Genomic DNA, 70,446 nt, shown 5'->3' on the forward strand with positions numbered 1-70,446 from the left:
TTCCTCATGCTCCTATCAACCTGCTTCTTCATTGATTTTTCCTTAGGCATATGTCTCTCTGCTGTGATCCAAAATATCATGCTGAGTTCTCTTTATAGTGATCTGAAAGACAAAATGTCCTTCAAATCCCCTAAATCTAAGATTCATGTCCCCTTCTGTATCTCTTTAATGAGTCAAGGAGCCCCTCCACTTCCCTGTGCAAGCCCTAGAAAAGACAAATTCGGTCAACAGTAAATCTAGGTTATGAACAATGCATTTCTAATCTCACTGGTCATTAGAACTGGATTTCAGCAATCTCTATTACAAATTCAGATGAAAAAGCAAGCACAAACCACAGCATTTTGGTGTAATAAAATTTTATTTTGATAATCGCTACAGTGATATAAAATGCAGATGTCATACCCTTTGCAGAAAAGATAAAAATTAAATACAGAAATGTAAATAAAAATGTTACTACAGTTGAACATCATCTGGTTGAAGTGCACCCCTTCGGATCCAATGCAGCTCTTCTCATCTATACTAGAAAATTATGGTTATTAAAGATATCTTAAAATATATATATATATAAATGACATCCACTGTGCCTCTCAGAAGTAAAATATCAGTTCTACAGAATAATGCAACATTGCTGTAAAAAGGTATTTTTAAAAGTTCATATATCGATAGTGAGGTTTCAATTTTTTTTTTCAGAACTATCAAAGTATGTTGGATGCTTCCATGCAAAGGATAGAAAAGTGGAAGGATCAATTTCTACTTAGCTGACAGATGAGGAAAAATACTTTCCTCTGCTCACAGAAAACAAGAAATAGCAAAAGCAATTACAACTCTAAAAATTACATAAACTATCCAGGCAGGAGTCCACACTCTGAAATGTCTTAAGGAGATGGTGCTGTGCTGTGTTCTAGATGGTTGTTGTCAACAGATTTAACATCATCTCTTCAAATTGTACTGCTGGTAGCTGCTCTCTCCTGCTGTTTCTCAGCTTTCTTCTGCCTTGATACCTCTTTGCCTGACAAAGAAGAGTATGTTTTAAATTATTTTTAATGCATATAGGTGCCATTATATTTAATGAAATGTGCCGTTGTGTGATTACTGTTAGATCAAGATAGGTAGATTTACAAAGCTTAATCTGGATAGTCTTTTGTGAGACTTTTGGTTATATTAATTTAAAAATTCTCCCTCCTCCTCTTTCCTGCTACCTCTTCACATGACTGTGTTTTGGAAGCCTGGCTTTTGATTCCTTATTCATCTTGATTTTTCTCTAGCCCTCATGTTCTGCCAGATGAAACAGTCATTAAGATATTTCTTAAGCATTTCTGATAAAACCTGAGATGTTCTGTCAAAGCAAGCTTGCTGCAAAGTAAATCTGGGGACCAGCAACCTAGAACTGAGCTATGGATTCATGAAAAGGCTGTGTTTTTTTGGTTGGTTGGTTTTGTTGTTGTTGTTTGCTTGTTTGTTTGTTGTTTGCTTGTTTCCATAAACCTACAGCATTTATTAATGGAAACAGGAGTAGATGAACAGATGTCACTCCTTGTGGGGTTTGAGAAGTACACAAAGACAAGTAGTCATTACTGGCACGTACTTCCAATTTTTCTGCAGATGAAACAATGTATTTCCTTACCTCAGAAAAGAAACAACTTGATGCTCATGAGTGTATTGAAGGCAATACTTTTTGCCAGCAGGACTCTTAAACCCAACACAGCCATGGACAGCATGTTTGTTTTCTCTGTTTTGATATCTCCTTAGTGAGAGAGAAAAGATAGGAGAGATCATGATCTAGAGTGGGATGTCATGACATTGGTGGAAAGTGAAAAAAAAAACACAGACAATAGTGTCAAGGAGAGAAATGGCTGTAAAAGAAAAGATGACAGAGAAACATGGCAACAACAAAGGCGGAGAGTATCTGTCAATATTGGATTTTCATAGAATCATAGAATGGTTTGTATTGGAAGGGACCTTAAAGATCATAAAACCCCAACCCACGTGCTAGATCAGGTTGGCCAAGGCCACATCCAGCCTGGTCTTGAACACCTACAGGGATGGGGCATCCACAACTTCTCTTGGCAACTTTTTCCAGTGCCTCACTACTCTTACAGTGAAGAACTTCCACCTAATGTCTAAAACTAAGAGGATAGATTTAGATGAGACCATTCCCCCCTGTCCTATCATTATCTATATAATAAAGACCCCTTTAAATACTGAAAGGTCACAATAAGGTCACCCCAGAGCCTTCTCTTCTGCAGACTAAACATCCTCATCTCTCTTAGCCTTTCTTCGTAGGAGAGGTGCTCCAGCCCTCTGATCATATTTGTGGCCCTCCTCTGGACTTGCTCTACAAGTCTACATCTTCCTTAACGCTGGGGGCCCCAGAACTGGATACGTACTCCAGGTACTCATGAGGGCAAAGTAGAGGGTGGCAATCACCTCCCTCGACCTGCTGGCCACTCCTCTTTTGATACAGCCCAGGATGCAGTTAGCCTTCTGGGCTGCAAGTGCGCACTGCTGGCTCATGTTGAACCTTTCATCCACCAGAACCCTTAAGTCTCTCTCCTCAGGGCTGCTCTCGATGACTTCTTCTCCCAGTCTGTACTCCTGTCTGGGATTGCACTGGCCCAGGTGCAGCACCTTGCACTGGGACTTGTTAAACCTCATTAGGTTATCATGGGCCCACTTCTCAAGCTTGTCCAAGTCCCTTTGGATGGAATCTCTTCCTTCTGTTGTATGAACCATTCCAGAAAGCTTGGTGTCATCTGCAAACTTGCTGAGGATGCACTCAATACTATCATCTATGTCATTGATGAAGATGTTAAATAGCACCAGTCCCAAGACACACTTGTGAGGGACACCGCTCATCACCGGCCTCCACCTGGACATAGAGCCATTGACCACTGTTTTTTTCCCTCCTGATACTTTGTAACTATAACAAAAATTGTCTTTTACTAAAATAGTTACCCAGAAAAAGCAGGTTATGTTTAATGAATACAATGAATACATGGTATTCTGATTTCTCTGTCCCTGAGAAAATACATTTCCATGCTTTTATCCCCAACATAGTAACATAACTTTATAATCCCTTTAGTTAACTAACCTTTTGAAGAGATGTCTGTGGTGTTGCAAACATTTGCTGTTATTGGTTCTTCCACCACCTTTTCTATAGCATGATAAAGAAAAGACAGCATAAACAAAATCTGACTTGTAAGGAGGATTAAAGACAGTGTTCATATTACTTTTCCCACAGAATCAGGTGAGTGATACAGTCTGAGGCTAAGCAGGCAGGTCACTAATATTAATTTGAGGAAAACAAATCTCAGTACAGTTGGACGAAATAAATTTTTGACTTGCTTTGTTTTTACTTTTTTTGAATGAGCTGCATAATGGGAAAAGCAATGCAAAAATGTAAAAAGTTGTTTAAGAAAAAAATATATTTTTTTTACTTTTTGTTGGTTTTAGAAAAGCTATTCTAAACTGTGTTCTAGAAAGTTTCTGCTATATGTTGAAGTATTTAATCATAAGTTAATATAAATTTAAAAATTAAAAAAAAAAAGTGTCTTTATTTTTTTTTTCAAAAAAAAAAAAAAAAAAAAAAGAAATAGCAAGTCTTGGAAGACACTGCCTCCAGAAATAAGTTGCAGTTTTACCACAAATTTGTACCTGATGACGTTGCATTGGCTGGAAAATTTTTGTTCTTGAACTTGGCCGTGCAGGATACCTCTGATTTTTTTGCCACATTCACCACTTTAATAGTATTGTATGTCCCCTCTGATGTCATAACGGGTGGAGACTGTTCATATATGACTTCAGCTGTTAACATGTCCAAACTGATATTTTTTGGATAGAAGTTCCTTGCCAAACAAGCTGCTTTCCCAGTACTGCCACCTTCTTCAAGTGCCTTGGATTTTATCAGAACAACTTCTGGGTCAGATTCTTTCTGATTGCCTGTTTAAAAAAAAAAAAAAAAAAAAAAAAAAAAAAAAAGTATTGTTTGGGCATGATTTGATTTTATTGAAATCTTGCCTGAGAGCTAAGCTATCTGCAATTCATGTGCACTCCTCCATTGACTAATTCCTGGAATTGACAATGACTGACTAATTGTCTTTTTTGTCTTTCTGCTTATTCCAAAAGAACAGATAAAATACAGAAAGAATATATACGGGTAGGTTTTCCATAGAAGCTTTAATTCCGTGGGATCCTAAGCTTCCTTTTGCTAGAACTCATGTCTGCATGTGAATTCTTCAGTTTGTAAGGCACCAGAAAATGAGAAGAGAACTTTGAAGGATGCAGGTCCAATAGACAAATTATTCTGCTTAATCGACAAATTAGTTACTAAAAATAACACATCTATCAAGGACAGTCTTGTATACCCCTGAAACATAAGGGAATAACTCTTTTTCCTTTACTCACTCTCACCTCCCCAAAGTCTTCTGATGTGTCTAAAAGGTCTAACCATAGCAAGAGTGGTAAGGCAAAGAGAGAAGTCAGTTTGTTACGTCACCATCGTGCAAGGTTACTCCAATGAGGGGCATTACTTGCAGAAATGAAGTGCTGTTGCTGGACTGGAGAACAAGATTGATCTTTTCATTAACAAATGCTCAGATACAGGAAGGTTATGTGTCTCTAAGGTGGCAAATTAGGAGACAAGTAATCAGAAGTCTCTGAATTTCCAAGAATTTGTGATAAGGTCAAGCAATTTAAATTGTGAGAGAGATTTTCCCCACTAGACATTGTACAGGTGTAAATCATTCCAATCCAGTCTAGAGACACTGGAAAGATACTATGACTGGTACTTGGTTCAAGAAAACCTTCTGTACATGTTTCAAAAAGTGTGACCTTTCTCATCTGTGCACTGTGCTATATTGTTAGTCCCACAGCTTCAGGAACAGTTAGAAGTATAATGCAAAATTAGCATAATAAAATGGTTTGAGCAGAACATCTTGATGCCTATAAACTTGATGCCTATGGACAAATCTTCTTAAAATCTTACTTACAATAGTGTACTAACCTTCAGTGGTAGCTCTTTAGGATTAAGATATTAGCAAACATCAAGATACAAAATACATGTATATGCCCTAGAAGTGGAGTTTTGAAAGAACCTAAAAGGTGCTGACAAATGTTCACAGGATTTGACATCCTAGCCCTCTCCTGTACCTTTCAGAATTGCTCTGAAACTTTCAAAAGCTTTTTTTTTTTTTTTTTTTCTTTTTAGCTTTGAAATATTTTAGTAGCTAAATTCTTAATTCTGAGCAACAAAGAATGAAAGCCAAAGACTTAACAACTGCAAAAACCTGATTTTCAATGACACAGCAGCAGCCTTCTCTCGGAATTTCTTATAAGACATAAAAGTAAGGAAGTTAGATTGCTTGAACTTGAAGTGGAAGTTTTTTTCAGGAAAGAGATTGTCTCTCAAAATTATTTGGTGCCAATTATCATAATGATTTTTAAACTATATTTGCCTTCGGGTTATACACAGAGCAACTAGGGTTACTCCACAAACTAATGTCAGGACAAGATTGGCAATATGGACTTGGCTTGGCAGTGCTAGGTTAAAGGTTAGACTATATGATCTTAAGATATCTTTTCCAGATGAAATCACAGAATCACAGAATGGTTGAAAGGGACCTCCAGAGATCATCTGGTTCAACCCCCTGCCAAGCAGGGTCAACTAGGGCACGTTGCACAGGGTTGCATCCAAGCAGGTTTTGAATATCTCCAAGGAAGGAGGCTCCACAACCTCTCTGGGCAACCTGTTCCAGCGCTCTGTCACCCTTACAGTAATGTTCCCTCATATTCATCTAGAACTTCATGTGTTTCAGTTTGTGCCCATTGCCTCTTGTCTTGTGACTGGGCACCACTGAAAAGAGTCTGACCCCATCCTCTAGGTACCCTCCTTTCAGATATTTGTATACATTGATCAGCCCCCTCCCAGTCTTCTCTTCTCCATGATTCTATGATTTTATGATTCTAACATGAATTATAATAAAAACATGAAACTGAAGGGATTCATCTACTATGTCTCCTTGAAAAAAAAGAGCTCAGCTTATCCAAGGCTATCAGGCATTAATATATATATACATATTTAGAATAGAGTAAGTCCAATTTGACAAGTGCATCCTGATGGCTGTCTTTGCTAAAGAGAGGTCTATTAGGCTTTGTATTTTGCATGGCAACTGTGTTGTATTCTGCTTTCCTCAAGTCTAACATTTTTGCTCTTCACATTTTGTTCTTCACAAGGTATCTTTGCAAGTTCTTGAGCAGGTACTCTGATTTTACTGTCTTTCTCTACTATTCATGTCCCAGTACTGAAGAACTGAGGTGCAAGCCAAGCATTATTCTACCTTAACTTCATGAGTTGGTTCTACCAATGAAAATAGGCATAACTCCATCCTTGTCAACATCTAGAGCAAACAGATTCCAAAGAGGACTGAAATCTTCATTTAATTCCTTTTACCTATTCAGTTTAACACAAGCTCTGAACCATTTAGGAAGATCAAATTAGTACAGAAACATTGCCTAAGACTCCTTTTAATGTTTTTGCATAACATTATCCTTTTGCCCCTAGTTCGGCCTTTCTAACTCTGACAGAATAGAAATTCTTAGGAACTTAAACAACAACCTCCACAGGAGTTTTAGTTCCCTTCAAACTGTCCAAGCATGGCTGTAAAACCTAATAATGACTATGCAAAGCTTATTGAAGTGCATAAGTGAGTAGATACTAGGTCCCAAACAAATTCAGCATGGAATTGCTCTTGTGGAGTTAAAATTCTTTAGGAACTTCTATGAATAAGGATGTTTTTACACTTAAACTGTCTAATTGCATATCAAAGGAGCATGTAAAGAATACTAACACATGGGATAAATTCTGCTTTAATTTTAGGAGGAAGAGGAAGAGTAACAATGTTAAAATCCAAACAAGAACAACTCAGAAAAGGCTCAAGAGTAAAGAATACCTACTTGGTTCCACGGTCAGTTGAGTCCCCTTCCCGAAGATAAGAGGAGCAGTAACACACAATTACAATGGGTAAATCAAAAAAGGCTCCTTTTGTTATTCATCCCACATGCATTTCCCTTCCAGGTGTTGTGAAATGTTTTTGCCAGCTACTGTTAGCTCTATGCTTCCCCCTCATACCTTCGCTCCCTTAGAGATCTTTAAAGGCTTTTCATGCTTTCTGATCTCCAATATTTCTAAACAACCACCAGTATGCCAGGAAACTGTTCCTCTGGCATAACTGACTGGGTCAGATCCTCAGCAAGAACAGATGTTCACTGTGCAATGGTCATTAATAAGGAAGAATTATTTTAATATCAAACTCCAGCAGTCTCAACTGAGTCCCATTATTTTGCTTTAGCTGAAAATACATCCATGAATTCCTACTTTACTTGGTCTGAGGAGAGATTTTTATATTACAGTCTGGAAGAGCCTTTTTATTAGTACAAAAAGTCATAGTTCTTTTTTTTTCTCTTTAACCTTACAATGTTAAGATAATGTTAGAGGCCTTAGTTTTCTTAGTTAAAATTTTATCTAGAATAAACAAAACCAAAACCAAAACCCTTATCTGACCTTAAATGAATGCTCAAGAGAGCAATTTTTGTCCTTTTTTCTAGAAAACAAGGGCAATTACACAGCACTTGCTGATAATGGGAGGTCACAGGAATTTGGCTAAACTTTTTTAAAAAGACACATATATAACCTTTACATCAGAGACAAGATTGTCATATTAGCATTTCTGTGTATGTCTGAAAAAAGATTATCATTGTTCAGACTTCTACCTGCCAGTCTGTGCTTTGCTGGTTGTTTTTTTTTTTTCCTGCCAAATACTCTGTGGAATGTTTTACCTCTTTTGTTGACAAATGCAAAGTTAAATACATGTAGGCTGATGATAGAATAATGAAATCTGGAAGTGTCTTCTGGTTCTACATTTACAGCTGAGGATTTTTTGTTTGGAAAGAACAGACCTTTCTTCAGAGTAATACATTTGCATGGCATTATTCCTTTGCAATTGAGGTGGGATCTAATTGTTCCTAAACAGGCATTTATTCCATAGCAAGATATCCTCCTGACCTGGATAGATATTAGACAGCACCTAAGAGAGCCTCATGACCTCCTTCGAGAAAGAGAGCTAGACTCTTTAGGGATACAAAATGACACAGGACATTTTTGCAGAATTTTAAAGCCACGCCGACCTCTGAAACCATCGTAACAAGTTTTAAGGTATGCACCTGGATGTTTAGGATAACAGAGATCAAATTCCCCTGGTGCCCTAGCATTCACATTGCCGCAGAGAAGCCTGGGGTGACATCTATCTTTATTGTACATGATAAAACTCCAAATAAAGTTAAAGTCAGGAAGAACTATGGCTTGTTATGATCCCTATTTTCCTCCCTCCGCCCCCCTACATGCATTTGCAAAGCCTGAATAGCCAAATCTTATTCATTCCATGTGGTCTTGGATGTGAGGCAGCTCTGAAAATTTACCCAAGGTTATTTAACCTCCTTTCTTCTCTGTTAATGGAATTACTTACCTGGTAGCACTGTGAATGTGGTGACTATGGGGAAAAAAAAAAAAAAAAAAAAAAAAAACTTTTCATACTAGAGAGCTAGGGACTTTTCTCGAACTCTTGTCTCCACTGTCAGTTATTTACTGTTATGCATACCTGCTCAAAATGAAGCAGTGAAAATCCACTGAAGCACTAATGAGGATAAGATACTTATCCTCAGAATGCAATCCAGACTGGGAATTATGACATGTTAAACTTAAGTAATTAATGCACACCAGGTGTTTGGGAATCATGGATTGATGGTGATATACGGAGGTAACCTAGTTGTTCCTGTGAAGCCTTCCTAAGCAGATACAAGATGAGAACTCAGTTTGAAAGCCTGGCAAGAGAGACTATACTCCAGGATTATTACAGCAGAAAATTCTTACAGTGAACGCAAACCACTGGATCCCTTTAACACAATTTTTAGATTTAAAATAATGGTACTTACTTGGTTCGACTGTGAGAGTGGTTCCACTTCCAAAGACAAGCTTATCTGTTATCACACTGTTAATACTTAGTCCAATAAATAACTCTTTCCTTGCTGTATCTATAAGTTGGTTTAAAAAAGGAGAATAAAAGCCATATACTTATCCTAATGATCCATGTATAAAATTCCATGAGGGTGTTTTAATCAATGCTTTCTTCTGAACCTGGAAGGGAGCAAACAATAATTGAGTAGTTCAATGACTTCAAATAGCTTGATCAAGTACAGAAATCCCAAGTTCTCCTTTTCTTCCATGTTTTGGCAACTCTGTGAGATTTATTTTTCCAGGATAAATGAAAATATGAAAAGAACATTGGATTTGTCTCCTGACATATTTCAGGCATTTATGTAATTTTCTTTCAAAAACACATAGCCATTTTTCCATCTTTCAGTTTTTGTACAGGGCCCTATATTGTTTATATCATTGTGGTACTCCAACCCCAAAACACTGTGATATATTTCATTACAAAAACTGCCTCTTTTGTCTACGCAGAATTTTGGATTATACTGGCAGTCACATGACTTCTTGAGTGGTTTCTGTACTAACATACCACATGAAGAAATATGGTATGGCTTTCAAGAAAGAGTCTAGAATAAGATAAAGAAGGTAAAATTTAAAGTGGCAACTTTGGGATTACATAACTCTTCTGAAAAGTCTCGTGGAGTTAAGCTTGTGAGAAAGCAGGGGAAAAAGATAAACACGGTATCTTTAGTACTATTTCAAAGCATTTTGGAAAATTCTTCTAGGTTGCAGAAAGGTGTCTACTTTTACATCTTGAATTTGATTTCATTGCTCAGCAGGGTGACAAATGTGCTTGATATTGTCACTTAGAGGTGGTGTCTGGGGGTCATTTGGTGCCTTAGGAAGTCTTAATCCTTTTTTTTAGGTAAGATGAGAAAGTAGAGAAAATTATTGTTCTTTGTTAGGTAGAGATACTGTACCCATAGAAGTGGCTGTCAAAGAGTAAGTTGTTTATAGCAGCTTGATCAAAGTCTTCAGGAGGATCAAGCCATGCACCATTAGCACTATCTAGACCTAGAAAATTGTACAGAGTATAAGCAGAGGAACATACACTATGTGTGAATGTACCTGTCTGTTCTGGGCTGATTTAAAATCATGTGGCTCTTTGGCTCATTTAAGAATCAGAGGTGTGGTGATTAAATGCCTTTTCACTATTGTCCAAGATGTTACAGTAAAAAAAAAAAAAAAAAAAAGTCCCTTCTACAGCCGTCTTGTAATGCAAAAATACAAATTTAATAAACATGAGATAACAGACAAAGTAATACTTAACCAACGTAGTAACCCCTTGGTACACACAAAGATCTGTGTGCATGTTCTTTCATCACAGAAAAAGATATAAGAGCAGTGTTTGAAATACAAAGCTTTCTTACTGTGAGGTAAACTGAGGATTTAACAACATGTAATGATGGAGACTGCAACTCACCATCTTCCATGATGCTTCCAAGGGCTTAAAGAAATGCAACTTATTTATATTTCCTCTGACAGAAATGGAGGTGGCATCTTACATACGGGAAGCTTGTAGAATGATCCTTGAAACACCCTCCATTGTGGAAAGATGCTGACATTGCAGCTGTTAAGACCAAAGAAAGATGCCGTGATCTTCTAACCTGTAGAATATGTGTTGTTGATGAAGATCTGTGTCACCAAAAGAGGAGTTTTGTGAGGAGGCCAAATGAGATGAAAACAGGAACCCTGTAGTTTGAAGAGCCCAACTCCCAGTTTCTAACAGAGGAGAAGCAGGTTGTCTGTGTCCATCATTTTGGGAAAAGGAGACTCCTGTGATGATGAAGGCTGGGAATTGTGATTTCTGTCACTAGGAGGAATGCTCTTGCTCCACCTGAAGATTTGCAACTACAGAATAGATTGAGTACTCTCACAGTAAACAAGAAGGTAGAACTCTGTGAAATGAGGTGTATGTGCTCATAGGCCATGGATCACACAGGAGCAGCAGAAAAAGTGGTGAGTGTTAGTAGTGGGAGGCTCCCCGCTCCAGAGGATGTAAGCCCCCATCTGACAAACTGACCTGTCATCTAGCGAGGTTTACTACTTTTAAGGCCTCAAATCTGGGACACTGTCAAAACTTATAAGACATATAGACTATTAACCCCTGCTGATCTTTCATGTGAGTACTAATGAAACTGCCAGGAGTCCTGGAAAGTAGCCAGCATGACTACATGGCTTGAAAGGTGATGGTCAAGGACACAGGGGTTTCTATTTCATCCTATTGGTGAGGAGGAAGGAAGTGAGAAGGAGGAATGGGTGGATCCTGCTGGCTGAGAGTTGGTGGCAGCAGGGACTTTGTTTCTATGACCATCAGACCCATTGGACTGAGGACTATGTGAAAGAGATGGGATCCACCTGACTAAATGGGCCAAAAGTTTCTTTGCCAATAAGCTGAGTAAAAGCTGTACAATAGCTGGCTTCTTTGCCAATAAGCTGGTGCAAAATAAAGTCTTCATGTGTGACTGAGTTCCCCTCTGAAGTGCCTGGGCAATAATAAATGAAAACCCAGGAAAAGAAAAACAAGATAAATTTAATCCCAGCTTGTAGTTGCAGGGCTATGATCTCACTGAGATCATGGAGACATGGTAGGATACTTCATATGACTCAAGAATTGAAATGCGTCTGAATGTTACCTGAAATGCATAGTTCTGCTTTGGGACACCCAGTGAGAGAGCTGATAGCATATGGGTCAGGATTAGAGAGCAGATCAGCATGATGGGTGGCTATGACAGTTCATCTGATCTGGAAGAAGTAGATGAAGACTTCTGCAGACAACTGGAAGAAGCTTCACGTTCACATGGTCCTCATGGGGGACTTGAATCATACCAAATATCAGCTGGAAGGAAAGCACAGCAGGACACAAACATTGCAACACTTTTCTAGAGCTTACTGTTGAAAATATTACGTCACAGGTGATAGAGCTGGACCTCATCCTTGCAAACAAGGAAGAATTGGTGGTAGATGTGAAGGTCAGTGGTAGGCTTGGCTGCAGTGATCATGCAGAGTTTGAGCTCAGAGAGAAGGGAGAAATGCAAAAAGCAGAATCACAGTCCTAGACTTCAGAAGAGCAGAATTTGCCACCCTTGGGGATCTGCTTAGAAGAATCCCATGGGTTATGGTCCTGGACAGAGGAGGGGTCCAGGAAAGTTGCTTGATTTTCAGAGATCACCCACTTCAGGTTCAAGAATGGTTCATGCAAGCAGGAAATCAAGCAAAGGTAGCAGGAGGCCAAAATGTTGAACAAGGAACTCCTGAACAAACTCAGAAATAGAAAGGAAATCTGCAAGAGATAGAAGCAGATGCAAGTGATCTACAAAGGATAGAAGACACCCTGCCTGATCATGCAGGATTAGGGTTGGGAAAACCAAAGCCCATCTGGAGCTGATTCTGGTAAGCCGCATGGAGAGTAACAAAAATGTTTCTATAGGTACATCATCAACCAAAGAAGGACTAGAGAAAACGTGGACACACTGCTGATTGGAGCACGGGAAATGGAGACAAAAGCAAGTGAAAAGGTTGAAGCATTCTGAGGCACTTGGTGCCTTCTATGTCTGTCTTTACAGGTGAATCCAATCTTCAGGATTTCCAAGTAAATATATTGGAGACGTATGTGTTTCAAAGTCCTTGTTCTGATGTCTGGTAGCTGGAAGATTGCTAGTGGGAAGTATCCTTTGTAGTCTCCTGCTTTTGTACTATTCTTCATGCCTCTGCGTCTGTATGTTTTTGGATACAGAGCTAAAAAGATCCCTATTTTCACTAAAAAAAGAGTCAACAAATCTTACTTTCTATGTGATCTAAGAAAAAGAAGAGAACACAATGCTGAGATTAAATAGAAACACCTAAAATACAGTAGTTCTATACCTACCTGATCACCTTGAGCTGACAGGCAGATGTCCAAAATCACATCATATGCAAGATGTAAGATCTGATGTGAATGTCAGGGTTTTCTATAGAAACTAGGCTTGTATAAGAATGTCTCCCCACTCTTTGAATCATGCTGGGAATCAAATTTGTGTTTGTGAATACAGTTGTCTGAAGAAAAAGAGACTATGCAGGGCACCATGTTTCTGCATTTGAGAGAAGTCAGTGAATAAGCCAGTTTGTGTGCAGCAGTTCAGTCTGTTTCAGTCACTGTGGTACGTAGTCAACACAGTGGTAGACGGTTCTACAAAAACATCTGTTGTTTTGTTGTTGGATTTTTTTTTTTTTTTAGAGTCAGGTGTTCTCCTTTTTCGTGTCCTTTGAATAGATAGATTTTATTTTCCTCTTTCTCTCTACCATTAGACTTTTGAATAATCTAAAACTGTTGCAGAGAGATTGTTATATTCTAAAAGCAATGATGTAAGCATTTTTTTTTTGGCAGAATAATATTAATCTCTGATTATAATATTGCCCGTACTTCTCATAAATGATGTCATTCCTTTTGAGTTGTTAGAGCTTGACAGACCTTATTTCTGGTTCATCTTTTAACAAATATAATGAGCTTTGGGGTAAAACATTTTAAAGAATATCTGGGGACCTGTTGCACCAGTCCTACTAATCATAGAATCATGGAATCATTAAGGTTGGAAAAGACCTTCAGGATCACCTGGTCCAACCATCACCCTACTACCAATGTCACCACTGAACTATGTCCCTAAGCACCATGTCCAACACTTCCTTGAACACCCCCAGGGACGCCGATGCCACCACTTCCCTGGGCAAGCCATTCCAATGCCTGACTGCTCTTTTCAATTTAGTTTCATTCTACATTTCCCAAGTCTTATTTGGCCTTAAAGCATTTATGTTTCTAAAGCCTATTGTCATGTCAAATAAAAAATAAGTCCATATTTACATTTTTTTCAAAAGTTAGTTTGTTTTCACCGATTTTTTTTAATGGATTCTGTTTTCCTGGATATGCTAAAGTTGTTTGTTTACTGAAGTATTTGATTCATAATATTTCTTGTTTGAGTGCCATTTATGTAAATGTTTCTGGAGGTGTTTTTTTTTGTTTTTTGTTTGTTTGTTTGTTTGTTGTTTTTTTTTTCATGATTATATGCATCGTTTTTTCTCACTTTCTCTGATATGGTGAAATAGATTTCTTGGCTACTGAACTGTCTATACTTTGGACATTTTAACTACTTTTATGTGACTTTAGCTGAGTTTGAGAGTCTGTAATATCTAGTCATGGATGATTAAAGTTGTCTTTAAAAATTAAAATTAAAATAAAAAAAATAAAATAAAATAAAATAAAATAAAATAAAATAAAATAAAATAAAATAAAATAAAATAAAATAAAATAAAATAAAATAAAATAAAATATCTGATTTTGATTATTTGGCTTAATGGCTATCTGCAACTGTGAAGCAGTTTCTGAATCAATTCCATTTCTAAGACACAAAAGGAAATAGCAGTATTTCAACCTGTTCAAAAATCTGCCTGGTTCCATGCTGTATTACTCAATTTGTTTATTAGCATTATTGTTATTACTAAACACAAAAGTGTATTTCTCATTTTTAATTACTATTTTTAATACCAGTGCTGCTATGTTTTCTGTTGTCAAGATGTGTATGTTCATTGACACTTTCCTTTACTGTGCCAAATTGGTTTCTCCTTCTTGCCTCACCCTTCCCCAGGAAATGACTGAGTTGACAGATGTGATACTTTCAGTCTCTTGAACTGTTTGCGGGACAAAGAGAAATTCTAAAGATCTCCAGTGACAGGCCTGGTTAGCTACAGGTGCCCATCCCACCCCTGTCACTTGCTGCCAAATCATATCAGGGAAGCATTCTTGCCACTGAAATCTGAGACATAGTACAACAGCCCTTTCCCATGCCAGGCCTTTGTGTAGCCACAGAAACACACCTGTCTTTTACAGCCTCCTGCAAGCCACGCACTTGGGTTTGTTTGGTTTAAAAGCTGAGTTGTGCCTTTGTTTTTTCTTTCTTCGTCCTGGTGCATGCCCTCCAAAAAGTTGCAGGAGGCATTCCAATACTGATAGTGAGGTGCTAGAGAGAATGTTTAGACCATTTGTCTTCTACAAAGTGATACTGAAGACCTCTCCTTCAGTTCTGTGTCAGAAGAAGTAAGAAAGGGAGTGCCTCTTCCTCCAGAAGAGTGTCCTAAGCAGATGAAGATATATTTTGTACAGGGAATAGTTGAGTTCTTTAAGCTCTTGCCAAAAGGTCTAACAAGCATTTTTAGAGAAAAAAAACAATCCTGGCCCTTTCAGCACAATAATTCTTAGCCACTAAACATTTGTATTTTAACCCAATTTCCCTTTTTGGGGAACAGCTTACTCTGAGATTAGCTCCCAGAACATCTACTTGATCTCATCACACATATATAAAAGTCTGTGTCCATGGCTGTCATTGGAAGGAGAGGTGATTCTGGGGTGTAGCTGTCAAGAAGTTGACTTCTTTCTTAAAGGATACATTAGACATTATGTTCTTATATGGACATAATCATTCCATATATTCAAACCATCTTCCAAGGCAGAAATTCTACTGGTTATTTGTTTCCTGAGTGTAGGTGATCTTACGAAAATTGTTATTTAAAAAGATCAAACAGTAAGTCACAACTTTCATTTGGGAATGGACAGACAAAATCAGTGATTTAAAGTTGGATCTTTAATACTTGCTTGGGAAAGTCTGTATGCTGCAGACAGCTACAAGAAAGGAAGGTGGTAACAGAAGAAATAAAAAAGCATCTTCTCTGTATTTATCAGTTCTAGAGAGACAATTGATACTGGCCTGACAGGAACTCTACTGTGTTAAATAACTCTTAGGTTAATCCATGACAATGATTCTTCCACAGAGCCAAATGTGGTAACCAGAGTAGAGACTGGGGATAAATGACCCCATATGCCTCACCACAATCAGCTCCTGATAGGCTTTGGCTTTCCCAACCCTAATCCTGAATGATCATACAGGGTGTCTAAATGCCTCCCAGATCACCTGCCTCTGCTTCGACCTCTTGCACATTTTCTTTCAGTTTCTGAGTTTGTTTAGGAGCTCCTTCCTCATGATTTTAACCTCCTTTTCTTGACTTCCTGTTTTGTCATGATGAAGTAGGAGGTCCAGCTCCTCTATCATTCTGTCACGATATTTTCATCAGTAAGCTCTAGAAAAGTGCTTGGATGGCTTTTGCCCTCCTGTGCGTTCCTTCCAGCAGATATTTCACACGGTTCAAGTCCCCTATCAAGACCAGGGCCAGTGAACATGAGGCTTCTTCCAGTTGTCTGCAGAAAGCTTCATCTACCTCTTCTGGATCAGATGATCTGTCATAGCCACCCATCATATCAGTCATGCTGATCTGCTCTCTAAGCCTGACCCATATGCTATCAGCTCTCTCATTGCGTGTCCCAAAGCAGAATTCCATGCATTTCACATAGTCTGTCATGGAAAGAGCAATTGCCTTTCCTCACCTTCCCAGTCTCTCTTTCCTAATGAGGAGTCATAGAATAGTTTGGATTGGAAGGGACCTTACAGATCACCTACTGCCAACCTCCCTGCCATGGGCAGACACCTTCCACTACATCAGGTTGTCCAAAATCCCATCCAACCTGGTCTTGAACAATTCCAGAGAGTGGGCATCCACAACTTCTCTGGGCAACCTGTTCTAGTGCTTTATCATCTCATAGTAAAAAATTTCGTCCTAAAGATTAATCTAAATCTACTCACTTTTAGAGTAAAGCTATTCCCCCTTGTCCTATCATTGCACTTCCTGATAAAGAGTCCTTCTCCATCTTTCCCATAGGCCCCCTGTAAGTACCGGAAGACCACTAAAAGGTCTCCCCAGAGCCTTCTCTTCTCCAGGCTGAACAACCCCAATTCTCTGTCTTTATTCATATGAGAGGTGCTTCAACCATCTCATCATCTTCATGGCTCTCCTCTGTAACAGGTCTATGTCTTTCTTATGCTGGGGGTCCTAGAGCTGAACACTGTACTCCAGGCAGGGTCTCACAACAGCAGAAGGGAAAAAATACCTCCCTTGACCTGCTAGCTGCACTTCTTTTGATGCATCCCCTTCTTTTGATCCATCCCCTACAGTATTTCTGCAAGCTGTCCCACCAAATCTCCATGATCCAGTATCTTTGCAGCTAGGCTGTGGAGGAAAAACTGGGCCATGATAAATAGGAGGCCCAGGCAAAGTGTGTTAACCTGCAGTACACCATACAGCCTCTGAACTTCCCAGTATATATTGGATCATAACTTGTCATAAATTGGATCATAAATTTGTTCCACTCTGATGCAGTTCTGCTCCAGTATGAGTCTTGCACCACAGTAATATGCTGCCTCATCCCTTTGTTTTGCTCTCTGAATCTGTGGTGTAAATCTGTTCCAGGATTCCACTGCTCCCTTAAAGTGACTGGAAACCTTCTCCAGACTCCTCCTTGTAAATCTAGTCCAGAGAACATTGCCTTAACAACACGACTCCAGCTTAGCAGGAGCCCAGAACTCCCCTTAGGACCTTTTCAGCTACAGTACAGGACACCTAAGTGGACCAAACCCTGGCACAGTGTCATGGTTTTGACAGGTACCACCTTTAGGGGAACACTGCCAACTCCACAGAGTGTCTGAATCTATCCCCCTGCAACCCCATCTTTTCCCAGGTACTACAGCCTGGCTCCCTGGGGAAGGCTAGGACAGGGCTGGAAAAGGGAGTTGCATAGGTCAGAGGAGCCCGTTGGAGACTTGAGGGTGGGCATTGAAGCAGTAGGATGCAGGATTAGGGTGGTGTAGGGTGCCCTGAGCAGCTCAGGACTGTCCCCGCATGGCAGGACATGCCAGGTCCTCTATAGCCCCTTAAACCTATGGATTACGGGATTGTTGTTCTGGTCCAGGGCACCCTCCATACCCTCTTTGCTGGGGTCCCCAGCAAAAATTCCTGCTAGCCTCAGTGTGCACATGTGAACAGGTATGTACCTGGAGCCACAACTAAAAACAAAGGGAAGAGACTACTCAGGTCCAAGGGAAAATAACCTCTTCAGCTCAGCTCCTGGTGCTGCACCACTCTGGGACTCCCCAAACAACATGAGTTTTCAAGAACCAATTCAGATCTGGTTTTCCAGCAGGTCTCACCTCCTGGAGCACTTCCAGGGAAAGGTCATTCCTGGAGGAGCCTGCAGACCTGGTGACTCCAGTCTGGAAGGATGAAGCAAAGTGTTGGAGTCCTACAAAAAATATTGCAGCACTATATGCTGCAGGTCTCTGTCAGGAATCTGCCAGATCCAGCTCCAAGTGTAGTTATGGGAACACCAGAGATGGGACAGCTAAGTGTGAGAGACTCTGTGACCTTCCCTACTATGGGCCCAAAGGCCTCTGCACCTGGAAAAGGGCAACCACAGCCCCAGATGAGAAGGATGAACAAGCAGTGAGAGCTCAAGCAATTGCTTCGTCCACTCTCTCATTTTCTCAGGCTTCTACTTGTGATCTGTGGAATCCAGGGGCTGTAAAGACATATTCTCAGTAGCTCTTGCTCCCATTATATTCTCAGATCTGTGAGAGAAGCCCATGAAAAACAACAACCAACCCAGAATGTGGCCATAAGATGAAGCACTCAGACGTGTGCACAGACTTTCATGTTATCAGGGAAAGAACCAATTGGAAATAATGTAAATAATGTAAATTTACTTTTATTGCAATACTGCTTTGTTAAGCCTACAAGACACTGATGTGAAAACTGTCTCATTTTGGATGAAAGGCAAATTTTGTCTTTCCTGAACTGTCTTCCACGAGAAACTACAGACATCTCCTTTCTTATGGTGAGCTCCCAAAGGACCCTTTGTACTCTCCCCTTTTCCCCTGTTCAACCCTCAGAGAGAAGGGGAAACCCTCAGAGAAAAGGGGAGAGTACAAAGCCTGTAGGCTGGACTGAAGCAAACCAAGCCATACCTAAAACCAGACCAGGGTTTATCTGTAGGACAACTACATGACACCCATCCTATCAGGAAACAATGGAAACAGGGAAACTTGTTTCCAAAGGTGATGTTTCAGGAACGTGAGGAAGAGACACAGGAAGACAGCAATCAGAAGTGTTTGAGCTCCTCTGGGGACAGAAACAAGTAGAACATGTCTCTCTAAGTCAAATAATTAAAAACTGTATGTTGTAAAAAAAAAATGGCTCTCTAGGAGCTGCCCCAAACACCTGTGCAACTCGATTAAGCTCCAGTGCCAAGGGCCAGAGCCCTGCAAGCAGGATTCAGTTAAAGCTCAGCTAGATTTCCTGTCCCTGTGTGAACAGCACAGAAATAGCGGGCTGAGTCCTGGAGGTGCAGGTTATTCAGGGTCAGAGCTGTCTTGGACTTGGAATTATCTCGAGAGGCTGTGGCTCGGCCTTTCACTGCTGAGCCATATCTAATATATGAGGAATCTGGGTTAATATAGGACAGCCACTGAAGACTCCCACCAAGTGCCTGACGGTACCACAGAACACTGTAAATTGCAAAGTTGAAGTCAGATCCCCAGCAGGAGAGGTGCACGGATTCCCCTGGCACTCGAAGACGTCCACCAGACTCCACCAGCATCAATTCAGCACACACACCTGCAGGAGAGCACAAGGAGTGAGGCAGTGCGTACCGACGGAGGAAGCATGTTCTCCAGAAGCCCCGGCAACCCCATCACATCACAGCCTGAGCCGCCAACCCCCTTTTCCCCACAAAGCCCCTGGTGAGGCCCGCAGTCCCGACTGCGCTCCACGGGGCTCAGATGGGGCTGCTCCCAATGCAACCCCACCCCGGCCTGCATCCCTCTCCCGCACACACCGGACCCTCCACAACGACGACGGAGAGCGCCGGACCCCAGTGCGCCTGGTGGGGCGGCACCAGGAGACGCTCCACATCGGTCACAGCAACCCGCTGGCCTAGCCCCGACACGTTTCAGTCCCAGCCCCAACCCCGCCCAGGGCCCGCTGCCCTCGCCTCCCACCGAATCGTTACTGCTACAAAAGACCTGTAAGATCATCAAGTCCAACCATCGAGCTCACCAACCAAATCCTGATACGGATAGAATAAAAAGAACATGCACTTAGTGTCCATCCTGCTTCCCACTGCCCTGCAGACTCCTTGGTGGATGAGGAGGTGAGCATAGGGCAGAGAGCGGGGTGGGAAGGAGTCAGAGGCTCCTCCAGCACCTACAGCAGCCAGAGGCTGCAATATATGTAGCCTCTGTGGCAGTAATATATGTAGGAAAGGTGAGGGGCCCTGGCAGCAGGTTTGTGTTAAAGCTCAGCTGGATTTCCTGTCCCTGTGCCAACTGCACAAAAGTACTGGGCTGAGTCCTGGGGTACCAGGGAGCTCAGGGACAGAGAAGACTTGGACTGGGAATTGTCCCGGGAGACACTGGCTCGGCCCTTCACTGCTTTGCCATATTCTACAGTGCTACCACCAGAGCTAATGGCGGACAGCCACTCGAGACTTCCACCGCGTGCCTGACGGTACCACCAGACAGGATAACTTCCAAAGGTGAATCCGGATCCCTGGCAGGAGAGATGCACGGAGTCTCCAGGTGCTCGCAGACCTCCACCAGACTCCACCACACTCAACTGAGTCCAAACGCCTGCAGAAGGAGAGCACAGGGAGTGGGGCAGTGTGTGCCCATGGACAGGAAGGATGCTTTCTAGAAGCTCCTGCGACTACAGCACAGCACAGCCTGAGTGACCAAACCCGTTGCTCCCTAGAAAGCCCGTGTCCAGGGGCACTGCCCCGACTGCCCTCCTCGGGACTCAGACGGGGCTGCTCCCAAAGCCTCCCCGACCCCGACAGCCTCCCTCTCCCGCACACACCGGACACGGCCTCTGCCCCGGCCCCGCTGCCCTCCCCGCCCGCCGCTCACCTGCCGGCCCCAAGGCCAAGGCCAAGGCCAGCAGCCGCGGCCCCAGCCCGCCCGCCATCGGGCCCTGCCGCGCCCGGCGGGAGGCGGACAGCAGCAGAGCGGGGCCAAGCTCGGGCCGCTCCTGCCCGCACCACAAGTCGGGCCCTCGCCGGGGCAGCGCCCACCGCTCCGCCCGCCCACGCCCGGCCCACACCGCCCCCCGCGGGGCCGCGGCCCCTTCGGCGGACGAGGAGGCGGCCGCGGGGCGGGGCGCGGGGCAGCTCGGCGGGCAGCGGAGGAGCGCGGCGCCCCGGCAGCCGGACGCAGGGAGGGAGCCTCCTGGCCCTGCCCTTGACTTGAACAAAACTGACTCCACAATCAGTAAGATTGTAACGTAGGTATGTTTAGTCAGCGCTGGGCAGCACGGGGAGTAGTCCCGTCAGAAACGTGCTCACCTGACACCGCAACTTGCCTTGCTTATATGTAGTAGTTACCTATGCATGAAGTTTCACAATACGCCCTTATGTATTCATAACCTGTCCCTGCTTCGTATTAAAATTAGTTCAAAGGAGTCATTTCCATAAACTCCTCCCATCTGAGCTTGTGTAGTGTAATCTGGTGGTGGTCGACGGGGGTCGTGGCAATGAAGACTGATGACTCTTCCTCCTCACCGCTAGTTGACCTCTTGTCTTTGCACAGACTCAGTTGCTCCTTGGCTCTTGTCCATCCGCAGCACCAGTTTCTACCAGTTTCCTAAAATAGGCTCACACTCTTATTAAGAGACTGACCTTGGTAAGGGGCACAAGGCTTCTTGCTTTAGTTAATTTGCACAATGCACCATAGGTAGCAAAGACACTAGGCAGCATCCTAGTTTAATGCCGTTAGCGCTTTAACGTTACTTGATAAGATTCTCCTAACTCCATCTCTCAGCCTCACCGTCAGCTGGCCGGTAGACCAACAACCAACACATCAGAAAGGATGTCCCTGAGGCTAACTAGAAGAAAAGTCACAATTCAACCTGGTGTGTCTCCAACATTTTGAGCACATTCCGGGAGAAATTGATATTGGAGGGTTGACTCATGCATATGTATGCTCTATTTGGATTAAGGCCTTAACAAAACAATAAATTGAAAATATCTCTCTGGAAGCTGAATCAAACTAAAAAGGAAAAACACAACAACACAACAACTACAAAATAAACAAAGAAAAAATCCTTTCTTTCTTTATTTCTTTCTTGTAAGGACTGCTCTGCAACAATTACAACATCAGTGTGATATCAACATTATTTTCACCCTAAGTACAGAACACAGCACCCTACCAGACACCTGGAGGAAAATTAACTCTATCCTAGACAAAACCAGCATTCTGGCTCACTTGTAATGAGGGATTTATTGAGTAGTCCCACTACCTGAAAGAATCCCTGGACACCCCTCTACTGGTGCATCATGTTCTGGCAGCACAGGCCAAAGCTGCAATCTGTCCTAGCCCACATCCTGGCTGGCCCCTTTGCTGGGACATGTGAGTGAACATGGAGAGGGTAAGAAGCCCCAGTAGGAGGTTCATGTAAGGGAACACTTCAGCTTTCTATCCCCACAGAGGCAGCACAAAAGCAGCAAGTGCAGTCCCGGGCATGCAGGGCATGCAGGACAATACATTTCAACACCTCGAAACTGTCCCAGGAGGTGGTGGGCTGCACACCCACACATGGCAGCCTTCCATAAGGTGTAGGAAAAGGGATTTTTGCTCTAGACAGAGACCAAGAGGAATGTGGATCTGTGTGCCTGCTGGTATCATGAGATGCTGTAGTCATTCACAATCAGCCTGCATCCCCAGCTGGTGACATGCACGGAAATCACAGAACCATAGAATCATTAAGGCTGTAAGATCATCAAGTCCAACCATCGAGCTCACCTACCAAATCCTGATACGGATAGAATAAAAATAACATGCACTTAGTGTCCATCCTGCTTCCCACTGCCCTGCAGACTCCTTGGTGGATGAGGAGGTGAGCATAGGGCAGAAAGCGGGGTGGGAAGGAGTGGATCCTCCAGCAGCAAGAGGCTGCAATATATGTAGCCTCTGTGGCAGCAATATATGTAGGAGAAGTGAGGAGCCCTGTCACTAGGTTTGTGTTAAAGCTCAGCTGGATTTCCTGTCCCTGTGCGAACTGCACAGAAGTAGTGGGCTGAGTCCTGGGGTACCAGGGAGCTCAGGGACAGAGAAGACTTGGACTGGGAATTGTCCCGGGAGACACTGGCTCGGCCCTCCACTGCTTTGCCATATTCTGCATCATAGTAAATGAAGGACACCCACTCGAGACTTCCACCGGGTGCCTGACGGTACCACAAGATAGCATAATCTTGAAAGCTGAATCCGGATCCCTGGCAGGAGAGCTGCACGGAGTCTCCAGGTGCTCGCAGACCTCCACCAGACTCCACCAGCTTTAATTCAGAACAAACGCCTGAAGAAGGAGAGCACAGTGAGCAGGGATGCATGTGCCCACGGATGGAAGATCCTCTCCAGAACCTACAGCAAGTCCAGCCCAGCACAGACAGAAACGCCAACCCGCTTGATCCACACAAAGCCCCTGGCCAGGGGCACTGCCCCGACTGCCCTCCTCGGGGCTCTGAAGGGGCGGCTCCCAAAGCCTCCCCGACCCCGACAGCCTCCCTCTCCCGCACACACCGGACACGGCCCCGCTGCCCTCCCCGCCCGCCGCTCACCTGCCGGCCCCAAGGCCAAGGCCAAGGCCAGCAGCCGCGGCCCCAGCCCGCCCGCCATCGGGCCCTGCCGCGCCCGGCGGGAGGCGGACAGCAGCAGAGCGGGGCCAAGCTCGGGCCGCTCCTGCCCGCACCACAAGTCGGGCCCTCGCCGGGGCAGCGCCCACCGCTCCGCCCGCCCACGCCCGGCCCACACCGCCCCCCGCGGGGCCGCGGCCCCTCTTGTCCTATCGCTCGTTATCAGCGAGAACAGGCCGGCCCACAGCTCCCCACAACTTCCTTTGAGGGAGCGGGAGAGAGGCCTCCACTAAGCAGACCGAGCCTCATCTTCTCCGGACTGAAAGGAGAAGCCTTCTCCACTCCACATAGGCATGTCCGCTGGTACGTCTTTCATAGCAGTATCTCCCCAGGCACTGCATCGTGGGGTATCTGTGGCCTGATGGATCCTGTACTTTTGGTCTAACTCCAGCACAACCGATTGATCCTCAGGGGTGACCTGCTTCTGCATCACCTCTGTGCTGGCAGCTCAGTCACATCACAGTATTGAAGACAGCTAAACGTTGTTCTTCGATTTTAGAACCACTGTGGGCTTGGGACTCTTTGTAATGTCAGTCCACTTTACAGGTTCTTTCACAAAGCAGAAGGCATTGATATTTTTTAAAATAAGGTCAGCACTTCACCTCCTATTACCCTTGCTTTCCAGTGACCCATGACTCAGACTTCATATGGAACAATTTTCCGAGGTTTTAGGGAATTCCACAATGTATTCTCTAACCTTTTTATACATAGCCCTCCTCCCACACAGAAGATGAGCACCACCCCTCCTCACACACACACACAGTCACACAGACGTGAAAAGCATTGCTGCTTTAAACTGGCAGATCATGTACTATGAGAAAAAAAAATGTTGTACTCATTTTGTTTATTGCCTTTTCAAATTCTGGTTCTTCAAAGGTTTACCTGTAAGACAGGACCTAACAACAACTTAGCACAATGCTTCAGTTTGCAGGCTTTTCATACTCGGTTATACACTAATTTAATAGTCATAGAACAGCTTGGGATGGAAGGGACACCAAAAAACATTTAGTTCCAACCCCCTGCCATAGGCAGGGATGCCACCCAAGAGATCAGGTTGATCAGAGCCTTATCCAAGCTGGTCTTGAACACCTCCAAGGGTGGGGCATCCACAACATCTCTGGGCACCATCTTCAAGTGCCTCACCACCCTCTGAGTGAAGAAAGTGGTGCCCCACCTGGGCCCTCCTAACCCCTCATCTAAATCTCCACTCTTTTAGTTTAAAACCATTCCCCCTCATCCTGTCAACATCCAAATGAGTAAAGAGTTGCTCTCCATCCCTTCTACAAGCCCCCGTCAAATACTGAAAGGTTGCAATGAGGTCACCTGCAAGCTTTTGCTTCTGTGGGATAAACAGCCCCACATCTCTCAGCCTTTTTTCATATGAGACATGCTCCAGCCCCATGACCATATTTGTGGCACTCCTCTGGACCTGCTCTAACAGATCAACATCCTTCTTGTGCTGGGAGCTCCAGACCTGGACACAGTACTCCAAGTGGGGCATAATAGGGGGAGATTAGAGGCAGACAATCAACTATCTCTACCTATACCCACTCCTCTATTACTGCAGCACAGGATGCAGTTAGCTTCAGTTGCTCACTTGAGAGAAAGGGGTGATTAAGAGAAAGGAACACTTACAGAAAGGACAGGGCCATCTGTGATGCACCCTTGCTCCCTGGAAGCAGCCCACAGCTTACACAGCCCAAACCAGCCCTGCAGCTAACTGGCCATGCCCTGCAAAGGGATTTTTGTTAAAGCTCTGCTGGATTTCCTGTCCCTGTGCGAACAGCACAGAAATAGCGGCCTGAGTCCCCCACATGCAGATGTTGGAGGGACAGAGATGACTCAGCCCGTGAATTGTCCCGGGAGGCTGTGGCTCGACCTTCTACTGTAGCCCCGTATTTCAGTGTAGTACCAGATGGCCCGCTGATGTAAGACACCCACTCGAGACCACCACTGCGTGCCTGACGGTACCAATAGACATAATAATCTTCAAAGCTGAGTCCGGATCCCTGGCAGGAGAGACGCACGGAGTCTCCAGGTGCTCGCAGACCTCCACCAGACTCCACCACACTCAACTGAGTCCAAACGCCTGCAGAAGGAGAACACAGGGAGTGGGACAGTGTGTGGCCACGGATGGAGGAGGATGCTGTCTAGAAGCTCCAGTGACTCCAGCACAACACAACCTGTAACACCAACCCCGTTGCTCCCTAGAAAGCTCCTGGCCAGGGGCACTGCACCGACTGCCCTCCTCGGGACTCAGACGGGGCTGCTCCCAAAGCCTCCTAGACCCCGACAGCCTCCCTCTCCCGCACACACCGGACACGGCCCCGCTGCCCTCCCCGCCCGCCGCTCACCTGCCGGCCCCAAGGCCAAGGCCAAGGCCAGCAGCCGCGGCCCCAGCCCGCCCGCCATCGGGCCCTGCCGCGCCCGGCGGGAGGCGGACAGCAGCAGAGCGGGGCCAAGCTCGGGCCGCTCCTGCCCGCACCACAAGTCGGGCCCTCGCCGGGGCAGCGCCCACCGCTCCGCCCGCCCACGCCCGGCCCACACCGCCCCCCGCGGGGCCGCGGCCCCTTCGGCGGAGGAGGAGGCGGCCGCGGGGCGGGGCGCGGGGCAGCTCGGCGGGCAGCGGAGGAGCGCGGCGCCCCGGCAGCCGGAGGCAGGCAGGGAGCCTCCTGGCCCTGCCCTTGACTTGAACAAAACTGACTCCACAATCAGTAAGATTGTAACGTAGGTATGTTTCTTCAGCGCTGGGCAGCACGGGGGGTAGTCCCATTAGAAACGTGCTCACCTGACACCGCAACTTGCCTTGCTTATATGCAGTAAAGAGCTACCTATGCATGAAGTTTCACAATACGCCCTTACGTATTCATAACGTGTCCCCGCTTCGTATTAAAACTAGTTCAAAGGAGTCATTTCCATAAACTCCTCCCATCTGCACTTGTGTAGTGTAATCTGGTGGTGGTCGACGGGGGTCGTGGCAATGAAGACTGATGACTCTTCCTCCTCACCGCCAGTTGACCTCTTGTCTTTGCACAGACTCAGTTGCTCCTTGGCTCTTGTCCATCCGCAGCACCAGTTTCTACCAGTTTCCTAAAATAGGCTCACACTCTTATTAAGAGACTGACCTTGGTAAGGGGCACAAGGCTTCTTGCTTTAGTTAATTTGCACAATGCACCACAGTTAGCAAAGACACTAAGCAGCATCCTAGTTTAATGCCGTTAGCGCTTTAACGTTACTTGATAAGATTCTCCTAACTCCATCTCTCAGCCTCACCGTCAGCTGGCCGGTAGACCAACAACCAACACATCAGAAAGGATGTCCCTGAGGCTAACTAGAAGAAAAGTCACAATTCAACTTGGTGTGTCTCAAACATTTTGAGCACATTCCGGGAGAAATTGATATTGGAGGGTTGACTCATGCATATGTCCTATTTGGATTAAGGCCTTAACAAAACAATAAATTGAAAATATCTCTCTGGAAGCTGTACCAAACTAAAAAGGAAAAACACAACAACACAACAGCAACAATAGAAACCAAAAAACAAAAAATCCTTTCTCTCTTTCTTTCTTGTAAGGACTGCTCTGCAACAACTATAACATCAGTGTGTTATCAACACTATTTTCACCCTAAGTACAAGACACAGCACCCTACCAGACACTTGGAGGAAAATTAACTCTATCCTAGACAAAACCAGCATTCTGGCTCACTTGTAATGAGGGATTTATTGAGTAGTCCCACTACCTGAAAGAATCCCTGGACACCCCTCTACTGGTGCATCATGTTCTGGCAGCACAGGCCAAAGCTGCAATCTGTCCTAGCCCACATCCTGGCTGGCCCCTTTGCTGGGACATGTGAGTGAACATGGAGAGGGTGAGAAGCCCCAGTAGGAGGTTCATGTCAGGGAACACTTCAGCTTTCTATCCCCACAGAGGCAGCACAAAAGCAGCAAGTGCAGTCCCGGGCATGCAGGGCATGCAGAACAATACATTTCAACACCTCAGAACTGTCCCAGGAGGTGGTGGGCTGCACACCCACACATGGCAGCCTTCCATAAGGTGTAGGGAAAGGAATTTTTGCTCTAGACAGAGACCAAGAGGAATGCGGACCTGTGTGTATGCTGGTATCATGAGATGCTATAGTCATTCACAATCAGCCTGCATCCCCAGCTGGTGACGTGCATGGAAATCACAGAACCATAGAATCATTAAGGCTGTAAGATCATCAAGTCCAACCATCAAGCTCACCTACCAAATCCTGATATGGATAGAATAAAAATAACATGCACTTAGTGTCCATCCTGCTTCCCACTGCCCTGCAGACTCCTTGGTGGATGAGGAGGTGAGCATAGGGCAGAGAGCGGGGTGGGAAGGAGTGGATCCTCCAGCAGCCAGAGGCTGCAATATACGTAGCCTCTGTGGCAGCAATATATGTAGGAAAGTTGAGGGGCCCTGGGAGCAGGTTTGTGTTAAAGCTCAGCTGGATTTCCTGTCCCTGTGCGAACTGCACAGAAGTAGTGGGCTGAGTCCTGGGGTACCAGGGAGCTCAGGGACAGAGAAGACTTGGACTGGGAATTGTCCCGGGAGGCTGTGGCTCGGCCCTTCACTGCTTTGCCATATTGTACAGAGCTACCATCATAGGTAATGGCGGACAGCCACTCGAGACTTCCACCGCGTGCCTGACGGTACCACCAGACAGGATAACTTCCAAAGGTGAATCCAGATCCCTGGCAGGAGAGATGCACGGAGTCTCCAGGTGCTCGCAGACCTCCACCAGACTCCACCAGACTCTGAGCCCAAACGCCTGCAGAAGGAGAGCACAGGGAGTGGGGCAGTGTGTGCCCATGGACAGGAAGGATGCTTTCTAGAAGCTCCTGCGACTACAGCAAAGCACAGCCTGAGTGACCAACCCCGTTGCTCCACACAAAGCCCCTGGCCAGGGTTACTGCCCCGACTGCTCTCCTCGGGACTCAGACGGGGCTGCTCCCAAAGCCTCCCCGACCCCGACCGCCTCCCTCTCCCGCACACACCGGACACGACCCCGGCGCCGGCCCCGCTGCCCTCCCTGCCCGCCGCTCACCTGCCGGCCCCAAGGCCAAGGCCAAGGCCAGCAGCCGCGGCCCCAGCCCGCCCGCCATCGGGCCCTGCCGCGCCCGGCGGGAGGCGGACAGCAGCAGAGCGGGGCCAAGCTCGGGCCGCTCCTGCCCGCACCACAAGTCGGGCCCTCGCCGGGGCAGCGCCCACCGCTCCGCCCGCCCACGCCCGGCCCACACCGCCCCCCGCGGGGCCGCGGCCCCTTCGGCGGACGAGGAGGCGGCCGCGGGGCGGGGCGCTGGGCAGCTCGGCGGGCAGCGGAGGAGCGCGGCGCCCCGGCAGCCGGAGGCAGGGAGGGAGCCTCCTGGCCCTGCCCTTGACTTGAACAAAACTGACTCCACAATCAGTAAGATTGTAACGTAGGTATGTTTAGTCAGCGCTGGGCAGCACGGGGAGTAGTCCCGTCAGAAACGTGCTCACCTGACACCGCAACTTGCCTTGCTTATATGTAGTAGTTACCTATGCATGAAGTTTCACAATACGCCCTTATGTATTCATAACCTGTCCCTGCTTCGTATTAAAATTAGTTCCAAGGAGTCATTTCCATAAACTCCTCCCATCTGCACTTGTGTAGTGTAATCTGGTGGTGGTCGACGGGGTTCGTGGCAATGAAGACTGATGACTCTTCCTCCTCACCGCCAGTTGACCTCTTGTCTTTGCACAGACTCAGTTGCTCCTTGGCTCTTGTCCATCCGCAGCACCAGTTTCTACCAGTTTCCTAAAATAGGCTCACACTCTTATTAAGAGACTGACCTTGGTAAGGGGCACAAGGCTTCTTGCTTTAGTTAATTTGCACAATGCACCATAGGTAGCAAAGACACTAAGCAGCATCCTAGTTTAATGCCGTTAGCGCTTTAACGTTACTTGATAAGATTCTCCTAACTCCATCTCTCAGCCTCACCGTCAGCTGGCCGGTAGACCAACAACCAACACATCGGAAGAGATGCCCCTGAGGATAACTAGAAGAAAAGTCACAATTCATCCTGGTGTGTCTCAAACATTTTGAGCACATTCCGGGAGAATTTGATATTGGAGGGTTGACTCATGCATATGTATGCCCTATTTGGATTAAGGCCTTAACAAAACAATAAATTGAAAATATCTCTCTGGAAGCTGAATCAAACTAAAAAGGAAAAACACAACAACACAACAACTACAAAATAAACAAAGAAAAAATCCTTTCTTTCTTTATTTCTTTCTTGTAAGGACTGCTCTGCAACAATTACAACATCAGTGTGTTATCAACATTATTTTCACCCTAAGTACAGAACACAGCACCCTACCAGACACTTGGAGGAAAATTAACTCTATCCTAGACAAAACCAGCATTCTGGCTCACTTGTAATGAGGGATTTATTGAGTAGTCCCACTACCTGAAAGAATCCCTGGACACCCCTCTACTGGTGCATCATGTTCTGGCAGCACAGGCAAAGCTGCAATCTGTCCTAGCCCACATCCTGGCTGGCCCCTTTGCTGGGACATGTGAGTGAACATGGAGAGGGTGAGAAGCCCCAGTAGGAGGTTCATGTCAGGGAACACTTCAGCTTTCTATCCCCACAGAGGCAGCACAAAAGCAGCAAGTGCAGTCCTGGGCATGCAGGGCATGCAGGACAATGCATTTCAACACCTCGAAACTGTCCCAGGAGGCAGTGGGCTGCACACCCACACATGGCAGCCTTCCATAAGGTGTAGGAAAAGAATTTTTGCTCTAGACAGAGACCAAGAGGAATGTGGACCTGTGTGCATGATGCTATCATGAGATGCTATAGTCATTCACAATCAGCCTGCATTCCCAGCTGGTGACGTGCATGGAAATCACAGAACCGTAGAATCATTAAGGCTAGAAAAGACCTGTAAGATCATCAAGTCCAACCATCAAGCTTACCTACCAAATCTTGATACGGATAGAATAAAAAGAACATGCACTTAGTGTCCATCCTGCTTCCACTGGCCTGCAGACTCCTTGGTGGATGAGGAGGTGAGCATACGGCAGAGAGCGCGGTGGGAAGGAGTGGATCCTCCAGCAGCAAGAGGCTGCAATATACGTAGCCTCTGTGGCAGCAATATATGTAGGAAAGTTGAGGGGCCCTGGGAGCAGGTTTGTGTTAAAGCTCAGCTGGATTTCCTGTCCCTGTGCGAACTGCACAGAAGTAGTGGGCTGAGTCCTGGGGTACCAGGGAGCTCAGGGACAGAGAAGACTTGGACTGGGAATTGTCCCGGGAGACACTGGCTCGGCCCTTCACTGCTTTGCCATATTCTACAGTGTATTCTACAGTGTATTCTACAGCGTATTCTACATCATAGCTAATTAAGGACAACCACTCAAGACTTCCACCGGGTGCCTGACGGTACCACAAGACATCATAATAATCTTCAAAGCTGAATCCAGATCCCTGGCAGGAGAGATGCACGGAGTCTCCAGGTGCTCGCAGACCTCCACCAGACTCCACCAGCTTTAATTCAGCCCAAACGCCTGAAGAAAGAGATCACAGTGAGCAGGGATGCATGTGCCCACGGATGGAAGATCCTCTCCAGAACCTACAGCAACTCCAGCCCAGCACAGACAGGAACGCCAACCCGCTTGCTCCACGCAAAGCCCCTGGCCAGGGGCACTGCCCCGACTGCCCTCCTCGGGGCTCCGAAGGGGCTGCTCCCAAAGCCTCCCCGACCCCGACAGCCTCCCTCTCCCGCACACACCGGACACGACCCCGGCCCCGGCCCCGCTGCCCTCCCCGCCCGCCGCTCACCTGCCGGCCCCAAGGCCAAGGCCAAGGCCAGCAGCCGCGGCCCCAGCCCGCCCGCCATCGGGCCCTGCCGCGCCCGGCGGGAGGCGGACAGCAGCAGAGCGGGGCCAAGCTCGGGCCGCTCCTGCCCGCACCACAAGTCGGGCCCTCGCCGGGGCAGCGCCCACCGCTCCGCCCGCCCACGCCCGGCCCACACCGCCCCCCGCGGGGCCGCGGCCCCTCTTGTCCTATCGCTCGTTATCAGCGAGAACAGGCCGGCCCACAGCTCCCCACAACTTCCTTTCAGGGAGCGGGAGAGAGGCCTCCACTAAGCAGACCCGAGCCTCATCTTCTCCGGACTGAAGGGAGAAGCATTCTCCACTCCACATAGGCATGTCCACTGGTACGTCTTTCATAGCAGTATCTCCCCAGGCACTGCATCGTGGGGTAGCTGTGGCCTGATGGATCCTGTACTTTTGGTCTAACTCCAGCACAACCGACTGATGCTCAGGGGTGACCTGCTTCTGCATCACCTCTGTGCTGACAGCTCAGTCACATCACAGTATTGAAGACAGCTAAACGTTGATTTTGGAACCACTGGGGGCTTGGGACTCTTTGTAATGTTAGTCCACTTTACAGGTTCTTTCACAAAGCAGAAGGCATTGGTATTTTTTAAAATAAGGTCAGCACTGCCCCTCCTATTACCCTTGCTTTCCAGTGAGCCATGACTCAGACTTCACATGGGACAATTTTCCGAGATTTTAAGGAATTCCACAATGTATTCTCTAACTTTTTTATATATAGCCCTTCTCCCACGCTTGTACGCAGAAAAGAAGCACCACCCCTCTTGCACCAGACACAGTCACACTGACATGCAAATCATTTCTACTTTAAACTGGCAGATTATGTACTTGGGAAAATTAAAAAAAATATATATTTGTACCTCTGATCATTTTTGTGACACTCCTGTGGACCTGCTCTAACAGATCAACATCCTTCTTGTGCTGCGGGCTCCAGACCTGGACACAGTACTCCAAGTAAGGCATCACAAGGGCAGATTACAGGGAGACAACAACCTCCCTCCACCTGATGGACAGTCCTCTTTTAATGCAACCCAGGATGCCGTTGGCCTTCTGGGCTGCAAGCCGCACATTGACACCTCATGTGAAGCTTTTTATCCAGCAGAATCCCGAAGTCCTTCTCAGCAGGGCTGCACTCTAGGAGTTCTTCATCCAGTCTGTACACATGTCAGGGATTGCCCCAGCCCAGTTGTAGCACCTTACACTGAGACTTGTGGAACCTCATTAGGTTCATGTGTGCCCACTTCTCAAGCATGTCCAGGTCCCTTTGGGTGGCATCCCTTCTTTCTATTCTGTCAACAACAGAATTTGTCTACAGGACAAAGTGTGTGGATTTTCTGTGAGGGCTGGCATGCACAGGCATATCTGTTGTTCTACATAGTCCACTGTCAAAGGGATTTTGCTTGTAATTTCCTAAGAGCTTAGCCTCTTCCTCTGGACAGGTACACTGTAGCTGCTTGCTGCCTCCTGGGTACTTGCAGTGCAATTAGGATGAGCCTGAGGCTAGGGTGGGAGAGAAGATTTTTAAGCAACAAGGGATTCTCCCAATCTTTCCCATACTATCTTCTATGGAGTATCTCCTAGAGAAAGACCTTAGGCGCACTGCAGGAGATTCAGCAATCCCATTCTCTGCAGCAACTGTACAGGCCTAGGGCTGTAGCAGCCTCCTTGGCCCTTGTCTGGAGCAAGTACTGCCAACTGGGATGCTGCTGGTGACAGGCCATGTAAATGTAAGAAATGCTGGACCTATAAGTGCATCACAGGGTCTCTGTGTACTGTGCTCAGCCCCGCAATGCAGACTCCATTGCTTGGATCTTACTGCCCTGAAACACAACTGGAGTCACAGCACAGCTCTTCACACAACTGCTTTTCCTTTTCCAGCTCATGGAAATGGCACAGGGACGGGTCACTGAGGGAAGTAACAATGGAAATAGGCAACATTTTTTCTAAAGCCCAAGTGAAGAAGTAGACCAAAGGCAGGCAGACAGGGGCTGAAGGCAGCTAAACTACGCAAGCTACTTTGGTGACCAGAAATATGCTGAGCATCCTCTTCAGATTACATTATGGGTTTTGGGGACTTCAGAGAAAGAATGTAGTGTTAAGAGAAAGGAGCTCTTGCAGAAAGGACAGGGCCTTCTGTGGTATACAGTGATGCACCCTTGCTCCCTGGGAGCAGCCTACAGCGGACACAACCCAGGTGAGCTCTGCAGCTCGCACAGTCCTGGCCATGCCCTGCAAAGGGATTTTTGTTAAAGCCCTGTTGGATTTCCTGTCCCTGTGTGAACAGCACAGAAATAGCGGGCTGAGTCCCCCACATGCAGATGCTGGAGGAACAGAGATGACTCGGACCGTGAATTGTCCCGGGAGGCTGTGGCTCGACCTTGTACTGCAGCCCCGTATTGCCCTGTATCACCAGATAGCCCGCCGATGTAAGACACCCACTCGGGACTGCCACCGGGTGCCTGACGGTACCACTGTATAGCAAATGAACTGAAGGTGAATCCGGATCCCTCGCAGGAGAGCTTCACGGAGTTCCCAGGTGTTTTCACACCTCCGCCAGACTCCACCAACCTCCACTGAGCCCACACACCTGCAGCAGAGCACATGGAGTAGGGCAGTGTGTGCACACAGAAAGAAGAGGATGCTAATCAGAAGGCCCACCACCAACCCGAGACCAGCACAGCCTCAGTCGCCAACCCAGTAACACACAAGAAAGCCACTCGGCAGGTGCACTAGCCCGACTGCCCTCCTCGGGACTCAGACGGGGCTGCTCCCAAAGCCTCCCCGACCCCGACAGCCTCCCTCTCCCGCACACACCGGACACGACCCCGGCCCCGGCCCGATGCCCTCCCTGCCCGCCGCTCACCTGCCGGCCCCAAGGCCAAGGCCAAGGCCAGCAGCCGCGGCCCCAGCCCGCCCGCCATCGGGCCCTGCCGCGCCCGGCGGGAGGCGGACAGCAGCAGAGCGGGGCCAAGCTCGGGCCGCTCCTGCCCGCACCACAAGTCGGGCCCTCGCCGGGGCAGCGCCCACCGCTCCGCCCGCCCACGCCCGGCCCACACCGCCCCCCGCGGGGCCGCGGCCCCTTCGGCGGACGAGGAGGCGGCCGCGGGGCGGGGCGCGGGGCAGCTCGGCGGGCAGCGGAGGAGCGCGGCGCCCCGGCAGCCGGAGGCAGGCAGGGAGCCTCCTGGCCCTGCCCTTGACTTGAACAAAACTGACTCCACAATCAGTAAGATTGTAACGTAGGTGTGTTTATTCAGCACTGGGCAGCACCGGGGGTAGTCCCATTAGAAACGTGCTCACCTGACACCGCAACTTGCCTTGCTTATATGCGGTAAAGAGTTACCTATGCATGAAGTTTCACAATACGCCCTTACGTATTCATTACCTGTCCCCACTTCCTATTAAAATTAATTCCACGGAGTCATTTCCATAAACTCCTCCCATCTGCGCTTGTGTAGTGTAATCTGGTGGTGGTTGTCAGGGGTCGTGGCAATGAAGACTGATGACTCTTCCTCCTCACCGCTAGTTGACCTCTTGTCTTTGCACAGACTCAGTTGCTCCTTGGCTCTTGTCCATCCGCAGCACCAGTTTCTACCAGTTTCCTAAAATAGGCTCACACTCTTATTAAGAGACTGACCTTCGTAAGGGGCACAAGGCTTCTTGCTTTAGTTAATTTGAACAATGCACCATAGGTAGCAAAGACACTAAGCAGCATCCTAGTTTAATGCCGTCAGTGCTCTATCGCTACTTGATAAGATTCTCCTAACTCCCTCTCTCAGCCTCACCGTCAGCTGGCCGGTAGACCAACAACCAACACATCGGAAGAGATGCTCCTGAGGCTAACTAGAAGAAAAGTCACAATTCAACCTGGTGTGTCTCAAACATTTTGAGCACATTCCGGGAGAATTTGATATTGGAGGGTTGACTCATGCATATGTCCTATTTGGATTAAGGCCTTAACAAAACAATAAATTGAAAATATCTCTCTGGAACCTCTACAGAACTAAAAACGAAAAACACAACAACAACAATAGAAACCAAAAAAAAAAAAAAAAAATCCTTTCTTTCTTTCTTTCTTTCTTTCTTTCTTTCTTTCTTTCTTTCTTGTTAGGACTGCTCTGCAACAATTACAACATCAGTGTGATATCAACATTATTTTCACCCTAAGTACAAGACACAGCACCCTACCAGACACTTGGAGGAAAATTAACTCTATCCTAGACAAAACCAGCATTCTGGCTCACTTGTAATGACGGATTTCTTGAGTAGTCCCACTACCTGAAAGAATCCCTGGACACCCCTCTACTGGTGCATCAAGCTCTGGCAGCAGAGGCCAAAGCTGCAATCTGTCCCAGCCCACGTCCTGGCTGGCCCCTTTGCTGGGGCACGCAAGTGAGCATGGAGAGGGTGAGAAGCCCCAGTAGGAGGTTCATGTAAGGGAACACTTCAGCTTTCTATCCCCACAGAGGCAGCACAAAAGCAGCAAGTGCAGTCCTGGGGATGCAGGGCATGCAGGACAATACATTTCAACACCTAGAAACTCTCCCAGGAGATGGTGGGCTGCACACCCACACATGGCAGCCTTCCATAAGGTGTAGGGAAAGGAATTTTTGATCTAGACAGAGACCAAAAGGAATGTGGGCCTGTGTGTATGCTGGTATCATGAGATGCTATAGTCATTCACAATCAGCCTGCATCCCCAGCTGGTGACGTGCATGGAAATCACAGAACCATAGAATCATTAAGGCTGTAAGATCATCAAGTCCAACCATCAGGCTCACCTACCAAATCCTGATATGGATAGAATAAAAATAACATGCACTTAGTGTCCATCCTGCTTCCCACTGCCCTGCAGACTCCTTGGTGGATGAGGAGGTGAGCATAGGGCAGAGAGCGGGGTGGGAAGGAGTCAGAGGCTCCTCCAGCACCTACAGCAGCCAGAGGCTGCAATAAACGAAGCCTCTGCGGCAGCAATATATGTAGGAAAGGTGAGGGGCCCTTGCAGCAGGTTTGTGTTAAAGCTCAGCTGGATTTCCTGTCCCTGTGCGAACTGCACAGAAGTAGTGGGCTGAGTCCTGGGGTACCAGGGAGCTCAGGGACAGAGAAGACTTGGACTGGGAATTGTCCCGGGAGACACTGGCTCGGCCCTTCACTGCTTTGCCATATTGTACAGTGCTACCACCAGAGCTAATGAAGGACACCCACTCGAGACTTCCACCGGGTGCCTGACGGTACCAATAGACATAATAATCTTCAAAACGGAGTCCAGATCCCTGGCAGGAGAGATGCACGGAGTCTCCAGGTGCTCGCAGACCTCCACCAGACTCCACCAGACTCTGAGCCCAAACGCCTGCAGAAGGAGAGCACAGGGAGTGGGGCAGTGTGTGCCCATGGACAGGAAGGATGCTTTCTAGAAGCTCCTGCGACTACAGCACAGCACAGCCTGAGTGACCAACCCCGTTGATCCCAAAAAAAGACCCTGGCCAGGGACACTGCCCCGACTGCCCTCCTCGGGACTCAGCCGGGGCTGCTCCCAAAGCCTCCCCGACCCCGACAGCCTCCCTCTCCCGCACACACCGGACACGGCCTCTGCCCTGGCCCCGCTGCCCTCCCCGCCCGCCGCTCACCTGCCGGCCCCAAGGCCAAGGCCAAGGCCAGCAGCCGCGGCCCCAGCCCGCCCGCCATCGGGCCCTGCCGCGCCCGGCGGGAGGCGGACAGCAGCAGAGCGGGGCCAATATGCAGCTCACGCAGTCCTGGCAATGCCCTGCATGTGATGCAAACTGGTAAGTGGTCTCCCTGTCTTTAGCTTGACTCAGGAGTTTTATCACCATATTTTCTCCACCCACCTCCAGAAAGTAAGAGTTGGCTGACAGCCAGCCAAGTTAAACCTACCACAACTTGTGAACAGGCAAGAGGGAGTGGAGGAACTTGATGTTGTCTAGGTGCCCTGGGGTACCTCTCACTGTGGTCCCTGCAGGGTGCAGTAATACAGTGCATTGTCCTTCAGCTCCAGTGCATGGATGAACAATGTCCCAGAGCTCTCATCAGCCTTGCCGGAAAACCTCTTGCGGGCAAATGGGGCTGTGTGAATGTAGGAGCCTCCCCGGCCCTTGCTCTGGAGCAAGTACTGCAGGGACCCATTGGGATGCTGCCGGTACCAAGCCACGTAAATATAAGAGGCGTTGGAGCTGTAAGTACACTGCAAAGTCTCTGTTTGCCCTGCTTGTCCCCACACTGTAGTCCTCGTTGGTTGGATTTCATCACCCTGAACTGTACCTGAAACCACAGCAGAGTTAATCACCCACTTCTTCACTCTCACAGGCACATAAAAATGACCCACACACATCTTGATGGAAGCAGGCAATGCTGTTGCTAGAACCCAAATGCTTTTCAGTCCCCAAGGGAAAAAGGGAACAAGGGCAGGTGGAGATGAGCTGCAGGCACATTGGCCAAGATACTTGGGTGACAAGAAATGTGCTGAAATTCCTCCTCAGATTACAGTACTGTTTCTGGGACTATGGAGGAAGAAAGGGGTGGTTAAGAGAAAGGAACTTTTGCAGAAAGAACGAGGCCATCAGTGCTGTGTGGTAATGTTCCCTTTCTCCCTCCGACCAGCCCAAAGCTTGCCCAGCTCCTGCCATCCCTGCAGCTCATGCAGCCTTGGCTGTGAACTGGAAAAAGGTTTTTGTTAAAGCTCAGCTGGATTTTCTGTCCTTGTGCTAACACCACAGAAACTGCAGGCTGAGTCCTGAAGGCACAGGGCAGCCAGGGACTGATGCGCCTCAGACAAGAAGTCATCGAGGGAAGCCATGGCTTGGCCCTCCACTTCTGGCCCAAATTCAGTGTATGTGGAATCTGTGCTGATGAAGGATGCCCAGTCAACACTGCCACCTTGCCTGATTCTGGAACCCTGCCAGGAGGGGACCACGGAGCCCCCAGCCAGCTGCAGACCTCCACAACGCTCGGCTGTGCCCACACCCCTGTGGAAGGAAAGCACTTGGAACAAGGCAGTGTGTGCCCACAGAGGGAGGCGGATCCCCAGGAAACCTGATGCCCCTTGTCTGGGGCTGCCAGAGATAACAACCAATTTTCTCCCACTAAAGCCCCCGGCCAGGGGCACTGTCCTGACTGCCCTCCTCGGGACTCCGAAGGGGCTGCTCCCAAAGCCTCCCCGACCCCGACAGCCTCCCTCTCCCGCACACACCGGACACGACCCCGGCCCCGGCCCCGCTGCCCTCCCCGCCCGCCGCTCACCTGCCGGCCCCAAGGCCAAGGCCAAGGCCAGCAGCCGCGGCCCCAGCCCGCCCGCCATAGGGCCCTGCCGCGCCCGGCGGGAGGCGGACAGCAGCAGAGCGGGGCCAAGCTCGGGCCGCTCCTGCCCGCACCACAAGTCGGGTCCTCGCCGGGGCAGCGCCCACCGCTCCGCCCGCCCACGCCCGGCCCACACCGCCCCCCGCGGGGCCGCGGCCCCTCTTGTCCTATCGCTCGTTATCAGCGAGAACAGGCCGGCCCACAGCTCCCCACAACTTCCTTTCAGGGAGCGGGAGAGAGGCCTCCACTAAGCAGACCGAGCCTCAACTTCTCCGGACTGAAAGGAGAAGCCTTCTCCACTCCACATAGGCATGTCCACTGGTACGTCTTTCATAGCAGTATCTCCCCAGGCACTGCATCGTGGGGTATCTGTGGCCTGATGGATCCTGTACTTTTGGTCTAACTCCAGCACAACCGATTGATGCTCAGGGGTGACCTGCTTCTGCATCACCTCTGTGCTGACAGCTCAGTCACATCACAGTATTGAAGACAGCTAAACGTTGTTCTTAGATTTTGGAACCACTGGGGGCTTGGGACTCTTTGTAATGTCAGTCCACTTTACAGGTTCTTTCACAAAGCAGAAGGCATTGGTATTTTTTAAAATAAGGTCAGCACTTCACCTCCTATTACCCTTGCTTTCCAGTGAGCCATGACTCAGACTTCACATGGGACAATTTTCCGAGATTTTAGGGAATTCCACAATGTATTCTCTAACCTTTTTATACATAGCCCTCCTCCCACTCTTGTACGCAGAAAAGAAGAACCACCCCTCTTGCACCAGACACAGTCACACTGACATGCAAATCATTTCTACTTTAAACTGGCAGATCATGTACTTGGGAAAATTTAAAAAATATATATTTGTACCTCTGATCATTTTTGTGACACTCCTGTGGACCTGCTCTAACAGATCAACATCCTTCTTGTGCTGGGGGCTCCAGACATGGAAACAGTACTCCAAGTAAGCCATCACAAGGGCAGATTACAGGGAGACAACCACCTCCCTCGATCTGATGGCCACTCCTCTTTTAATGCAACCCAGGATGCCTTTGGCCTTCTGGGCTGCAAGCCACACATTGACACCTCATGTGAAGCTTTTCATCCAGCAGAATCCCGAAGTCCTTCTCAGCAGGGCTGCACTCTAGGAGTTCTTCATCCAGTCTGTACTCATGTCAGGGATTGCCCCAGCCCAGTTGTAGCACCTTACACTTAGACTTGTGGAACCTCATTAGGTTCATGTGTGCCCACTTCTCAAGCATGTCCAGGTCCCTTTGGGTGGCATCCCTTCTTTCTATTCTGTCAACAACAGAATTTGCCTACAGGACAAAGTGTGTGGATTTTCTGTGAGGGCTGGCATGCACAGGCATATCTATTGTTCTACATAGCCCACTCTCAAAGGGATTTTGCTTGTAATTTCCTGAGAGCTTAGCCTCTTCCTCTGGACAGGTACACTGTAGCTACTTGCTGCCTCCTGGGTACTTGCAGTGCAATTAGGATGAGCCATAGCCTGAGGCTAGGGTGGGAGAGAAGATTTTTGAGCAAAAAGGGATTCTCCGAATGTTTCCCATACTATCTTCTATGGAGTATCTCCTAGAGAAAGACCTTAGGCGCACTGCAGGAGATTCAGCAATCCCATTCTCTGCAGCAACTGTACAGGCCTAGGGCTGTAGCAGCCTCCTTGGCCCTTGTCTGGAGCAAGTACTGCCAACTGGGATGCTGCTGGTGACAGGCCATGTAAATGTAAGAAATGCTGGACCTATAAATGCATCACAGGGTCTCTGTGTACTGTGCTCAGCCCCGCAATGCAGACTTCATTGCTTGGATCTTACTGCCCTGAAACACAACTGGAGTCACAGCACAGCTCTTCACACAACTACTTTTCCTTTTCCAGCTCATGGAAATGGCACAGGGACGGATCACTGAGGGAAGTAACAATGGAAATAGGCAACATTTTTTCTAAAGCCCAAGTGAAGAAGTAGACCAAAGGCAGGCAGACAGGGGCTGAAGGCAGCTAAACTACGCAAGCTACTTTGGTGACCAGAAATATGCTGAACATCCTCTTCAGATTACATTATGGGTTTCGGGGACTTCAGAGAAAGAGCGTAGTGTTAAGAGAAAGGAGCTCTTGCAGAAAGGACAGGGCCTTCTGTGGTATACAGTGATGCACCCTTGCTCCCTGGGAGCAGCCTACAGCGGACACAACCCAGGTGAGCTCTGCAGCTCGCACAGTCCTGGCCATGCCCTGCAAAGGGATTTTTGTTAAAGCTCTGTTGGATTTCCTGTCCCTGTGTGAATAGCACAGAAATAGCGGGCTGAGTCCCCCACATGCAGATGCTGGAGGAACAGAGATGACTCGGACCGTGAATTGTCCCGGGAGGCTGTGGCTCGACCTTGTACTGCAGCCCCGTATTTCTTTGTAGCACCAGATAGCCCGCTGATGTAAGACACCCACTCAGGACTGCCACCGGGTGCCTGACGGTACCACCGTATAGCAAATGAACTGAAGGTGAATCCGGATCCCTGGCAGGAGAGCTTCACGGAGTTCCCAGGTGTTTTCACACCTCCGCCAGATTCCACCAACCTCCACTGAGCCCACACACCTGCAGCAGAGCACATGGAGTAGGGCAGTGTGTGCACACAGAAAGAAGAGGATGCTAAACAGAAGGCCCACCAACCCCAGACCAGCACAGCCTAAGCCACTAACCCCTTACTCTTGAGAAAGCCACTCACCAGGTGCACTGCCCCGACTGCCCTCCTCGGGGCTCAGACGAGGCTGCTCCCAAAGCCTTCCCGACCGCGACAGCCTCCCTCTCCCGCACACACCGGACCCGCTGCCCTCCCCGCCCGCCGCTCACCTGCCGGCCCCAAGGCCAAGGCCAAGGCCAGCAGCCGCGGCCCCAGCCCGCCCGCCATCGGGCCCTGCCGCGCCCGGCGGGAGGCGGACAGCAGCAGAGCGGGGCCAAGCTCGGGCCGCTCCTGCCCGCACCACAAGTCGGGCCCTCGCCGGGGCAGCGCCCACCGCTCCGCCCGCCCACGCCCGGCCCACACCGCCCCCCGCGGGGCCGCGGCCCCTTCGGCGGACGAGGAGGCGGCCGCGGGGCGGGGCGCGGGGCAGCTCGGCGGGCAGCGGAGGAGCGCGGCGCCCCAGCAGCCGGACGCAGGGAGGGAGCCTCCTGGCCCTGCCCTTCACTTGAACAAAACTGACTCCACAATCAGTAAGATTGTAACGTAGGTATGTTTAGTCAGCGCTGGGCAGCACGGGGGGTAGTCCCGTCAGAAAAGTGCTCACCTGACACCGCAACTTGCCTTGCTTATATGCGGTAAAGAGCTACCTATGCATGAAGTTTCACAATACGCCCTTACGTATTCATTACCTGTCCCCACTTCCTATTAAAATTTATTCCACGGAGTCATTTCCATAAACTCCTCCCATCTGCGCTTGTGTAGTGTAATCCGGTGGTGGTTGTCAGGGGTCGTGGCAATGAAGACTGATGACTCTTCCTCCTCACCGCTAGTTGACCTCTTGTCTTTGCACAGACTCAGTTGCTCCTTGGCTCTTGTCCATCCGCAGCACCAGTTTCTACCAGTTTCCTAAAATAGGCTCACACTCTTATTAAGAGACTGACCTTCGTAAGGGGCACAAGGCTTCTTGCTTTAGTTAATTTGCACAATGCACCATAGGTAGCAAAGACACTAAGCAGCATCCTAGTTTAATGCCGTTAGCGCTTTAACGTTACTTGATAAGATTCTCCTAACTCCCTCTCTCAGCCTCACCGTCAGCTGGCCAGTAGACCAACAACTAACACATCGGAAGAGATGCCCCTGAGGCTAACTAGAAGAAAAGTCACAATTCAACCTGGTGTGTCTCAAACATTTTGAGCACATTCCGGGAGAATTTGATATTGGAGGGTTGACTCATGCATATGTCCTATTTGGATTAAGGCCTTAACAAAACAATAAATTGAAAATATCTCTCTGGAACCTCTACAGAACTAAAAACGAAAAACACAACAACAACAATAGAAACCAAAAAAAAAAAACAAAAAACAAAAAACAAAAAATCCTTTCTTTATTTCTTTCTTTCTTTCTTTCTTTCTTTCTTGTAAGGACTGCTCTGCAACAATTATAACATCAATGTGTTATCAACATTATTTTCACCCTAAGTACAAGACACAGCACCCTACCAGACACTTGGAGGAAAATTAACTCTATCCTAGACAAAACCAGCATTCTGGCTCACTTGTAATGACAGATTTCTTGAGTAGTCCCGCTACCTAAGAGAATCCCTGGACACCCCTCTACTGGTGCATCAAGCTCTGGCAGCAGAGGCCAAAGCTGCAATCTGTCCCAGCCCACGTCCTGGCTGGCCCCTTTGCTGGGGCACGCAAGTGAGCATGGAGAGGGTGAGAAGCCCCAGTAGGAGGTTCATGTCAGGGAACACTTCAGCTTTCTATCCCCACAGAGGCAGCACAAAAGCAGCGAGTGCAGTCCCAGGCATGCAGGGCATGCAGGACAATACATTTCAACACCTAGAAACTCTCCCAGGAGATGGTGGGCTGCACACCCACACATGGCAGCCTTCCATAAGGTCTAGGAAAAGGAATTTTTGCTCTAGACAGAGACCAAGAGGAATGTGGACCTGTGTGTATGCTGCTGTCATGAGATGCTATAGTCATTCACAAACAGCCTGCATCCCCAGCTGGTGACGTGCACAGAAATCACAAAACCATAGAATCATTAAGGCTAGAAAAGACCTGTAAGATCATCAAGTCCAACCATCAAGCTCACCTACCAAATCCTGATATGGATAGAATAAAAATAACATGCACTTAGTGTCCATCCTGCTTCCCACTGCCCTGCAGACTCCTTGGTGGATGAGGAGGTGAGCATACAGCAGAGAGCAGGGTGGGAAGGAGTCAGAGGCTCCTCCAGCACCTACAGCAGCCAGAGGCTGCAATATACGTAGCCTCTGTGGCAGCAATATATGTAGGAAAGGTGAGGGGCCCTGGCACTAGGTTTGTGTTAAAGCTCAGCTGGATTTCCTGTCCCTGTGCGAACTGCACAGAAGTAGTGGGCTGAGTCCTGGGGTACCAGGGAGCTCAGGGACAGAGAAGACTTGGATTGGGAATCGTCCCGGGAGACACTGGCTCGGCCCTTCACTGCTTTGCCATATTCTACAGTGCTACCATAAAAGTTAATGAAGGACACCCACTCAAGACTTCCACCGGGTGCCTGACGGTACCACAAGACAGGATAATTTTCAAAGGTGAATCCAGATCCCTGGCAGGAGAGATGCACGGAGTCTCCAGGTGCTCGCAGACCTCCACCAGACTCCACCAGCTTCAATTCAGCCCAAATGCCTGAAGAAAGAGATCAAAGGGAGTATGTATGCGTGTGCTCACAGACGGAAGATCCTTTCCAGAAGCTACAGCAACTCCAACCCAGCACAGAAAAAAATGCCAACACACTTGCTTCACAAAAAGCCCCTGGCCAGGGGCAATGCCCCGACTAACCTCCTCGGGGCTGATCCCAAAGCGTCCCCGACCCCGACAGCCTCCCTCTCCCGCACACACTGGACACGGCCCCCTACCAATCTGCCCTCCCCGCCGGCCGCTCACCTGCCGGCCCCAAGGCCAAGGCCAAGGCCAAGGCCAGCAGCCGCGGCCCCAGCCCGCCCGCCATCGGGCCCTGCCGCGCCCGGCGGGAGGCGGACAGCAGCAGAGCGGGGCCAAGCTCGGGCCGCTCCTGCCCGCACCACAAGTCGGGCCCTCGCCGGGGCTGCGCCCACCGCTCCGCCCGCCCACGCCCGGCCCACACCGCCCCCCGCGGGGCCGCGGCCCCTTCGGCGGACGAGGAGGCGGCCGCGGGGCGGGGCGCGGGGCAGCTCGGCGGGCAGCGGAGGAGCGCGGCGCCCCGGCAGCCGGACGCAGGGAGGGAGCCTCCTGGCCCTGCCCTCCCGGCGCTGTCCCGGCCTCGAGCCCCGCGCAGCCCGGCAGGAGGGACCCGGCAGTGCCACGCCGGAGCCACACGGAAAAGCTGCTCGTCTGCTCGCTGCCTGCTGTGGCCATGGGGGCCGGCAGCAAAAGCCACATCTCTTCCATCCTGCAGCTGCAAGCACCCGTGCTCAGGAGCTCTTGGTCCCATTGCAGCCTGAGCACTGACATTACTGTCAGGGAGGGGGAAAGAGGAAGACAGCCAGGACACGAGGCTAAGCACGAGCTCATTATGAGCCCCAGATTTCCATTTAATTGCCTTGAGAGGACTGAGGAGAAGGCATATGAAAATGTACAAAAGAAGAAGCCTCGTGTTCTTGTTGTGGACTCAGACTCACCATCAACTGCCTGTGAACTGACAACCCATCCATGAGCAGGACTGCTACAGATGCTAATTGCCACATTGGTATTTGAACCAGTGCCAATCCAGTATTGTGGGATCCAGTGGGGTTTGTCTCCAGGGAGACAAACACCTCCCTCAACATGATAGCCACTCATTTAATGCAGCCCAGAATGCAGTTGGCCTTCTGGGCTGCAAGCCGCGCACTGATGCTTCATGTCAAGCTTTTTATCAAGCAGAACCCCCAAGTCCTTCTCAGCAGGGCTGCTCTCTAGGAGTTCTTCATCCAGTCTCTACTCACATCTGCACCTATAAATGCATCAAAGGGTCTCTGTGTACTGTGCTCATCCCTGCAATGCAGACCTCATGTGGGGTACTTGCAGTGCAATTAGGATGAGCCGTAGCCTGAGGCTAGGGTCGGAGAGAAGATTTTTAAGCAACAAGGGATTCTCCCAATCTTTCCCATTTTCTATGGAGTATCTCCTAGAGAAAGACCTTGGGCATACTGCAGGAGATTCAGCAATCCCATTCTCTGCAGCAACTGTACAGGCCTAGGGCTGTAGCAGCCTCCTTGGCCCTTGTCTGGAGCAAATACTGCCAACTGGGATACTGTTGGTGACAGGCCATGTAAATGTAAGAAACGCTAGACCTATAAGTGCATCACACGGTCTCTGTGTACTGTGCTCAGCCCCGCAATGCAGACTTCATTGCTTGGATCTTACTGCCCTGAAACACAATTGGAGTCACAGCACAGCTCTTCACACAACTGCTTTTCCTTTTCCAGCTCATGGAAATGGCACAGGGAAGGGTCACTGAGGGAAGTAACAATGGAAATAGGCAACATTTTTTCTAAAGCCCAAGTGAAGAAGTAGACCAAAGGCAGGCAGACAGGGGCTGAAGGCAGCTAAACTACGCAAGCTATTTTGGTGACCAGAAATATGCTGAACAACTTCTTCAGATTACATTATGGGTTTGGGGGACTTCGGAGAAAGAAAGTAGTGTTAAGAGAAAGGAGCTCTTGCAGAAAGGACAGGGCCTTCTGTGGTATACAGTGATGCACCCTTGCTCTCTGGGAACGGCCTACAGCTGACACGGCCCAAACCAGCCCTGCAGCTCACGCAGTCCTGGCAATGCCCTGCATGTGATGCAAACTGGTAAGTGGTCTCCCTGTCTTTAGCTTGACTCAGGAGTTTTATCACCATATTTTCTCCACCCACCTCCAGAAAGTAAGAGTTGGCTGACAGCCAGCCAAGTTAAACCTACCACAACTTGTGAACAGGCAAGAGGGAGTGGAGGAACTTGATGTTGTCTAGGTGCCCTGGGGTACCTCTCACTGTGGTCCCTGCAGGGTGCAGTAATACAGTGCATTGTCCTTCAGCTCCAGTGCATGGATGAACAATGTCCCAGAGCTCTCATCAGCCTTGCCGGAAAACCTCTTGCGGGCAAATGGGGCTGTGTGAATGTAGGAGCCTCCCCGGCCCTTGCTCTGGAGCAAGTACTGCAGGGACCCATTGGGATGCTGCCGGTACCAAGCCACGTAAATATAAGAGGCGTTGGAGCTGTAAGTACACTGCAAAGTCTCTGTTTGCCCTGCTTGTCCCCACACTGTAGTCCTCGTTGGTTGGATTTCATCACCCTGAACTGTACCTGAAACCACAGCAGAGTTAATCACCCACTTCTTCACTCTCACAGGCACATAAAAATGACCCACACACATCTTGATGGAAGCAGGCAATGCTGTTGCTAGAACCCAAATGCTTTTCAGTCCCCAAGGGAAAAAGGGAACAAGGGCAGGTGGAGATGAGCTGCAGGCACATTGGCCAAGATGCTTGGGTGACAAGAAATGTGCTGAAATTCCTCCTCAGATTACAGTACTGTTTCTGGGACTATGGAGGAAGAAAGGGGTGGTTAAGAGAAAGGAACTTTTGCAGAAAGAACGAGGCCATCAGCAGTGTGGTAATGTTCCCTTTCTCCCTGCGACCAGCCCAAAGCTCGCCCAGCTCCTGCCATCCCTGCAGCTCATGCAGCCTTGGCTGTGAACTGGAAAGAGGTTTTTGTTAAACCTCAGCTGGATTTTCTGTCCTTGTGCTAACATCACAGAAACTGCAGGCTGAATCCTGAAGGCACAGGGAAGTCAGGGACTGATGCGCCTCAGACAAGAAGTCATCGAGGGAAGCCATGGCTTGGCCCTCCACTTCTGGCCCAAATTCAGTGTATGTGGAATCTGTGCTGATGAAGGATGCCCACTCAACACTGCCACCTTGCCTGATTCTGGAACCCTGCCAGGAGGGGACCACGGAGCCCCCAGCCAGCTGCAGACCTCCACAACGCTCGGCTGTGCCCACACCCCTGTGGAAGGAAAGCACTTGGAATAAGGCAGTGTGTGCCCACAGAGGGAGGCGGATCCCCAGGAAACCTGATGCCCCTTGTCTGGGGCTGCCAGAGATAACAACCAATTTTCTCCCACTAAAGCCCCCGGCCAGGGGCACTGTCCTGACTGCCCTCCTCGGGACTCCGAAGGGGCTGCTCCCAAAGCCTCCCCGACCCCGACTGCCTCCCTCTCCCGCACACACCGGACACGGCCCCGGCCCCGGCCCCGCTGCCCTCCCCGCCCGCCGCTCACCTGCCGGCCCCAAGGCCAAGGCCAAGGCCAGCAGCCGCGGCCCCAGCCCGCCCGCCATCGGGCCCTGCCGCGCCCGGCGGGAGGCGGACAGCAGCAGAGCGGGGCCAAGCTCGGGCCGCTCCTGCCCGCACCACAAGTCGGGCCCTCGCCGGGGCAGCGCCCACCGCTCCGCCCGCCCACGCCCGGCCCACACCGCCCCCCGCGGGGCCGCGGCCCCTCTTGTCCTATCGCTCGTTATCAGCGAGAACAGGCCGGCCCACAGCTCCCCACAACTTCCTTTCAGGGAGCGGGAGAGAGGCCTCCACTAAGCAGACCGAGCCTCATCTTCTCCGGACTGAAGGGAGAAGCCTTCTCCACTCCACATAGGCATGTCCGCTGGTACGTCTTTCATAGCAGTATCTCCCCAGGCACTGCATCGTGGGGTGGATGTGGCCTGATGGATCCTGTATTTTTGGTCTAACTCCAGCACAACCGATTGATGCTCAGGGGTGACCTGCTTCTGCATCACCTCTGTGCTGACAGCTCAGTCACATCACAGTATTGAAGACAGCTAAACGTTGTTCTTAGATTTTGGAACCACTGGGGGCTTGGGACTCTTTGTAATGTTAGTCCACTTTACAGGTTCTTTCACGAAGCAGAAGGCATTGCTATTTTTTTAAAATAAGATCAGCACTGCCCCTCCTATTACCCTTGCTTTCCAGTGAGCCATGACTCAGACTTCACATGGGACAATTTTCCGAGATTTTAGGGAATTCCACAATGTATTCTCTAACCTTTTTATATATAGCCCTCCTCCCACGCTTGTACACAGAAAAGAAGCACCACCCCTCCTCACACACACACACAGTCACACAGACGCGAAAAGCATTGGTGCTTTAAACTGGCGGATCATGTACTATGAGAAAAAAAAATGTTGTACTCATTTTGGTTATTGCCTTTTCAAATTCTTGTTCTTCAAAGGTTTACCTGGAAGACAGGACCTAATACCACCTGTCGTGGTTTAACCCGGCTGGCAGCTAAACACCACGCAGCCGTTCGCTCACCCTCCCCCCTCCCTCTCTGGGACGGGGGAGAGAAATGGAAAGTGAAGCCCGTGAGTTGAGATAAAGACAGTTTAATAAGACAGGAAAATAATAATAACAAAATAATAGTAAAAATAATAACAATAATAATACAATGGTGATAATAGGAAAGTAATAATAGTATGTACAAACAAGTGATGCACAATGCAATTGCTCACCACTCGCTGACCGATGCCCAGCCTAACCCCGAGCAGTCCGGCCCCTTCCCCCCAGCTAGCCACCCCTATATATTGTTTAGCATGACGTCAGATGGTATGGAATACCCCTTTGGCTAGTTTGGGTCACCTGTCCTGGGTCTGTCCCCTCCCAGCTCTTACTGCACCCCCAGCCTGCCCGTTGGCAGGACAGAGCAAAAGGCTGAGATGTCCTTGGCTTAGTATAAGCACTGCTCTGCAACAATTAAAGCATCGGGGTGTTATCAGCACTCTTCTCATCCTAAGCCAAAACACAGCATTCCACCAGCTACTAGGAAGAAAATTAATTCTGTGCTAACTGAAACCAGGACACCACCTTAGCACAATGCTTCAGTTTTCAGGCTTTTCATACTCGGTTATACACTAATTTAATAGTCATAGAACAGCTTGGGATGGAAGGGACACCAAAAACCATTTAGTTCCAACCCCCTGCCATAGGCAGGGATGCCACCCAAGAGATCAGGTTGATCAGAGCCTTATCCAAGCTGGTCTTGAACACCTCCAAGGGTGGGGCATCCACAACATCTCTGGGCAACCTGTACCAGTGCCTCACCACCCTCTGAGTGAAGAAAGTGGTGCCCCACCTGGGCCCTCCTAACCCCTCATCTAAATCTCCACTCTTTTAGTTTAAAACCATTCCCCCTCATCCTGTCAACATCCAAATGAGTAAAGAGTTGCTCTCCATCCCTTCTACAAGCCCCCGTCAAATACTAAAAGGTTGCAATGAGGTCACCTGCAAGCTTTTGCTTCTGTGGGATAAACAGCCCCAGATCTCTCAGCCTTTTTTCATATGAGACATGCTCCAGCCCCATGACCATATTTGTGGCACTCCTCTGGACCTGCTCTAACAGATCAACATCCTTCTTGTGCTGGGAGCTCCAGACCTTTACACAGTACTCCAAGTGGGGCATAATAGGGGGAGATTAGAGGCAGACAATCAACTATCTCTACCTACACCCACTCCTCTATTACTGCAGCACAGGATGCAGTTAGCTTCAGTTGCTCACTTGAGAGAAAGGGGTGATTAAGAGAAAGGAACACTTACAGAAAGGACAGGGCCATCTGTGATGCACCCTTGCTCCCTGGAAGCAGCCCACAGCTTACACAGCCCAAACCAGCCCTGCAGCTAACACAGTACTGGCCATGCCCTGCAAAGGGATTTTTGTTAAAGCTCTGTTGGATTTCCTGTCCCTGTGCGAACAGCACAGAAATAGCGGCCTGAGTCCCCCACATGCAGATGTTGGAGGGACAGAGACGACTTGGCCTGTGAATTGTTCCGGGAGGCTGCGGCTCGACCATCTACTGTAGCCCCGTATTGCTTTACAGTACCAGACCGGCTGCTGATGTAAGACACCCATTCGAGACAACCACCGCGTGCCTGACGGAACCAGCGGACAGAATAATCTTCGAAGTTGGGTACGGACACCTGGCAGGAAAGCTGCATGGAGTCTCCAGATGCTCGCAGACCTCCACCAGACTCCACCAGACTCAACTGAGTCCAAACGCCTGCAGAAGGAGAGCACAGAGACTGGGGCAGTGTGTGGCCAAGGATAGAGGAGGATGCTGTCTAGACGCTCCAGTGACTCCAGCACAGCACAACCTGTAACACCATCCCCGTTGCTCCCAACAAAGCCCATGGCCAGGGGCACTGCCCCGACTGCCCTCCTCGGGACTCAGCCGGGGCTGCTCCCAAAGACTCCCGGACCTGGACAGCCTACCATTCCCGCACACACAGTACGCTCCAAAACGACGACGGAGAGCGCCGGACCCCAGTACGCCCGGAGGGGCAGCACCAGGAGACGCTCCACGTCGGTCACGGCCATTCGCTGGCCCAGCCCCGACACGTTTCAGCCCCAGCCCCAACCCCGCCCAGGGCCCGATGCCCTCGCCTCCCGCCGCTCACCTGCCGGCCCCAAGGCCAAGGCCAAGGCCAGCAGCCGCGGCCCCAGCCCGCCCGCCATAGGGCCCTGCCGCGCCCGGCGGGAGGCGGACAGCAGCAGAGCGGGGCCAAGCTCGGGCCGCTCCTGCCCGCACCACAAGTCGGGCCCTCGCCGGGGCAGCGCCCACCGCTCCGCCCGCCCACGCCCGGCCCACACCGCCCCCCGCGGGGCCGCGGCCCCTTCGGCGGACGAGGAGGCGGCCGCGGGGCGGGGCGCGGGGCAGCTCGGCGGGCAGCGGAGGAGCGCGGCGCCCCGGCAGCCGGACGCAGGGAGGGAGCCTCCTGGCCCTGCCCTTGACTTGAACAAAACTGACTCCACAATCAGTAAGATTGTAACGTAGGTATGTTTCTTCAGCGCTGGGCAGCACGGGGAGTAGTCCCGTCAGAAACGTGCTCACCTGACACCGCAACTTGCCTTGCTTATATGCGGTGAAGTGTTACCTATGCATGAAGTTTCACAATACGTCTATATGTATTCATAACGTGTCCCCACTTCGTATTAAAATTAGTTCCACGGAGTCATTTCCATAAACTCCTCCCATCTGCGCTTGTGTAGTGTAATCTGGTGGTGGTCATCGGAGGTCGTGGCAATGAAGACTGACGACTCTTCCTCCTCACCGCCAGTTGACCTCTTGTCTTTGCGCAGACTCAGTTGCTCCTTGGCTCTTGTCCATCCGCAGCACCAGTTTCTACCAGTTTCCTAAAATAGGCTCACACTCTTATTAAGAGACCGACCTTGGTAAGGGGCACAAGGCTTCTTGCTTTAGTTAATTTGCACAATGCACCACAGTTAGCAAAGACACTAAGTAGCATCCTAGTTTAATGCCGTCAGTGCTCTATCGCTACTTGAAAAGATTCTCCTAACTCCCTCTCTCAGCCTCACCGTCAGCTGGCCGGTAGACCAACAACCAACACATCGGAAGAGATGCCCCTGAGGCTAACCAGAAGAAAAGTCACAATTCAACCTGGTGTGTCTCAAACATTTTGAGCACATTCCGGGAGAATTTGATAATTGAGGGTTGACTCATGCATATGTCCTATTTGGATTAAGGCCTTAATAAAACAATAAATTGAAAGCATCTCCCTGGAAGCTGTACCACACTAAAACCAAAAAAAAAACCACAACAACACAACAACAACAAAAGGAACCAACAAAAAAAAATCATTTCTTTCTCTCTTTCTTTCTTTCTTTCTTTCTTGTAAGGACTGCTCTGCAACAATTACAACATCACTGAGTTATCAACATTATTTTCATCCTAAGTACAAAACACAGCACCCTACAAGACACTTGGAGGAAAATTAACTCTACCCTAGACACAACCAGCATTCTGGCTCACTTGTAATGAGGGATTTCTTGAGTAGTCCCACTACCTGGAAGAATCCCTGGACACCCCTCTACTGGTGCATCAAGCTCTGGCAGCACAGGCCAAAACTGCAATCTGTCCCAGCCCACGTCCTGGCTGGCCCCTTTGCTGGGGCACGCAAGTGAACATGGGGAGGGTGAGAAGCCCCAGTAGGAGGTTCATGTCAGGGAACACTTCAGCTTTCTATCCCCACAGAGGCAGCACAAAAGCAGCAAGTGCAGTCCCGGGCATGCAGGGCATGCAGGACAATACATTTCAACACCTAGAAACTGTCCCAGGAGGTGGTGGGCTACACACCCACACATGGCAGCCTTCCATAAGGTGTAGGGAAAGGAATTTTTGCTCTAGACAGAGACCAAGAGGAATGTGGACCTGTGTGCCTGCTGGTATCCTGAGATGCTATAGTCATTCACAATCAGCCGGCATCCCCAGCTGGTGACGTGCATGGAAATCACAGAACCGTAGAATCATTAAGGCTGTAAGATCATCAAGTCCAACCATCAAGCTCACCTACCAAATCCTGATACGGATAGAATAAAAAGAACATGCACTTAGTGTCCATCCTGCTTCCCACTGCCCTGCAGACTCCTTGGTGGATGAGGAGGTGAGCATGCGGCAGAGAGTGCGGTGGGAAGGAGTCAGAGGCTCCTCCAGCACCTACAGCAGCCAGAGGCTGCAATATATGTAGCCTCTGTGGCAGCAATATATGTAGGAGAGGTGAGGGGCCCTGGCACTAGGTTTGTGTTAAAGCTCAGCTGGATTTCCTGTCCCTGTGCGAACTGCACAGAAGTAGTGGGCTGAGTCCTGGGGTACCAGGGAGCTCAGGGACAGAGAAGACTTGGACTGGGAATTGTCCCGGGAGACACTAGCTCGGCCCTTCACTGCTTTGCCATATTCTACAGTGCTACCATCATAGCTAATGAAGGACACCCACTCAAGACTTCCACCGGGTGCCTGACGGTACCACAAGACATGATAATTTCCAAAGGTGAATCCAGATCCCTGGCAGGAGAGATGCACGGAGTCTCCAGGTGCTCGCAGACCTCCACCAGACTCCACCAGCTTCAATTCAGCCCAAACGCCTGAAGAAAGATATCAAAGGGAGTATATATGTGTGTGCTCACAGACGGAAGATCCTTTCCAGAAGCTACAGCAACTCCAACCCAGCACAGACAAAAACGAAAACCCGCTTGCTCCACACAAAGCCCCTGGCTAGGGGCACTGCCCCGACTGCCCTCCTAGAGACTCAGACGGGGCTGCTCCCAAAACCTCCCCGACCCCGACAGCCTCCCTCTCCCGCACACACCGGACACGGCCCCGGCCGCGCTGCCCTCCCTGCCCGCCGCTCACCTGCCGGCCCCAAGGCCAAGGCCAAGGCCAGCAGCCGCGGCCCCAGCCCGCCCGCCATCGGGCCCTGCCGCGCCCGGCGGGAGGCGGACAGCAGCAGAGCGGGGCCAAGCTCGGGCCGCTCCTGCCCGCACCACAAGTCGGGCCCTCGCCGGGGCAGCGCCCACCGCTCCGCCCGCCCACGCCCGGCCCACACCGCCCCCCGCGGGGCCGCGGCCCCTTCGGCGGACGAGGAGGCGGCCGCGGGGCGGGGCGGGGCGCGGGGCAGCTCGGCGGGCAGCGGAGGAGCGCGGCGCCCCGGCTCGTGCCTGGTGTTTGCCTCGGACGACCCGAGCAGCCTGGATGCACAAAACCGAGTGACCTCCATGAAGAAATCCACCTGCAAGCCGCAATCCCCTGCTCCGCTGCAGATCACGACTGCCTCAGAATCGATCGCCTGGCGAGACACATGATAAATCATCTCTAACTCACTCAGCCTCATTGACCTCCCGGGAAACTAGTGCTTCTTCCACAGCAAATAAATTCAGCAGTTCATCTCTTCTGCACAAGAAAATAGTCCCATTTAGGATCAGAGGGAAAAGCTGTCCAGTGTTTAACCATGGAATCATAGAAACATGGAGAACGACACCTCCTTGCTGCAACCTTCTCTCAGACAGCTGCAGAGAATGATCAGGTCTCCCCTCAGCCTACTTTTCTCTACACTAAAAAAAACTGTTCTCTCGGGTGCTGATGAGAACACTTGCTTTCTAGTCCCCTCACCAGCTTTGTTGCTCTTTGCACATATGCAAGCAACTCAATATCCTTCTGTGGTTGTTTCACTTGGGTGGACAGCCGAGTTCCCCCACAGCTGCTCTCTCACTCCCCCTCCTCAAAGAAAAAGGGGTAGAACAAACAACACAAAGGGCTCAAGGTCTTAGATGAGGATGATTTAATTAGAGGGAAATGGAAGAAGAAAAAAAAAAAAAAAAAAAAAAAAAGGAAAACGCAGTACAGAAGCACAGAGAGAGAAAAGCTGTTACTCTCTACTTCTCATCAACGAGCAACATACAACCACATCCTGGGAAGCAGGGCGCCGCGGCCCCTTCGGCGGAGGAGGAGGCGGCCGCGGGGCGGGGCGTGGGGCAGCTCGGCGGGCAGTGGAGGAGCGCGGAGCCCCGGTAGCCGGAGGCAGGGAGGGAGCCTCCTGGCCCTGCCCTCCCGGCGCTACCCCAGTTTCAAGCCTTGAGCCCCGCGCAGCCCAGCAGGAGGGACCCGGCAGTGCCGTTCCGGAGCCACACGGAAAAGCTGCTCGGCCGCTCGCTGCCTGCGGTGCCCACGGGAGCCGACAGTGAGAGCCTCATCTCTGCCCTCCTGCAGCTGCAAGCACCCGCGCTCAGGAGCTCTTGCTCCCATCGCAGCCTGAGCACTGATATTACTATCAGGGAGAGGGAAATAGAGAAACAACCAGGGCCTGAAGCAGAGCAAAGTGTTTGTTGCCGATAGGTGGACTTTCAGTGGAGGGCTCTAGAGCAGGAACTACGGTGGAGGGAGAGAGGAGCCAGAAGCCCTGTGAGGGAGTGGCTGATGCAGCTGCTGAGCAGAAGGCATGGGCTGATGTGGCTGGGAGGATTCACAAAATCATCAAAATGCAGCTTAAGCAGGACAAGCACTTCCCTAGTCCTGATGGCCACACTGTTTCTGATGCAGGTCAGGATGCCATTGGCCTTCTTGGCCACAGGGGCACACTGCTGGCTCATGTTCAACTGGCTGTCAAACAAAATCTTCAGGTCCTTTTCTGTCAGGACACTTTCCATCCACTCTTCCCCAAGCTTGAATGGGCTTGTTACGTCTGTCAATCCCACAGAATGGGGTTGTTACTACCCGAGAGCAGCACTCGGCACTTCCTCTCATGAACAAGCCTGTGCAGCCCTTCTTGCTGCACTCCAGCTGACCTGGCCATTTGCCCCTGACACTGCTGCTATTACGTGCCCCGACAGGCAACGTGGGAAAGTTCTGATCTCAAGGCAGTCCTCTGCCCTCTTCAGCAAGTAAATATGGTTCTGTTGCCCCTCTTGTTCTCTGTGGCAGCAATGCACATAGGAAAGGCAAGGGGAGTAGGTTTCTGCTAAAGCGCAGCTGAATTTCCTGTCCCTGTGTGAACAGCAGAGAAGTAGCGGGCTGAGTCCTGGGACAACAGGGCATGAAGTGACAAATAAGCCTTGGACTGGGAATTGTCCCGGGAGACATTGGCTCGGCCCTCCACCGCTTTGCCGTAGTCTTTTGTATTACCAAATGCATTGATGAAGGACACCCACTCAATCCTGCCAAAAGGTGCCTGGCGGTACCACAGCACATGGTAACTTCTGAAGTTGAAGCCTGATCCCTGGCAGGAGAGGTGCACAGAGTTCCCAGCTGCTTGCAGACCTCCACCAGACTCTACCAACTTCCACTGTGCCCACACGCCTGCAGAAAGAGAGCAAAGGGAGTGGGGCAGTTTGTGCTCATGGATAGAAGAGGATGCTAACCAGAAGCCCCAGCAACCCCAGCCTGGCATAGTCTTAGCCACTAACTCACTTGTTCCCAAGAAAGACCCTGACTTGGTGAAGCCAATGTATCTTGGGAGCAGGTTTATGTTTAAGTCTGGCTGGATTTCCTGCTGCTGTGCGAACCACGCAGAAATAGTGGGCTGAGTCCTGGGGGTACAGGCCATGCAAAAGCAGAAATGCCACAGACCGGGAATTATTGCGGGAGGTAGTGGCTCTACCTTTTATCCCTGGCAGGTAATGAATGTCTGAAGAATCATAGCTGATGTAAGAGAGGCACTCAAGCCTGCCACTGGGTGCCTGACGGTACCACCAAAAATAATAGTTGATCAAAGTCAAGGCATATCCCTGGCAGGAGAGGAGTACGGAGTCCCCAGGTGCTCGAAGACCTCCGCCAGACTCCACAACCCTTGGCTGCGTCCACACCCCTGTGGAAAGACAGTGCATGGAACCAGACAGTGCAATGTTTCCCAGCTGCATATTTGCTCCCAGCACAGCCTGAGTGAACAAACCCGCTTGCTCCACACAAAGCCCCTGGCTAGGGACACTGCCCCGACTGCCCTCCTCGGGGCTCCGAAGGGGCTGCTCCTAAAGCCTCCCCGACCCCGACAGCCTCCCTCTCCCGCACACACCGGACACGGCCCCCTACCAATCTGCCCTCCCCGCCCGCCGCTCACCTGCCGGCCCCAAGGCCAAGGCCAAGGCCAGCAGCCGCGGCCCCAGCCCGCCCGCCATCGGGCCCTGCCGCGCCCGGCGGGAGGCGGACAGCAGCAGAGCGGGGCCAAGCTCGGGCCGCTCCTGCCCGCACCACAAGTCGGGCCCTCGCCGGGGCAGCGCCCACCGCTCCGCCCGCCCACGCCCGGCCCACACCGCCCCCCGCGGGGCCGCGGCCCCTTCGGCGGACGAGGAGGCGGCCGCGGGGCGGGGCGCGGGGCAGCTCGGCGGGCAGCGGAGGAGCGCGGCGCCCCGGCAGCTGGAGGCAGGCAGGGAGCCTCCTGGCCCTGCCCTTCACTTGAACAAAACTGACTCCACAATCAGTAAGATTGTAACGTAGGTATGTTTCTTCAGCGCTGGGCAGCATGGGGGGTAGTCCCATCAGAAACGTGCTCACCTGACACTGCAACTTGCCTTGCTTAAATGCAGTAAAGAGTTACCTATGCATGAAGTTTCACAGTATGCCCATACGTATTCATAACCTGTCCCCACTTCGTATTAAAATTAGTTCCACGGAGTCATTTCCATAAACTCCTCCCATCTGTGCTTGTGTAGTGTAATCTGGTGGTGGTCATCGGAGGTCGTGGCAATGAAGACTGACGACTCTTCCTCCTCACCACTAGTTGACCTCTTGTCTTTGCACAGACTCAGTTGCTCCTTGGCTCTTGTCCATCCGCAGCACCAGTTTCTACCAGTTTCCTAAAATAGGCTCACACTCTTATTAAGAGACTGACCTTGGTAAGGGGCACAAGGCTTCTTGCTTTAGTTAATTTGCACAATGCACCACAGTTAGCAAAGACACTAAGTAGCATCCTAGCTTAATTCCGTCAGAGCTCTATTGCTACTTGAAAAGATTCTCCTAACTCCCTCTCTCAGCCTCACCGTCAGCTGGCCGGTAGACCAACAACCAACACATCAGAAGGGATGCCCCTGAAGCTAACTAGAAGAAAAGTCACAATTCAACCTGGTGTGTCTCAAACATTTTGAGCACATTCCGGGAGAATTTGATAATTGAGGGTTGACTCATGCATATGTCCTATTTGGATTAAGGCCTTAATAAAACGATAAATTGAAAGTATCTCCCTGGAAGCTGTACCACACTAAAACCAAAAAAAAAAAAAACACAACAACACAACAAGAACAAAAGGAACCAACAAAAAAAAATCATTTCTTTCTCTCTTTCTTTCTTTCTTTCTTTCTTGTAAGGACTGCTCTGCAACAATTACAACATCACTGAGTTATCAACATTATTTTCACCCTAAGTACAAAACACAGCACCCTACCAGACACTTGGAGGAAAATTAACTCTATCCTAGACAAAACCAGCATTCTGGCTCACTTGTATTTCTTGATTACAAGATTACAATCTCACTTGGATTTCTTGAGTAGTCCCACTACCTGAAAGAATCCCTGGACACCCCTCTACTGGTGCATCAAGCTCTGGCAGCACAGGCCAAAGCTGCAATCTGTCCCAGCCCACGTCCTGGCTGGCCCCTTTGCTGGGGCACGCAAGTGAACATGGAGAGGGTGAGAAGCCCCAGTAGGAGGTTCATGTCAGGGAACACTTCAGCTTTCTATCCCCACAGAGGCAGCACAAAAGCAGCAAGTGCAGTCCCGGGCATGCAGGGCATGCAGGACAATACATTTCAACACCTAGAAACTGTCCCAGGAGGTGGTGGGCTGCACACCCACACATGGCAGCCTTCCATAAGGTGTAGGAAAAGGAATTTTTGCTCTAGACAGAGACCAAGAGGAATGTGAACCTGTGTGCCTGCTGGTATCCTGAGATGCTATAGTCATTCACAATCAGCCGGCATCCCCAGCTGGTGACGTGCATGGAAATCACAGAACCGTAGAATCATTAAGGCTGTAAGATCATCAAGTCCAACCATCAAGCTCACCTACCAAATCCTGATACGGATAGAATAAAAAGAACATGCACTTAGTGTCCATCCTGCTTCCCACTGCCCTGTGGACTCCTTGGTGGATGAGGAGGTGAGCATAGGGCAGAGAGCACGGTGGGAAGGAGTCAGAGGCTCCTCCAGCACCTACAGCAGCCAGAGGCTGCAATATATGTAGCCTCTGTGGCAGCAATATATGTAGGAGAGGTGAGGGGCCCTGGCACTAGGTTTGTGTTAAAGCTCAGCTGGATTTCCTGTCCCTGTGCGAACTGCACAGAAGTAGTGGGCTGAGTCCTGGGGTACCAGGGAGCTCAGGGACAGAGAAGACTTGGACTGGGAATTGTCCCGGGAGACACTGGCTCGGCCCTTCACTGCTTTGCCATATTCTACAGTGCTACCATCATAGCTAATGAAGGACACCCACTCAAGACTTAGACCGGGTGCCTGACGGTACCAATAGACATGATAATCTTTAAAGCTGATTCCGGATCCCTGGCAGGAGAGATGCACGGAGTCTCCAGGTGCTCGCAGACCTCCACCAGACTCCACCAGCTTCAATTCAGCCCAAACGCCTGAAGAAAGAGATCACAGTGAGCAGGGATGCGTGTGCCCACGGATGGAAGATCCTTTCCAGAAGCTACAGCAACTCGAGCCCAGCACAGACAGAAACGCCAACGTGCTTGCTCCACACAAAGCCCCTGGCTAGGGGCACTGCCCCGACTGCCCTCCTAGAGACTCAGACGGGGCTGCTCCCAAAGCCTCCCCGACCCCGACAGCCTCCCTCTCCCGCACACACCGGACACGGCCCCCTACCAATCTGCCCTCCCCGCCCGCCGCTCACCTGCCGGCCCCAAGGCCAAGGCCAAGGCCAGCAGCCGCGGCCCCAGCCCGCCCGCCATCGGGCCCTGCCGCGCCCGGCGGGAGGCGGACAGCAGCAGAGCGGGGCCAAGCTCGGGCCGCTCCTGCCCGCACCACAAGTCGGGCCCTCGCCGGGGCAGCGCCCACCGCTCCGCCCGCCCACGCCCGGCCCACACCGCCCCCCGCGGGGCCGCGGCCCCTTCGGCGGACGAGGAGGCGGCCGCGGGGCGGGGCGCGGGGCAGCTCGGCGGGCAGCGGAGGAGCGCGGCGCCCCGGCACGAGCCTGGTGTTTCCCTCGGACGACCCGAGCAGCCTGGATGCACAAAACCGAGTGGCCTCCATGAAGAAATCCACCTGCAAGCCGCAATCCCCTGCTCCGCTGCAGAACAGGAGTGCCTCAGAACTGATCACCTGGCGAGACACATGATAAATCATCTCTAACTCACTCAGCCTCATTGACCTCCCGGGAAACTAGTGCTTCTTCCACAGCAAATAAATTCAGCAGTTCATCTCTTCTGCACAAGAAAATAGTCCCATTTAGGATCAGGGGGAAAAGCTGTCCAGTGTTTAACCATGGAATCATAGAAACATGGAGAACAACACCTCCTTGCTGCAACCTTCTCTCAGATAGCTGCAGAGAATGATCAGGTCTCCCCTCAGCCTGCTTTTCTCTACACTAAAAAAAAACAGTTCCCTCAGCTGCTGATGAGAACACTTGCTTTCTAGTCCCCTCACCAGCTTTGTTGCTCTTTGCACATATGCAAGCAACTCAATATCCTTCTGTGGTCGTTTTACTTGGGTGGACAGCCGAGTTCCCCCACAGCTGCTCTCTCACTCCCCCTCCTCAAAGAAAAAGGGGGAGAAAAAACAATACAAAGGCCTCAAGGTTTGACATAAGGATAATTTAATTAAAGGCAAAAATAAGAAGGGGAAAAAAAAAAAAGGCAAAGGCTGCACGGAAGCACAGAGAGAGAAAAGCAGTTACCCTCTACTTCCCATCAACGAGCAACATTCAGCCACATCCTGGGAAGCAGGGCCTCAATACACATAGTGGTTGTGTGGGAGAACACACCCTTCCACAACGAGGCCCCCCACCTCTCCTTCACCTTTCCCACATTTATTGCTCAGAGTGACATCATATGGCATGGAATAGACCTTTTGTCGATTTAGGTCAGCTGCCCCAGTGATGTCCCCTCCCCATCACTTACACACCCCCAGTCTGCTGGCTCTTGGGGGGTTGCAGGAGGACCTGATGCTGTGCCAGTATTGGGCAACAATAAACGAAACACTGCTGTGACACCAGTGACCTTCTACCTACAAGTGCAGGGCACAGTACTGTATGGGCTGCTGCAGGGAGAGATAGCATGCCAGCCAGACCCAGCACACCTCTTTGTAGTGAGGGGACCAAAATGAACCCAATGTCAGAGATGTGTTGTCACCAGAGCCACATACCAAAGGACCATTACTTCCCAACTCCTGATGGCCTCACTGTTTCTGATGAGATTGGCCTTCTTGACCGCAGGGGCACACCACTGGCCCATGTTCATCTGGCTGTCAAACAAAACCTTCAGGACCTCCTTGGCCAAGACACTTTCCATTCACTCTTCCACAAGCCTGAACGGGATTGTTACATCCATCAATCCCACAGAACGGGGATGTTAGGACCCAAGAGCAGCACTAGGCACTTCCTTTCATGAGGAAGCCTGTGCAGCCCTTCTTGCTGCACTCCAGCTGACCTGGCCTTTTGCCCCTGACACTGCTGTTGATCCCATGTGCCCCGACGGGCAAAGTGGGAAAGGGCTGAGCTGAAGGCAGTTCTTTGCCCTCTTCAGCATGTGAATATGGTTCTGCTGCTCCTCCTGGTTCTCTGTGGCAGCAATACATGTAGGAAAGGTGAGGGGCCCTGGCAGCAGGTTTGTGTTAAAGCTCAGCTGGATTTCCTGTCCCTGTGCGAACTGCACAGAAGTAGTGAGCAGAGTCCTGGGGTACCAGGGAGCTCAGGGACAGAGAAGACTTGGACTGGGAATTGTCCCGGGAGACAATGGCTCGGCCCTCCACTGCTTTGCCATATTTTGTTATTCTACCCTGATAGTTGATGTAGGACATCCACTCTAGACTGCCACCGGGTGCCTGACGGTACCACAAGACATGATAACTTCCAAAGGTGAATCCAGATCCCTGGCAGGAGAGATGCACGGAGTCTCCAGGTGCTCGCAGACCTCCACCAGACTCCACCAGACTCAACTGAGTCCAAACGCCTGCAGAAGGAGAGCACAGGGAGTGGGGCAGTGTGTGCCCATGGACAGGAAGGATGCTTTCTAGAAGCTCCTGCGACTACAGCACAGCACAGACTGAGTGACCAACCCCGTTGTTCCCTAGAAAGCCCGTGTCTAGGGGCACTGCCCTGACTGCCCTGCTCGGGACTCAGACGGGGATGTTCCAAAGCCTCCCCGACCGCGACAGCCTCCCTCTCCCGCACACACCGGACACGGCCCCGGCCCCAGACCCACTGCCCTCCCTGCCTGCCGCTCACCTGCCGGCCCCAAGGCCAAGGCCAAGGCCAGCAGCCGCGGCCCCAGCCCGCCCGCCATAGGGCCCTGCCGCGCCCGGCGGGAGGCGGACAGCAGCAGAGCGGGGCCAAGCTCGGGCCGCTCCTGCCCGCACCACAAGTCGGGCCCTCGCCGGGGCAGCGCCCACCGCTCCGCCCGCCCACGCCCGGCCCACACCGCCCCCCGCGGGGCCGCGGCCCCTTCGGCGGACGAGGAGGCGGCCGCGGGGCGGGGCGCGGGGCAGCTCGGCGGGCAGCGGAGGAGCGCGGCGCCCCGGCAGCCGGAGGCAGGGAGGGAGCCTCCTGGTCCTGGCCTCACCGTCAGCTGCCCGGTGGGCCAACAACCCACACCTCAGGATGGATTCCACTGAGGCTAGCTAGCAGAAAAGTCACAATTCAACCTGGTCTGTCTCACATATTTTGAGTGCATTCTGGGAGAAAGTGACATTGGAGGGTTGCCTCATGCACGTGTCTTATTTGGAGTAAGGTCTTAAAAAATGCATAAATTGTAAATATCTCTCCAGAAGCTGTATAGAAATAAAAAATAAATTAAAAAAAAAACAAAACAAAACACAACAACAACAGCAACAAAACCAACAAAACCACTCATTTCTTTCTTTCCTTCTTTTAATGAATGCTCTCCAACAATTACAACATCATTTTGTTATCACCATAATTTTCATCATAGGTCCAAAACACACCTCCCTACCCGATTATTGGATGGAAAAATAACTCTATCCTGGCCAAAACCAGGATATGGCTGACTTGTAATGAGGGATTGCTTGAGTAGTCACACAGTCTGAAAGAATCCCTGGACACCCCTCTACTGGTGCATCACACAGGAATTTGGACCTGTGTGCCTGCTGGTATCATGAGATGCTATAGTCATTCACAATCAGCCTGCATCCCCAGATGGTGACATGCATGGAAATCACAGAACTGTAGAATCATTAAGACTAGAAAAGACCTGTAAGATCATCAAGTCCAACCATCAACCTTACCTAACAAATCCTGTCATGCATAGGATAAAAAATAACATACCACTGAGTGTCCATCTCGCCTCCCACAGGCCTGTAACCTTTTCCGTTGGAGAAGGAGGTGGGCAGGGAGCAGTGGAGAGGAGTGTGTCACACCAGCAGCCACAGGCTTCTAGCCTGGCTGCCTTACGCTGCCCCAGTCTCACACAGCATGGAAAAACGTTCCTACTGAGGGGATGGCAGACCTCCTGAGGAGGGCTTTAAACTATAAAGAAGGGGGAAAAGGAGAGAATAACCAGAAGCCCTGTGAGGGAGTGACTGATGCAGCCGCTGAGCAGAAGGCATGGGGTGATGTGATAGGGAGGATTCACAAAATCATCAAAATGGGGCTTAAGCAGGACAAGCACTTCCCTAGTCCTGATGGCCACACTGTTTCTGATGCAGGTCAGGATGCCATTGGCCTTCTTGGCCATGGGACACACTGCTGGCTCGTGTTCAGCTGGCTGTCAAACAAAACCCTCAGGTCCTCCTTTTCTGTCAGGACACTTTCTATCCACTCTTCCCCAAGCCTGAATGGGATTGTTACATCCATCAATCCCACAGAACGGGGATGTTAGGATCCAAGAGTAGCACTAGGCACTTCCTCTCATGAACAAGCCTGTGCAGCCCTTCTTGCTGCACTCCAGCTGACCTGGCCATTTGCCCCTGACACTGCTGTTGATCCCAAGTGTCCTAACAGGCAAAGTGGGAAAGGGCTGAGCTGAAGGCATTCTCTGCCCTCTTCCGCAGCACAATATGGTTTTGCTTCTCCTCCTGGTTCTCTGTGGCAGCAATACATGTAGAAAAGGGAAGGGACCCTGGGAGCAGGTTTGTGTTAAAGCTCAGCTGGGTTTCCTGTCCCTGTGCGAACTGCACAGAAGTAGTGAGCAGAGTCCTTGGGTACTAAGGCACGCAGGGAAAGAGAAGACTTGGACTGGGAATTGTCCCGGGAGACACTGGCTCGGCCCTCCACTGCTTTGCCATATGTTTTTATTCCACCCTGATAGTTGATGTAGGACATCCACTCTAGACTGCCACCGGGTGCCTGACGGTACCACAAGACAAGATAACTTCCAAAGGGGAATCCAGATCCCTGGCAGGAGAGATGCACGGAGTCTCCAGGTGCTCGCAGACCTCCGCCAGACACCATCAACCTCCACTGTGCCCACACGCCTGTATGAGAGCACACGGAGTGAGGCAGTGAGAACACAGAAAGAAGAGGATGCTAACCAGAAGGCCTACCAACCCCAGACCAGCACAGCCTCAGCCGCTAACCCCTTTATTCTTGAGAAAGCCACTCACCAGGTGCACTGCCCCGACTGCCCTGCTCGGGACTCAGACGGGGCTGCTCCCAAAGCCTCCCCGACCCCGACAGCCTCCCTCTCCCGCACACACCGGACACGGCCCCCTACCAATCTGCCCTCCCCGCCCGCCGCTCACCTGCCGGCCCCAAGGCCAAGGCCAAGGCCAGCAGCCGCGGCCCCAGCCCGCCCGCCATCGGGCCCTGCCGCGCCCGGCGGGAGGCGGACAGCAGCAGAGCGGGGCCAAGCTCGGGCCGCTCCTGCCCGCACCACAAGTCGGGCCCTCGCCGGGGCAGCGCCCACCGCTCCGCCCGCCCACGCCCGGCCCACACCGCCCCCCGCGGGGCCGCGGCCCCTTCGGCGGAGGAGGAGGCGGCCGCGGGGCGGGGCGCGGGGCAGCTCGGCGGGCAGCGGAGGAGCGCGGCGCCCCGGCAGCCGGAGGCAGGGAGGGAGCCTCCTGGCCCTGCCCTCCCGGCGCTGCCCCGGCCTCGAGCCCCGCGCAGCCCGGCAGGAGGGACCCGGTAGTGCCACGCCGGAGCCACACGGAAAACTGCTCGGCCGCTTGCTGCTTGCTGTGCCCACGGGAGCCACCAGTGAGAGCCTCATCTCTGCCCTCCTGCAGCTGCAAGCTCCCGTGCTCAGGAGCTCTTGCTCCCATCACAGCCTGAGCACTGACATTACTGTCAGGGAGTGGGAAATAGGAAGACAGCCACGGCATGAAGCAGAGCAAAGGGTTTGTTGCAGATAGGTGGACTTCAGGTGTAGGGATCTAGAGCAGGGACTATGGTGGAGAGAGAGAGGAGCCAGCAGCCCTGTGACAGAGTGGCTAGGCATGGGGTGATGTGGCAGGGAGGCTTCACAACATCCACAAAAGGGGGCTTAAGCAGAACCACCTTCAGCACTTGCAACTAGCTCAGAAGGGCCCACAAGGCACCATCAAGGAGAAATCCCACAAGCCCTTTCTAAGCAGAGGGCATGCTGGGGTGCCTCTCCAAGTGTCATAGGCAAAGGTAGGGCTAATGATGGAAAGGCTCTTCAAGAGGGAACTCCATTTGTGGTGTCCTCAAAGCACAGACTTCATGTGTACATCATGGCTTAAGTCATGAAACTGTGCAGCTTGACCAATGCTGCACCATGACAGGACACGACGCCTGCTGGTTTCACCCCCGAGCTCCGATACATCTTACTGAACCAGCAGGGACACCACAGTCTCCTGCAAACAGAGAGAAAGGGGAGCAGAAGAATGCAAGTATTGTACAAACTCCAAGATGAAGAAGTGTGCTAGCAACTAATTGGAACATAAACTGAGTACAAGCTCAGTATGATTTCAATTGGATTGAAAGTGATGGGCATACGGAGCAGGAGAAAGCAGAGGAGGAGCCACATGCTCTCAGTGCAGACTCAGACTCACCATCAGCTGGCCTGTAGACCAACAACCCACTCATCAGAAGGGATGCCCATGAGGCTAACTGGCAGAAAATCACAATTCAACCTGGTGCATCTTGAGCATTTTGACCACGTTCCAGGGGATAGTGATACTGGAGGAGTAACTCATGCATGTGTTATTTATATTAAGGCCTTAAAGAATCAGTAAATAGAACGTACTAGAAGCAGTGCAGATGTAAAAACATAGCCATTCAATCACACTCCTCCTTCCTTCTCTGGAATGGGGGATAAAATAAAATAAAAATTAAACTGAAGGCTTGTGGGTGGACCTGGAGACCATTTAATGGAATAGAAAAGGGAAGATAATAACAATAATGATGATGAAAATGAAAGTACTACTATTAAGAGTACATACAAAAGTGATGCAGAATGCAATTGCTCACCACCCGCTGACTGATGCCCAACCTATCCCCAAGCAGCCAGTGTCCCCATCCCCGCCAGCCACCCCATATTAATTGTTCAGGGGAATTTCAGTGGTATGGAATATCCCTTTGGACAGATCGGGTCAGCTCTCCTGGTTCTGTCCCATCACAGCTCCTGCTGCATCCCCAGCCTGGCCACTGGCAGGAGAGCGTGAGAAGCTGAAAAGTCCTTGGCTTAGTGTAAGCACTGCTCTGCAGCAATTACATCATCAGTGTGTTATCAACATTATTTTCACCCTAAGTACAAGACACAGCACCCTACCAGACACTTGGAGGAAAATTAACTCTATCCTAGACAAAACCAGCATTCTGGCTCACTTGTAATGAGGGATTTCTTGAGTAGTTCCACTACCTGAGAGAATCCCTGGACACCCCTCTACTGGTGCATCATGCTCTGGCAGCACGTCACAGCTGCAATCTGTCCCAGCCCACATCCTGCCTCGCCCCTTTGCTGGAGCATGTGAGTGAGCATGGAAAGAGTGAGAAGCCCCATCAGGAGGTTCGTTTCAGGGAAAACCTCAGCTTTCTGTCCCCATTGGGGCAGCACAGAGGTAGCAAGTGGAGACCTGTGGATGCAGGGCATGCAGGACAATACATTTCAACACCTAGAAACTGTCCCGGGAGGTGGTGGGCTGCACACCCACATATGGCAGCCTTCCATAAGGTGTAGGAAAAGGAATGTTTGTTCTTGAGAGAACAAGAGGAATGTGGACCTGTGTACCTGCTGGTATCATGAGATGCTATAGTCATTGACAAGTAGCCTGCATCCCCAGATGGTGACATGCATGGAAATCACAGAACTGTAGAATCATTAAGGCTAGAAAAGACCTGTAAGATCATCAAGTCCAACCATCAACCTTACCTAACAAATCCTGTCATGCATAGGATAAAAAATAACATACCACTGAGTGTCCATCCTGCTTCTCACAGGCCTGAGGATTCCTTGGTGGAGGAAGAGGTGAGCATGGGGCAGTGAGCAGTGGGGAGGAGTGTGTCACACCAGCAGCCACAGGCTTCTAGCCCTGGCTGCCTTACGTTGCCCCAGTCTCACACAGCATGGAAAAACGTTCCTACTGAGGGGATGGCAGACCTCCTGAGGAGGGCTTTAAACTATAAAGAAGGGGGAAAAGGAGAGAATAACCAGAAGCCCTGTGAGGGAGTGACTGATGCAGCCGCTGAGCAGAAGGCATGGGGTGATGTGATAGGGAGGATTCACAAAATCATCAAAATGGGGCTTAAGCAGGACAAGCACTTCCCTAGTCCTGATGGCCACACTGTTTCTGATGCAGGTCAGGATGCCATTGGCCTTCTTGGCCATGGGACACACTGCTGGCTCGTGTTCAGCTGGCTGTCAAACAAAACCCTCAGGTCCTCCTTTTCTGTCAGGACACTTTCTATCCACTCTTCCCCAAGCCTGAATGGGATTGTTACATCTGTCAATGCCTACAGAATGGGGTTGTTAGGACCGAAGATCAGCACTTGGCACTTCCTTTCATGAGGAAGCCTGTGCAGCTCTTCTTCCTGCACTCCACCTGACCTGGCCATTTGCCCCTGACACTGCTGCTGATTCTATGTGCCCCTGCAGGCAACTCTTCAGAAGCTGAATACAGTTCTGCTGCTCCTCTCTGTGGCAGTGTCACACTTAGAGAAGGCAAGGGGCCCTGGCACTAGGTTTGTGTTAAAGCTCAGCTGGATTTCCTGTCCCTGTGGGAACTGCACAAAAGTAGTAGGCTGAGTCCTGGGGTTCCAGGGCACTCAGGGACAGAGAAGACTTGGACTGGGAATTGTCCCGGGAGACACTGGCTCGGCCCTCCACTGCTTTGCTATATTCTACAGTGCTACCATCATAGTTAAGGTAAGACATCCATTCAAGATTACCACCGGGTGCCTGACGGTACCACCAGACATCATAATACTCGAAACTGAGTCCAGATCCCTGGCAGGAGAGCTGCATGGAGTTTCCAGCTGCTTGCAGACCTCCGCCAGACTCCACGAGCTTCAATTCAGCCCAAACACCTGTAGAAAGAGGTCACAGGGAGTAGAGATGCATGTACCCATGGAAGGAAGATGCCCTCCAGAAGCCCCAGCAACGCCAGCCTAGCACAGACGGAAACGCCAACCCCCTTGCTCCACACAAAGCCCCTGGCCAGGGGCACTGCCCCAACTGCCCTCCTCTTGGCTCAGATGGGGCTGCTCCCAAAGCCTCCCCGACCTGGACAGCCTCCCACTCTCGCACACACCGGACCCTAGCTGACAACGACGGAGAACGCAGGGCTCCATTGCGCCAGGTGGGGCAGCACCAGGAGACGCGCCACGTCGGTCACGGCCACCCTCCGGCCCAGCCCCGACTCCAACTTCAGCCGCAGCCTCAACCCCGCCCAGGCCCAGCTGCCGTCCCCGCCCGCCGCTCACCTGCCGGCCCCAAGGCCAAGGCCAAGGCCAGCAGCCGCGGCCCCAGCCCGCCCGCCATCGGGCCCTGCCGCGCCCGGCGGGAGGCGGACAGCAGCAGAGCGGGGCCAAGCTCGGGCCGCTCCTGCCCGCACCACAAGTCGGGCCCTCGCCGGGGCAGCGCCCACCGCTCCGCCCGCCCACGCCCGGCCCACACCGCCCCCCGCGGGGCCGCGGCCCCTCTTGTCCTATCGCTCGTTATCAGCGAGAACAGGCCGGCCCACAGCTCCCCACAACTTCCTTTGAGGGAGCGGGAGAGAGGCCTCCACTAAGCAAACCGAGCCTCATCTTCTCCGGACTGAAGGGAGAAGCCTTCTCCGCTCCACATAGGCATGTCCGCTGGTACGTCTTTCATAGCAGTATCTCCCCAGGCACTGCATCGTGGGGTATCTGTGGCCTGATGGATCCTGTACTTTTGGTCTAACTCCAGCACAACCGATTGATGCTCAGGGGTGACCTGCTTCTGCATCACCTCTGTGCTGACAGCTCAGTCACATCACAGTATTGAAGACAGCTAAACGTTGTTCTTAGATTTTGGAACCACTGGGGGCTTGGGACTCTTTGTAATGTCAGTCCACTTTACACGCTCTTTCACAAAGCAGAAGGCATTGGTATTTTTTAAAATAAGGTCAGCACTGCCCCTCCTATTACCCTTGCTTTCCAGTGAGCCATGACTCAGACTTCACATGGGACAATTTTCCGAGGTTTTAGGGAATTCCACGATGTATTCTCTAACCTTTTTATACATAGCCCTCCTCCCACACAGGAGATGAGCACCACCCCTCCTGCACACACACACAGACACACATGCAAATCATTGCTGCTTGAAACTGTCAGGTCATATACTACGGAAAAAAAAATATATAGATATTTGCACTCATTCTGGTTATTGCCTTTTCAAATGGTGGTTCTTCAAAGGTTTACCTGTAAGACAGATTTAAAGGACCAAGCAACACCTTAGAACAATGCTTCAGTTTGCAGGCTTTTCATACTCGGTTATATGCTAATTTAATAAAGTCCTAGAATGGCTTGGGATGGAAGGGACACCAAAAAACATTTAGTTCCAACCCCCTGCCATAGGCAGGGATGCCACCCAATAGATCAGGTTGATCAGGGCTTCATCCAACTTGGTGTTGAACACCTCCAGGGGTGGGGCATCCACAACCTCTCTGGGCACCATCTTGCAGTGCCTCACCACCCTCTGAGTGAAAATGGTGGTACACCACCTGAGCCCCCGTAACCTCTCATCTAAATGTCTCCTCGTTTAGTTTAAAATGATTCCCCCTCATCCTGTCAACATCCAAATGAGTAAAGAGTTGCTCTCCATCCCTTCAACAAATTCCCTTCAAATACTGAAATGTTGCAATGAGGTCACCCAGGAGCCTTTGCTTCTGTAGGCTGAACAGCCCCAGATCTCTCAGCCTTTTTTCATATGAGACATGCTCCAGCCCCATGATCACATTTGTGGCACTCCTCTGGACCTGCTCTAACAGATCAACATCCTTCTTGTGCTGGGAGCTCCCGACCTGGACACACTACCCCAAGTGG

General features: G+C 50.4%; 2 protein-coding genes and 4 gene segments (V, D, J or C); all 6 read right to left on the reverse strand.

Annotated features, from left to right (window-relative positions):
* Positions 1-339: 339 nt before the first annotated feature.
* On the reverse strand, positions 340-21,018 carry LOC101804340 (uncharacterized). Its single transcript, XM_072028653.1, has 9 exons — positions 20,860-21,018; positions 20,413-20,583; positions 19,235-19,570; positions 9,964-10,057; positions 8,986-9,125; positions 3,655-3,939; positions 3,092-3,154; positions 1,625-1,744; positions 340-1,009 (listed from the first exon to the last, which is right to left on the reverse strand). The coding sequence occupies exons 1-8, from the start codon at positions 20,915-20,917 to the stop codon at positions 1,626-1,628; spliced, it is 1,266 nt and encodes a 421-aa protein (XP_071884754.1). The 5' UTR covers positions 20,918-21,018; the 3' UTR covers positions 340-1,009; position 1,625.
* Positions 21,019-22,970: 1,952 nt separating this feature from the next.
* Positions 22,971-23,619, reverse strand: LOC101800206 (Ig heavy chain V region C3-like). The segment is given in 2 exon segments: positions 22,971-23,299; positions 23,562-23,619. Coding segments are annotated over 2 exon segments (387 nt in total).
* A 13,869-nt stretch (positions 23,620-37,488) lies between these two features.
* Positions 37,489-41,753, reverse strand: LOC139999631 (immunoglobulin lambda variable 2-14-like). The segment is given in 2 exon segments: positions 37,489-37,805; positions 41,696-41,753. Coding segments are annotated over 2 exon segments (375 nt in total).
* Positions 41,754-48,945: 7,192 nt separating this feature from the next.
* Positions 48,946-51,928, reverse strand: LOC139998641 (immunoglobulin heavy variable 3-11-like). The segment is given in 3 exon segments: positions 48,946-50,578; positions 50,791-50,970; positions 51,895-51,928. Coding segments are annotated over 3 exon segments (555 nt in total).
* On the reverse strand, positions 51,337-59,098 carry LOC139999692 (uncharacterized). Its single transcript, XM_072028890.1, has 4 exons — positions 56,922-59,098; positions 56,466-56,672; positions 55,991-56,164; positions 51,337-53,457 (listed from the first exon to the last, which is right to left on the reverse strand). Exons 1-4 carry the CDS (start codon positions 56,977-56,979, stop codon positions 53,120-53,122), a joined length of 777 nt encoding a protein of 258 aa, XP_071884991.1. The 5' UTR covers positions 56,980-59,098; the 3' UTR covers positions 51,337-53,119.
* Positions 59,099-68,128: 9,030 nt separating this feature from the next.
* Positions 68,129-68,920, reverse strand: LOC119714159 (Ig heavy chain V region C3-like). The segment is given in 2 exon segments: positions 68,129-68,466; positions 68,863-68,920. Coding segments are annotated over 2 exon segments (396 nt in total).
* Between the last annotated feature and the right edge of the window lie 1,526 nt (positions 68,921-70,446).

This window comes from Anas platyrhynchos, chromosome 28 (assembly GCF_047663525.1).
Source record: "Anas platyrhynchos isolate ZD024472 breed Pekin duck chromosome 28, IASCAAS_PekinDuck_T2T, whole genome shotgun sequence".
In the NCBI taxonomy this organism is placed as follows: domain Eukaryota; kingdom Metazoa; phylum Chordata; class Aves; order Anseriformes; family Anatidae; genus Anas; species Anas platyrhynchos.

Bases quoted from the DNA above. Each gene is read 5' to 3' on its own strand.
- LOC101804340 (XM_072028653.1), bottom strand. From the start codon at position 20,917: ATGGCGGGCGGGCTGGGGCCGCGGCTGCTGGCCTTGGCCTTGGCCTTG. The intron at 20,584-20,859 runs GTGAGCGGCGGG...CTCCTTCTGCAG, and splicing joins CTTGGCCTTGGGGCCGGCAG to GCGTTTGGACTCAGTTGAGT. The intron at 10,058-19,234 runs AACTGAATCCTG...ACAATTTTCTAG, and splicing joins AGGAAATCTAGCTGAGCTTT to GTCTAGATAGTGCTAATGGT.
- LOC139999692 (XM_072028890.1), bottom strand. From the start codon at position 56,979: ATGGCGGGCGGGCTGGGGCCGCGGCTGCTGGCCTTGGCCTTGGCCTTG. The intron at 56,673-56,921 runs GTGAGCGGCGGG...GTCTTTCCACAG, and splicing joins CTTGGCCTTGGGGCCGGCAG to GGGTGTGGACGCAGCCAAGG. The intron at 56,165-56,465 runs GTAGAGCCACTA...CTCTTTCTGCAG, and splicing joins TTACCTGCCAGGGATAAAAG to GCGTGTGGGCACAGTGGAAG.